Here is a 69,840-nt window from a genome sequence, read left to right as displayed (position 1 = left end):
TCTAGGCTTACTGCGGACGAGTGCGGGTCTACCAAGATAGCCGCAACGGAACGTCACTTTGGTAGCATTTTCTGATGGGTATTGGTGTTAGGAGACCCGTCAAAACCGCACTCAGCCGCAGTAAGCCTACAGTCTGAAGTCGTCAAGCGGACATCTTTTTACACCCGCAGAAGTCTTGCATTTCACACATATTTTTACTGCTAAACTGAGCTTATATCGTCAAATACAGTATTTAGTGTAGCACCCTGGAGTTTAGGCAGGGATGCTTGTCACGGAACGTCCCACACTCCGCTTGAGTGCTTCTGTCAGTATACCACTTCCTCCCAGTCTGGATACAGATATCAGACATTCCAACCGCTCACAAAGCACAAAACAAGGCGAGACTTGTTTCACTGCTAACATGGACTGTTTTATTATCACACATGGACACAACAGATAAAATAACTCAGAGAGGGCGGGTTAAACTGTCCAAAGACAATGGACACACAGGTCAGGTGTGTTCAAACTTCTCCTCAGTAAACAGTCTTATCAGCATGGGGGCTGCTGGAGGAATCCCCCCTCCCTTCATAGAGATGCACATGCCAAATGATCACAGCAAAGAGTCTACAACAGAATGAGACAATATACAATATATACATATATACAAGATTGAGTCTGATAAGTACAGATCTGACTGGATTTTTCATTCACCTCGCAAAGAGTATTGTTTCCTTCAAAATCCAGGGCCCATATTCAAAAGGCAAGAGGCTTGCATTCAGTCCTCTCCAAAAGCCTCTGTCCCGGCTAGGTCTGTCACATTTCTCCCATTTCGGCAGAGACTAACACAGGAGGAGACTCCAGACGGGTTGACTCCGAAGTTAGTCCATAGTTCCAGTCCTTTAGTGCCTGTACCCACACAGTACCCCAAACAAATTGTTCCAAACAAAGTATTACTCACCCAGCCAACCTCTGCCTCTCTCAGAGAACATGAGCGCCACTGGGGACAGGCCTGGACTGGCCCTTCTCCCTGGAGTCCTTTCAGCAGCTGGAGAGAAGACAGGGTGACTGGGCTCACTCCGTCATGCTGTTGGGCATCTGGGCTGAATGCCCAGCATCCCTGGGGTAGACAGGTGGAGGCTGAAGTCCCATCCACTTTTACAGGAAATCCATCTTTTGTTAATGGAGGGCAGGGGCCAGCAGCGCTCTGTTCCATTGCCAGCAGTTCAGCTGGGCGAAGGAGCTTCCCTACATCATCTGCTCCAGCTAACTGTTGGGGAGAGGGGCTGACTGCCCCAGCTCTCTGGAACTCTGCAGTTGTTGCCTGTGCTGGGCAGAGGTTGGTAGCACTCTGCCCGGTTGCCAGCACTTTTGCTGGTTTTCTGTTAGTGGAGACCACAGGCCCATCCACCGACACCAAATCAAGCTGCAGTTGTGAGGTGACAACTGCATTCTCTCCTTGGATCCTGATCTGCAGCTCGCGATAGACTGCCACCTCCTCATCCTGGGCCTCCAGAATTGCTGCAGGTGTGGGGCAGAGGTCTTGCACCCTCTGTCCAGTTGCCAGCACTTCTGCTGGGCGTTTGCTAGGTGGTTCCTCCTCTACAGAAATGTCTATTAAATCCCCAGTTTCTGGAATTGCTAAAAGTGTGGGACAGAGGTCTTGGACCCTCTGTTCAGTTACCAGATCTTCAGCTGGAGAAGTTTGTTGTAATTCCATAGATGCTGCTGGCAGAAAATCACATGTCCCTGTCAGTGTTGTGGGAGAAAGGCCGACTACCTCTTCTCTCAAGAAGGTCAAAGCCACTGTTGGTGCTGGGCAGGGCACAGTGAACTTTGGCCCTGATAGCAGCTCTTCTGCTGGAGGCTCATCAGGTTGTTCTTCCTCAGCAGAAAAGTCTATCAAATCCCCTGTCTTTGCAACTGATGTCTGAGGATAGAGGTTCACCATCTCCTGTCCATGGAACCCATAAGATGCTATCAGTGCTGGGCAGAGGTTAACAGAGCTCTGCCCTGTTGTCAGCACTTCAGGTTTGGGGACGGCAATCTCCAGATTTTCCACTCCCGATTCTCTGGCATGCTGATGAACGTGTTCTAGCAGTTTCCTGTATGCCCTTTCCAGATGCTGTTCCTTCCTTAGCAAATGGTCCAGATCAAGTTTAAGCTCTGAGACCCCTGCAAGACCGAGCATAGCCTCTCTATATTCTCGCAGGGTAGGTTCCCCTTCATCGACAAACACAAAACGATCTGTAAGGTTCTCCCACAGCAATCCAGGGCCTCCAAAGTCAAATCCCTCTGGAGAACATTCTGTTGTCTCCCCTAAATATCCCTGCTCTGCGTGCCATTGCAAAACCTGATAATTATTGTCCAGCTCTATCTCCTGCTGGACCAGCCTGTCCAACTCAGTCACCCATTGCTCCTGGGGCCGCTCTCCCAGGAATGCCATCCACAATGCCCGTTGGTCACTGGCCCATTGCTCTTGGGTTGGAAAGCACTTGCTCTGTTTTATACCAGCGAGCTGGAGGGCTCCAATCCAGAGCTCCACCCGAATTTGCTGCCTAAGCTCCAGGAATTCATCCTCAGACACAGTCCTGGTGTATGCTGAAAGGACGATCCGCAGCAGCCCCGGGAACTCAGATGCCAGGTCCATATCTCCGCTGGGATGACCGAAGTCTGCTAACCTGATCTTGGATCCAGGTGGAGGTTTGGATGTCCCAGACTGCAGGAAGCATCCCACTGCTTGCCACCAATGTCACGGAATGTCCCACACTCCGCTTGAGTGCTTCCGTCAGTATACCACTTCCTCCCAGTCTGGATACAGATATCAGATATTCCAACCGCTCACAAAGCACAAAACAAGGCGAGACTTGTTTCACTGCTAACAGGACTGTTTTATTATCACACATGGACACAACAGATAAAATAACTCAGAGACTCCCCCCCCCCCCGCCCTTGGAAAAGAGGACGGGTTAAACTGTCCAAAGACAATGGACACACAGGTCAGGTGTGTTCAAACTTCTCCTCAATAAACAGTCTTATCAGCATGGGGGCTGCTGGAGGAATCCCCCCTCCCTTCATAGAGATACACATCCCAAATGATCACAGCAAAGAGTCCACAACAGAATGAGACAATATACAATATATACATATATACAAGATTGAGTCTGATTAGTACAGATCAGACCAGATTTCTCATTCACCTCGCAAAGAGTATTGTTCACTTGAAAATCCAGGGCCCATAATCAAAAGGCAAGAGGCAAGCATTCAGTCCTCTCCAAAAGCCTCTGTCCCAGCTAGGTCTGTCACAATGCTCCTAACAAATTTACTTGCCAGAAGTAGTTGCCCTGGTTGATTGTTAGGGATCTACTGATTCCTCCCTAAGTTTGACCTGGTTGCACTTGTCTCTACTACCGCTGGGTGGCTGGGTACTTGGTGGTGCTAGATAGGAGAAGGGCAAAGCAAGGTCAAGTCATGGGTATGTGGGTATTTCTGCCAATGGGCAAGGGTTTCTTTGAATCCCATGGTCTGCTGGGAGCACCTATATATTTGGGGGGGAGTCAGGTGGTCGAGGTTCTGTGGCACTGGGACTGCTGTCTGGGTAGACGTGTGTCTTATTGCCCAGACTGCTAGGCCAGAGATGGGGCCTATCCCGGGCACATCTGGCTGCTAGGCTGTATGAGGGCCTATCCAGAAGCAAGAAAGCAGCGCAGGGCTGGCATTGCGGCTGGCAATACAACCAAAAGTGACGGTTCTGTCAGCTGGAGAACCTGTCGTGGTCGGAGGTAGAGGGGAAGCTGTTGCAACTAAGGGACCAACCACCTTATTACCAGGGACCACAGTGAGTAACTGAAGCAGGTACTGGAGCAGTATTCTCACCAACCGGGGACTGTGACGAATCAGGAAAATTCAGTGGGAATCAAGCCAGGGACCCAGCCAGCGGAGGTGACGATTGCAGAGCAGCCTTGTCTGTCAAGCCAGGGACCGAGCAGGCCATCCTGGGTGAAGCTTGAGAGGTATCTAGAGTGCTAAGTTAGAGACCCAGCAGAGAAGCGGGGGTGACGCTTGAGGAAGATACCACAGTTGAGATTGCAGGAGCTCAAGAGATTCAGTGGCAGTGAATCAGAGGGTCTAGTGAGAGACCGGGAGCTCAGTGTGCTGAAGAACTACAAGAAGTTGTAGAGAAGGAAAAGGAACTGTTACGCTTTGTGTTAGGAACTGTTAAAGACTGTTGCCATGGGGCTGTGGCCGCGATGTGAGAGGAAGCAGACGTGTCCAGCCTAGGGTGACCACATTTCCAAACTGCCATTCAGGAACACCCCCCCATTCCCCAAAATATTATGATTTCAAAACCCTCGCCGACGATGGAATCTGTCACTCATTTCCCTCCTACCTCTATGCTAGAACACTAGGAGGAAGTGATGTCACTTTAGAACAGCGGTCCCCAACCTTTTATGCATGGGGGGATCGGTTTCGTGGAAGGGGGGGAATGTAGTCTCTGGGTTGACAGGGAATTCGGCGGCTGGTGATTTGTCGGGTGAATGGCTGATGTTAGCACTTAAATCATCCCGACACCATGCTTGATATGGTGTCAGGATGATCAAATCACACTGTTTCTATTACTACATTGTAATATATAATGAAATAGTTCAACTCACCATAACGCAGAATCAGTGGGAACCCTAAGCTTGTCACTTGCCACCAGATACAGCATGCCACCGTCGCCTGTCCCCAGATGCAGCTTGTCACTTGCCACCGTCGTCTGCTGCCAGATGCAGTGTGTCACTTGCCATCCGATGCAGTTTGTCGCTTGCCACCCATAGCCTGCCACCGGATGCAGTGTGCCACTTGCCACCTATACCTATAGCCTGCCACCAGATGCAGTGTGCCACTTGCCACCTATAGCCTGCCCCCAGATGCAGTGTGCCACTTGCCACCCATACCCTTCCACCAGATGCTGTGTGCCACTTGCCACCCACAGCCTGCCACCAGATGCAGTGTCACTTGCCAGCCAATAGTGAGGGTGTATAGTGAAGGGTGCAGGGTTTTGTAGAGGGATGCAGGGTACTATGGGTTGGGGGCAGGGTGTATAGTGAGGGCTGCAGGGTTCAGTAGAGGGGTGCAGGGTACTATGGGTTGGGGGCAGGGTTCTGTGGAGGGGCGCAGGGTACCATGGGTTGGGGGCAGGGTTCTGTGAAGGGGTGCAGGGTACTATGGGCTGGGGGCAGGGTTCAGTAGAGGGGTGCAGGGTACTATGGGTTGGGGGCAGGGTTCTGTGGAGGGGCGCAGGGTACCATGGGTTGGGGGCAGGGTTCTGTGAAGGGGTGCAGGGTACTATGGGCTGGGGGCAGGGTTCTGTAGAGGGGTGCAGGGTACTATGGGTTGAGAGCTGGGTTCTGTAGAGGGGCGCAGGGTACTATGGGTTGGGGGCAGGGTTCTGTGGAGGGGTGCAGGGTACCATGGGTTGGGGGCAGGGTTCTGTGGAGGGGTGCAGAGTACTATGGGTTGGGGCAGGGTTCTGTAGAGGGGTGCAGGGTACTATGGGTTGGGGGCAGGGTTCTGTAGAGGGATGCAGGGTACTATGGTTTGGGGGCAGGGTTCTGTAGAGGGGTGCAGGGTACTATGGGCTGGGGGCAGGGTTCTGTAGATGGGTGCAGGGTACTATGGGTTGGGGGCTGGGTTCTGTGGAGGGGTGCAGGGTACTATGGGTTGGGGGCAGGGTTCTGTAGAGGGGTGCAGGGTACTATGGGTTGGGGGCAGGGTTCTGTAGAGGTGCAGGGTATTATGGGTTGGGGCAGGGTTTTGTAGAGGGGTGCAGGGTACTATGGGTTGAGGGCAGGGTTCTGTGGAGGGGTGCAGGGTACTATGGGTTGGGGGTAGGGTTCTGTAGAGGGGTGCAGGGTACTATGGGTTGGGGGCAGGGATCTGTGGAGGGGTGCAGGGTACTATGGGTTGGGGGCAGGGTTCTGTAGAGGGGTGCAGGGTACTATGGGTTGGGGGCTGGTTTCTGTGGAGAGGTGCAGGGTTCTATGGGTCGGGGCAGGGTTCTGTAAAGGGGTGCAGGGTACTATGGGTTGGGGCAGGGTTCTGTAGAGGGGTGCAGGGTACTATGGGTTGGGGGCAGGGTTCAGTGGAGGGGTGCAGGGTACTATGGGTTGGGGGCAGGGTTCTGTAGGGTAGAGGGGTGTGGGGTGCAGGGTAGATGGGAGGTACAGGAAGAAAAGAGGGCTCCCACACAGGGTTCAATGGAGGAGTAGAGGGCAGAGGACAGTGTCAGAGGGAACCCTGGACATTGACAGCCTGGAACGGTCAGAGGGACCTGGATCAGAGCTGGAGGAGATGACCAGGGAGGGAGCAGCTGGGGGTGAGCGAGCACCGAGAAGGAGGGACCCGAGGACTAGGAAGCACGGGAGGGACTCGGGGACACAGACACAGGCAGCGCCCTGCCCCCATTTCAGTCACGAGAGACGAGCAGTGCCAGAGCACCAATCACCGGGATCTGCTGTACACTTCACGTCTGACAGGGAGCCAGCACCGCTATCCACGACCTACTCCTTCAACCACCTTACTACTACCTGACTGCCAGCCCCGCTCCTCCAACCAATCACCCTCTACTACCTTGAGGGCAAAGACTATCCTGCCTATCAGCAGAGCAGAGCAGGGGGCGGGAGAAGTTGTTATGAAAAGACTCCGGCCATCCCGCTGTCTGTGCAGATCTCCAGCTCCTTCTGCCCCTTGCTCTGTGCTGATAGGATGAAATCGTTGGTGGGGCGGGAGAGCCGGAAGAGGAGACAGACAGACATGGCCTCAGAATCGTGAACGGCTGCATCGGCCGTGTCAATTTCATTCCCGGACTTTATTGTCCGGGAATGAAGGTGCCCGGGACAGACCTCCAAGATGCGGGACTTTCCCGGGCAATCCGGGACTCATCCTGCAATACAGGTACCTCCAGAGGGACTGGGCAGCTGCCCTGGTTCTCCCCATGCCGTGAGAAGCAAAACGGCAAAGAAATCAGCCGTTCAGAGGCCCCGGAACGTCCCGCCGAGCACTCGTGCGGTGGCCATCTTGCCTGTCAGCCCCTGCACTTCTGTCTTATCTGAGACACAGACAGATCCCCCTATGGCGGCGCCTGTAATGCTGGACCCTGTGGGCTTCTCAGCTGGCAATAATGTGGATGCTGAGCTCCATGCTAAACAATCCACTGCAGTAATCCTGGCAACTATAGCGGACAGTAAGTACTCTGTGGAGGGGAAGATTGACACCCTGTCCATAGAATGTGGGTTAATAAGGCAGGACATGGACAAGTTCAGAGGCTGCCTCCATGAGGCTGAACATCTCTGAGGTGGAGAACACTTCAGCCTCCACCATGCAATCCGTGGCTGAACTTCAGCAACAAGTAAAACTCCTTATGGCACGTTCGGAGGACGCTGAGAATAGACTCAGACGCAATAATGTCCGGGTGGTTGGGCTCCCAGTGGGGACGGAGGGCTCTAACTCTGTAGTATTTGCTGAAACCCTCTTTAAACAGCTCCTGGGCTTGCAACACCTATCCCAAGTCTAGGTTGTGGAATGTGCACACAGGGTGCCCTCCGGCCGGAGGCCTGATGGTGCATGGCCAAGAGCTTTCCTGGATCGCCTATTGAACTTCAGGGACAGGGATCTCATCCTATCAGAGGCCCGTAAGCATCCTGAAATTAAGTATGAAAATGCTGTTATACATCTCTACCCTGATTTCTCTCAAGATCTTCAGAAAAAACTGCGCTCTTTCACAGATGTCTGCAGGCGCCTGAGGGAGAAAGGCCTAGTCTATAACATGCTATATCCTAGCCGTCTAAAAGTTATTCACAATGGATCTGCAAAATTCTTTGAATCCCCTGCAGATGCGGTTGACTGGTTGGCTTCCATCGCCTGAAATGGTATGCTGGGAGTTGTTGTCCATGTTGGATTAGATGGTTGGGTTTTAACCTGCTTCTCTAAGACAGATAATTTCTTTAATAAGTGGATAGCATTAAACAATCCGGTACTGCCTATCCGTCACATTGCAGGAACCTAGGACTTGATTGCTGGACACTGAAATGTACCTGTAAGTCTACAAGACCCCTTCCTAAGTGGATGGACTCTACAATTTTTTCTTTTTTTTATGTTTTGCCCTGAGAGACTCTATTAATGTGCTTGTTCTTTGCCTAGTATGGATTATGCTGCTAATGTGTTGTTTTCTGGTGCGCCATGGCTCTCTGCATCCAGATCCTACCTCTCTGACCCCCGCCACTATTACATTTATCCTGTCCTTATGTTCTATAAACTACCACCTTATGAGTAATTTCAAAATTCTCTCTTGGAACGTCCAAGGGTTAAACTCTAAATTTAAGAGATCGTTGGTCCTCCAATATCCTAAAGATCAACAGCCACACATAGTCCTCTTGCAGGAGACCCATCTAACTGGGAGCGGGGTACTCTCCCTAAACCGGGGTTGGATCCAGAGAGCCATACACTCCACACATTCTTCATATGCTAGAGGGGTAGCTATACTAATTCACAAGAAGCTGACTTGTTCAATAGAGAATGTGGGGACAGATCCTCAGGGTCGTTATGCCCATGGGTGTCCGCAGCAGGGGGCAAGGGGGGTCAAGTGCCCCCCCCCTCCGGAATCAGCAAGGTGTCCACACAAGACAAGTGGGTGTCCGTGAGCTGAGCGTTCCGCCGCAGACTTTTTTCTGAGTCTGCTGACTGCTGCTGCTCTCTGACATGATCTCACTCAGACTCACTCGCTTGGCCGCTCGGCTCCGCCTCCAGTCCCTACCCCACTGTGTAGAGAGAGTCGAGAACATGTAGATCCGGCTGGCGCCGCCCAGAAGTGGAGTGGTGATGCTCAGGTTATCCCTTGCCCCACCGTATGTCCCCCTCAAAATTAGGCTGCTTGGCCGGGCAGGATCGTTGTCTGTAAAAACATCAATCATGTGGACACAGCACAGATCCCTCCCTCCACCCCGCAGCTTAACTATTGGGCACTGTCTGCTATGTAATGACGCCTTCTGTGAGGAGAAAGGCAGTGATTGGGCAGGAATAAGGGAAGGGGGTGTGGCCAGCCTTCAAGGATCAGCAGCGGCCACGTCTCCTGCCTCTGGATGATGGAAACGCGGTCTTTTTTAAACTGGGCAGCATCAGGAGAGTAAGTGAAGGTGTACGGGAGAAGCAGAATGTACACATGTAGAGGAAATGGTAAGTGGCCGTGGACTGGCAATAGAAGAAGAACAAGGAGCAGGTCAGGTGAGCTGGATATGACTTCTTAGTCACATCTAGTGTTTACACAGATTCCAAATGGAGTGACTGTGTATACATTTCCAGACTCTGCAACTCTTATCTATCCACTTGTTATCTCAGCTCACTTAAGCTTTGCATAAGGTCAGCCACTGTTTGCTCCAGGATACATTGATTCCCTTAACCCTTCACCAGCCAGGTTTCTAGGTTATGAGCTTGATTCTCCATGGATTTATACAGTACACTGGCTCCAATACTCATACAGTATAGATGTTTTCATCAAGACCAAATATGGGCACCCATAACATATATATATATATATATATATAAAGATCTACATTCTCTACATTCTCTTATATGGGCATGGTATGCCTGAGTAACTTCCAATACAAAGTGAAGATGAATTATCTCTTATATGACACATATATCTTTCCAGTGCAAATTAGAAATACTTAATCAGACAATTGCAGTTTGATCCTTCTATGAAGCTTTTGCATCAGGTTTCTCAAACCTTTGCATGCCTGCACTTTTTGTGATAATGACTAAGCCCCTCCCATTCATTACATCGTTGAAAAGGGGCGGAGCATGGGTGACCTTAAAATGATGCCCCCCCCTAAAAAAAGTTCTGCGGACGCCCATGGTTATGCCATAGTGGTCCTAGAGGTTGAATCCCAGCGACTGGCGGTAGTGAATTTTTATATCCCACCCCCTTTTAAAAGTGAGGTCTTGTATACGGTCCTTGAGAAGGTTGCCACCTTTGGACCACTGGGGACTTCAACAATATTCTGGACTATGACCTGGACACCTCTAACCCGACTCAGGTGCAGAACCTGGAGCTGGGATACTGGGCAGACTCAGCGATCTTGGAGGAGGTGTGGCAGTGGAAACATCCCAGAGAGAGGGGTTACTCCTATCTTTCCCACGTCAGCACTTCCTCCTCTCGTATAGGCTTGGCATTTGCCAACCCAGCTCTACTGCCCCAGGTCACTGAGGTCTCCTACTTGGCCGGGGGAATCTCGGATCACACCCCCCCCTACAGGTTGTATTGACTCTTACCTCTGGTAGACGCAGTGGAGTGTGGAGGTTACATCCTGGATGGGTGGCGGAGCCCTCGGTGGAGGCCTTGGTCTCACCGCAGTTAAAGGACTATTGGGACCATAATGAAGGCACAGCGGACAGACCTGTAGTGTGGGATGCATTTAAGGCGTTCACCCGAGGGTGTATGTATCGGCCATCAAGGGCAGAGAAAAACTCTACCCCTGAAGAGCTTCAAGCTCATGAAATACTATGTGCAAAGACTCATGCTGATACACCCTTCCCTTCCTCCCTGGCTGAGTTGCAGATGGCCAGAAGAGCACTACTGGTGCACTTACAAAATCTCACTCAATGTAACTTCAAAACCAGAGCTAAAACACTGTTTGAAAAAGGGGACAAAAATGGGAAGTTACTAGCCTATCTGACTGCTGATGCTAGGACACATACAGCAATCTCCTGCATACACTCACCTGAGGGCACTCTTGTGAGAGATGGAGAGGGCATTAAGCGGGCATTTGTCTCTTATTACTCTGAATTGTATGCTCCTGTCCCATCGTATGACCATCAGGTTTTAGTGGATCTTCTGGACTCCCTCCAGAATCCGGTGCTACCAGCTGAGGTGGCGACCAGTTTGGACGCACCTTTTACAGACAAAGAATTGGCGAAGGCTGTTGCCTCTTTTCCGAATGGGAAGTCGCTGGGACCTGATGAGATTCCAGCCGAATGGTACAAACAACATGTAGAGCTCCTGTCCCCCAGACTCTTACAACTCCATGAGAACTGTTTAGAAACAGGTACACTACCTACTTCATTTTACGAGGCCCATGTGGTCTTACTGCCCAAACCTGACAAAGACCCTCTTTCTTGCTCATCGTATAGGCCTATAGCACTGCTCAATATGGACCTCAAAATTCTCACTAAAATGCTTACCAATCGGTTAATGAATATAATACATCAGTTAATATCGCCCAACCAAACTGGGTTCATGCCTAAAAAGGCCACAGATCTCAATATCCGGAGGGTGTATACACATACTCAGTTAGAGAATGGGGACTCATTGGGGGGGGGGGGGGGGCCTGGTGTTTTTTGATCTGGAAAAGGCATTTGACTCCATTGATTGGGGGTACATGACAGAGGTATTGCACCGTATGGGGTTTGGCCCCACCTTCCTTCAGTGGATATCGCTGCTGTACGACCATCCGGTTGCAGCCCTCCGTCTTAACGGCAGGGTGTCAGATGCCTTTCCGGTGTCCAGGGGCACCAGACAGGGGTGCCCGCTCTCACCGGGACTGTTTACATTAGTTATGGAGCCTCTTGCGATCGCGCTGCGTTCCTCCCCACAGATACAGGGTATTACTGTTGGCACCCTGACTGAAATTACGTCTCTTTATGCTGACAATCTAGTGTTATTTATCAAAGACACTGGACCGTCTCTGCAGGCAGCGCTGTTGCTATTAGGCAAATTCTCGGGGGTCTCTGGCCTTAAAGTTAACTGGACCAAGTCTAAAATACTCCCCTTGCGGTCCCATGCTGTACCCGGACAAGCTGATCCCGATAATCCCTTGCAATGGGTGAGCCACATTAAATATCTGGGGCTTCTAGTCACAAACTTGGTGACTGATTTCATTAACCTCATGGTCTCCCTTTTACTTGGTATTCTATCTAAAAAGTTCCACGCTTAGAAAAACCTTCCACTGTCCCTCATAGGGAAGATAAACCTGATCAAAATGAAAATTCTGCCCTTGCCACTGTATGTCCTTAGAAATTCCCCAGTATGGGTCCCAAAATCTCTTTTCAAGTCGATAGACAGTATGCTCTCCTCCTTTCTGTAGCAGGGGAGACCTCCCCACCTGAAACTGACCATACTTCAGCAGCCATGGGGGAAAGGGGGTCTTGCGGTACCTAGCTTTTACAAATATTTCCTAGCTGGCCAACTGACAATAGCTCACCGCTGGCTGACTTCTCCCCCAGATGACGCCTCTGTGTCTCTGGAGGCGGCCTGTGTGAGCTCCTATGAGGCGCTCTCGCACTTGGTCTACAGAGGTTTGAGGTCCCCATACTCCCTGACTCCCTCCATGCGCTCTGTAATAAGGGCATGGAATGTGACTCGGGGATTGCGGTCGACTAGTGCCAACAGGTTCTCCCCCAATTTACCACTGTGGAAAAATCCCAATTTGGTACACTTTTATGATTACCCAGACCCCTTTGTCTGGACTAAGTATGGGGTCAAAACTTTACATCGTATTGTACTAAATGGCACCCTAATGTCATTTAATAAACTCAAGGAGTGCCTCACCATACCCAACTCACACTTCTTCAGATACATCCAACTGTGACATGCTTTTTACTCTCAATTTGGCAGGGAACCGCTGAACCTTGACCCTAGTGACTTAGAATTACTGACACGCAGTGACTCCTTAGTCAAACCAGTCTCTAGCCTATATAAGGATCTATATACAAATTATATAACTAATTAATCTATCATGGAAGAGCTTGTCTACCCCAACATTGGAGGCCTTGAAGTCTTTGGTCAACAAAGCAATACCATATTATAAAGCTACCTACCTGAGCAGAGAGGCTCTAACCAAGTTTAACAAGGTCTGGGGTGGGTGGATGGCTTCAGTGGACATGGTCTCGGACTAACTACGTTATCAAATATATTCACTGACCTAGGCGTTTGCTGTCGAGTCATGAAGGATAAATATTTTTTGTTTTTTTTGGGGTGCTAGAGGAGTGCAGATCAACCAGAGACTAATGTAAAGATTCTTTCATCAGGAGGCTCCTGTATGTACATAGAGGTTACTGCTTCTCCTGGTAAGGGAACTAAGGGGTTTGGGGAGGAAAGAACCGCATAAGCAGATATTAATTAATTATTTTACACTGGAATGTTTTACTCTGTAATCCAGTGGTTGTTCCCGCTTTTTTCAGGCTGTTGTTTGTTTACATGTCATAAAATTTAATAAAAAAGTTGTTTACAAAAAAAAGACTGTTGCCATAGGAGACAGCATTCCTGCACATGCAGATGTGGCATCTTGCTGGAAGCCTTTCCCTGCACAGCTGTCTTCCTATTGAAGTCTCGGAGTCTGCTAATTGAAATTGCAACTACTTAAGGGTGTCCTGGCCCTAAACCTCTTTCCCCCATAAAAGTTTGTAAGAGAAATAAACATCTCTTTTGCATTCAAGAAGTGTCTGGCGCCCAATAACTGTATCCACCTTGCACCCACTATGCCTCACAACCCACCATATACAGAAGGATTTCAGATATCTCTGGCCCTGGAGGTTCTCATTAGACTGAAGGAGGCCGGAGACCTTGCTACATTAGAAATCCGTGTGACTGTTTTGATGTTGAATTTTAAAAGCAGCGGTCTTCTGTCAGATTAGCAAACGTTTGAGATCAGCAGGAATGCCGCTGCTTTTTAAATTCAACATCAAAACAGTGTCACGGACTTCTAAATACTGTTTTTGATGATATGAGCTCAGTTTAGTGATAAAAATATGTGTGAAATGCAAGATTTTGGTGGGTGTAAAAAGATGTCCACTTGGCGACAGACTTAGAGTGGCCGAGTGAGGGGTGTACCAAGATGGCCCTGACGGAACGTCACTTCCATTACAAAATCAGACAGGTCGCCTAATCTGACAATGTTTTGTCAGATTAGGTGACCCATCAGATTTTGTAACGGAAGTGACGTTTTGTCGCCGCCACCTTGGTACACTCATCCACAGTATGAATACAGTGAGAAGGGGCAAGCGGACATCTTGTTACACCCACCGTAGTTTTGCATTTTACACTTATTTTTAACTGTAAACTGAGGTTATATAGTGAAATACAGTACTTAGAACTCAATTTGACTGTTTAGATGTTGAATGTTAAAAGCAGCGGCAAGCCTGCTGATCTCACAGGTTTGCTAAACTGACAGAAGTTCGCTGCTTTTAAAATTCGACATCTAAACTGTCAGACGGAGTTCTAAGTACTGTATTTCACCTTAAAATAGACAAATGGTCGCACTCTGAATATCCAAAAAACTTGCTCGATGTACCTTTATTGTCACAAGTGTATCAGACAAACACAGGACAAGCAGTTGACTTGTTTCGCAAGCAATAGTTTCACAAGCTATATTGCTTGCAAAAAATGTCAACTGCTTGTCCTGTGTTTGTCTGATACACTTGTGACAATAAAGGTACATCAAGCAAGTTTTTGGGATATGTTTCACTATATAACCTCAGTTTACAGTTAAAAATAAGCGTAATATGCAAAACTCAGGTGGGTGTAACAAGATGTCCACTTTCCCCCTTCTCAGTGTATCCTTAGTGTGGGCGAGTGCGGGGTGTAGCAAGATGGCAATGACAAAAACGTCACTTCCGTTACATATTCTGACAGGTCGCCAAACCTGACGAAATAGGTGCATGGTTTCCCTCACTTGGCTCCGATAAGATGGCGCCTGTACTGCAGTCAGATATAAAGTATACACATCCCCTTAGTGTTCTTCACATTGGTCTTCGGTAGGCGGTGCCGCTTGTTTGTATTGGAAGCCTGCTACTAGGTAGGAGTCCGCTGACGTCAGGGGGCGGGCACTAGTGGCTGAGTTTCGGTGCTGCTTCCGTGCTCGGTAATATTGGTTGGAGTGATCGGAAGGCTCTGTAGTGCTCGGGTGTATTCTCCGGATACCATGAATAGAATCTTCGGGAAGTCAAAGCCAAAAGCTCCCCCGCCCAACCTGACAGACTGCATCGGAAATGTGAGTGAGTAGACACAATGGGGAGTTCGGACACAATGGTTGTCAGCTGACACTAGGGGGACACGGGCTGTCACCTGACACTGAGATCTTCTCTATAGTCTGTGACTTATCAGAGAGCTCCCATGTAGACCCCCTCCAATCATTAGTGTGTTCTAATGACAGGCCTAGGAGCCCGGGGCTCACTACTACTTCCTGCTGGTCTTGTGACCATGACTGCTCCTCTCAGGTGACACATTAGTCACCTACTCCACCTCTATGGCCTCTTATACAATCACACCAACTCTGCTCACACAAAGACACACAATAAAGTAGATCTAAAGATCTTTTTTCTTTCAGAGTGGAGAGGGATTAGAACCCCTTGGAATAGAGAGAGAAAGTAAGAAAATAAAATGTACTAAAGGATAGAAAGAGCAATATTTACTCACAAACCTGATAAATAAAAACGCATGTCATAACAAGTGAACTTCACTGCATAAAGGTCTATCGTCATCCAACGGTCCTGTCAGAGGACCAGGAGGTGTCCAAACGGCTGACGCGTTTCAAGGAGCAAACCCTCTTCATCAGAGCCAAAACTGTGGATGTTCACTGCTAGGTCGGTGCCCCTTTATCTCTGTTTCAATATTTTCCAGTTTGAGGATGCCCAATATCCTGAGAAGATGTCAAGACCACCAGCATTAAGAAATCTACATACACTTCACACCCCTGGGTTACCATTGTGAGCGCAGGAGAATATTACATGCTGAATTAGAACCCCTGTCAGGATTTATTGCTGTCTGTGCTCCTATTTGGAAGAATTGCCCTCTCTATTTGTCCTGTTTACTGTTACCACTGAGCAAATCCCAAATTTTGGGTTGTCACCAGAACAGGAATAGAGGTGAAATCTTCCAATGGGGACACTAGTTCTGGTGATCAGGAATGAGTTCCTAGCCTGTTCAGATCCTAGTCTGAACCTACCTGAGCTATCCCACCATGAAGCTGTCACTTTGTCCAACTAATCATAATATACATGCAACTGCAGGGAATACCTCATGCACTTTAGATTGGTGGGATAGCTCAGGCAGCTTCAGTCCAAGTTCAGTGTTATGTCAATATTTCCATCACACTATTTTGTGGATAAGGCCCTTTTCACACAGGGCTTGTCCGTTTTGACAGACTCAACGTGGATCGATTAGTTGATCTCTGCTGAGCAGACGGATGACAGGTCCGTCTCCACTCTCTGTGCAGAGATGGACCTGTCAGAGCCCGACTGTCCTCTACGGCAGTGGTTATCAACCCTGTCCTCAGGGCCCACTAACAGGCCAGGTTTTATGTATTACCTTGGGGAGATGCAGACTAGAATACAGCAATCACTGAGCAGCAAATGATATCACCTGTGATGTATTTCAGTTATCTTGCAAACCTGACCTGTTAGTGGGCCCTGAGGACAGGGTTGATGACCACTGCTCTATGGGAGATCAGATGAAAACAGATCCGCCTGCGCGTTTTCATCCGATTCCATCTAATCCGCCAGACGGATGGAAAATAGTGTCTTGATCCATCTGAATTTGGCGGATCGGATTAGATATCGGCAGATGTCAGCGCACATGTCACAGCTGACACCCATCACTCCATAGAGGTGAATGGAGCGTCCGATCATGTCCGCCTGAAAAACCGACAGGTGGACCTGATCAGACAGCATGTGTGAAAGGGGCCTAATGCTTGGGAGTAGCGGATGCTTAATGCAACAACCATTGGGAACTGGGGACATCACAGATCAAATGCACATATTCGCCAGTACACCACGAATTACATGACTGATGAAGGGGTCCTGCGTGGCTCCAAAACTTTGAATTCTATCCTCTGTGATGCGATAGATTTTAAATTTCAGATGTTATTCTATGATACATAATGTGCAGACTAAGATCAAGTCCAAACGCAATATTCCCCACGCACAGGCTGAAAATGGCTGTTCAGTAATGCTGGTTGCGGTAATGACCACAGGCAGGAAACAGACAATCCAAGTGAAGAAATGTCATCAGCACGCCAAAGATTCCTCAAAAGGGTCCAAAGCTTTAATTTCAAGGTCACATGGTACACATACGGCAATGTTTCGTTTTACAAAGGGCCCCTTCATCATGCAAGTGGCAAGCCTGACGAAGGAGCCTTGTGTGGCTCTGAAACATTGGCGTATGTGTACCATGTGACCTTAAAATTAAAGCTTTGGATCCTTTTTGAGGAATCCTTGGCGTGCTGATGACATTTCTTCACTCAGACTAAGATCAAAACATGCCTGACTCTTCCCTACTGATGACTAGCAGGGTTTTCCTCACTTTGGAGGGACTTCCTCCCACTGTTTTGGCTACGGTACAGGAAGTGAAGTCTCCCCAGTGGAACTTTGTTGCACGCAAATACACCACAGGTGCACACAAATGCAACTCGGTAAGATTCCATTCACACCTGGGCCCGCGATCTCAAAACACACTACAATCACAAAATGCAGGTACTTTTTTTTTTTTTTTTTAATGGCAACTTAAGTGCAGTGCAGCTCTGCTGCGATTGTTGAGGCAAATCACATCGTGTGAAGCTTGTCGCCCAAAAGAAGCTCCTGCTTTTATTTGGGCGACAAGCATCATGCAATGCGATTGCTACGTGATAAATCGTGGCAAAACTGCATTGCGTTTTAGGTGCCATTGAAAATAATGGCACCTGAACCTGCACTTTGTGAATGTAGTGCGCATTGCGATCGTGGTCCCAAAATGTCCAGGTGTTAATGGAGCATTAAAAAAAACTCCTAATACATCACTTGCGTTGTACGAAAGGTGTTCTTTGTAAAAAATCTTTGTGTTGTTTGCATATGCCTGACAAATATATCTTTTGATTGTTCTGACATTTTTATATCTTTTGTAAAACTTTTTTTTTTTTTTTTTCAAATAAAGAATGCATACACCAAAATGCATGGTACTTTGTTACCTTGTGTTTTGTTGTGGGTAAACGCATGTGCTTTGCTAGATGTGTGGGGGTGCCATTAAGAATCCATAGCACCGCTGTGCATCTGCAAAAGGGCTGCACATTTTTGTGCATTGTGGGAAAGCATGTGATTTTTGTGCACGTTCCCACAGGGCACAAATGTGAACACAACCTTAGGGACAACATACACGTTACAGTCAGACTGTACAATGCCTGTATAATCAACCTTGGATTTACCAGATTGTTATATGATGACCTAAACTATACAAATGTGTAAGGCAAGCCGTTGCACTATTCAGTTGGTTAAACGAAAAGATTGTACAATCAGCTTGTATGATGTATGGCCAGCTTTACCTAATGGCTTGAATAGTATAACTATTACAGCAGTTCATCAGCCTGAACATTGATACAAGTAGGATGGATCTGTGTACCAAAATCTGACTATTTCTGGAGTGCATTCAGAAATTCTAATGACTTCAAGATGAATTCCAGGAATGGTATATTACATAGTTACACTGGTCTAGCATGGATCACTATAACAATACGACTACCATACCTGGCCAATGCTCCTGGAAGCTGGAAATCACTGAAAGACACACCCCATTGATCTCCACTTGCTTCTAGGTCCTGCACTGTGTGGCTGCCCCGCCTTTTGGCATGTCTCCACTCCGCTTCTCCACCTAGTCCAATCAGAAAACATTTTGCATTCATTGGAAACATTCTCTGAATGGCATCCATGCTGAGCGGCCGACCCCTGCTTAGCATGGGACCCAGAAGCAAGTGGAGATCACTTTTTTTTTTTTTTTTTTTTCTTTAAGTTTTACAAGCGCAGCGACGGCAATAAGTCAATCTGCTGATTTCTCACGCTATCTGGAAAAAAAAAAAAAAAAATACAGCCCATTTAGACCCTTTCTTAAAGCAGAACGTTACCCATAATAACTTGATAATAAAAAAAAAAAAAAAAAAAAAAACATTCTTTAGCAAGGAATATACATTCCACATTAATAATTACTCTACCAAAATGAGTGTGTGCTGTAAATTGCCTCCAGCATTGCTCCTGTTTCTTCTTGCTGGAGGCGGCCGTTTTGCTGAAACCCAGAGTGACAAAAATAATGCTCAGATCCATACATAATTTCATCTATTTTAGTCTGTAAACTCTGTATAACGAGATTTCTGAGTCAATAAAGTATGTGCTCAAGATACTATAAGCTAATGGGCTAACATGAATGATGATCACCAAACTGAGTGTTGGGTGTGTTTGAGGACTACTACATCATGTTAGGAATTTACCACTAGCAAATATTAAAGTAGCTGTAAACGCTTAGGGCTCATTCACACCATACGTACATGGAAACTGCACAGATTTCACTTTCAGAGACATGAGTTTACATCCTTATCACATCAGTCTTCATGCGTGTTTCAGTGAGGTGTTTTTTTGTTGTTTTTTTTTTTTTGGACATTGACTTTAGTTTTCATGCATGTCAGTTTTATGTCCTGTTCACCCCACAGTGTTGATGTTGCGTCAGTTTTTTTCCCCATGCAGAAAACTGCATACACGCTGCAGATTCCTGTGCAGAAAAAAATCTGCACGTGATACCAGTGTTGTGGTGTGAAGAGGGCTCATAGAGACCAATTGTGTTTTTTTTTTTTTTTTTTTTTTTTTTTTTTGTTTTTTTTTTTTTGTTTTTTTTTTGTTTTTTTCTTCCTTTGCAGAATGCGTGCAGAAAAACCAATGTCTCTACACCATGGTGTGAACGAGGCCTTACATATACCCAGTGAAGTGACTGGCCTCAGGTCATACACAGAAATGAAACAAATCCTCCTATATCAATTGTACCTGTTTATCTGCTGCCGTCTTTCCCCTCCATCCATTCAAAGTGCAGAATTTAAACAGGATCTCTCAGCTCTGAAAAGCAGGGGGTGGAGAGATAAACTTACATCAGTAAGAAGAGCTCTAAGAGCTGATTGGAGGGAAGGGGCACACCCCCTGCACAGGAACAGAGCTGAGGCTGTCAATCTGCTTGAGGTCCCTCCCCTGTCACCTCTTTTCTCATGATGTCAGGTAAACTCATCAGAAGTGATTTATGCTGATAGCAGGGGAATGAAGTAACAGATAAAAGTGACAGTGCTCTGGATTGAGACAAGTACACGCTACAGAGGTATATGCTTTGTTCATTTTTAGTTATAATGTGAAAGTTGGCAAATGTGATTGGTTGCTGTAGGTCAAAAAAGATGGTTCTTTATTCAGATATTTTGAAATTTGAGGTCCAGTGTATTTATCATGGTGCTGAGAAGACTATCTAGGATACTACAGATTCAGAACGTCACAATTTCAGTGATATATGAGAAATTGCCAGAAAACTATTTTGCTTTGAGAATGAGTAAAAGCATTCCTGCTTCCCCTTCTCCCCAAAGGTTGACAGCAGAGCAGAGTCAATTGACAAAAAAATCTCACGACTTGATGCAGAACTGGTGAAGTACAAAGACCAGATGAAGAAGATGAGGGAAGGTCCATCCAAGGTAGGTGCAATGACATCATTTGAAATGTATTTCTTTAGCAACACTCTTTAAAGCTTGAAATAAATCAAAGTGTTAAATGTTGGAGATGCCTTGCACCCATTTCCGCATTGACAACTCATTGTTGTAAAATCTTGTCAGTTTTTTTTAGTTCCTATTTTGATGTCCCCAGTCTTAAGGCTACATTTGCACAGGCATTTATCCATTCTTCAAATCTCCGCAGCAAGAATCTGATTCCTGTGGCTGGGATTGACAGCCGTGTACAGATTGCTGCAGCCACAGAGTCTGTACAGTGCAATGATAGGCTGTCACCGGCTGAAGCTGTTTGTGGCTGTTCGCACAAAGTATGTTCTGCCACGATCACCACAGGTAATCGCTGGCTGTGTGAACAGTCACAAAAAGCTGCAGCCACCGACAGTCTGTCATTGTACTGTATGGGCTTGGTGGCCACAGCTATCCACATGATTGTCAATCCTTGCTGCAGGAATCTCCCTTTATTTTTTTTTATCATATGCTCATAAAACTTCAGCTGCCTACAGATTATTTTGACATTTGGCATTTATTTTTGATCATATGCTCAGTTTGAATAGCCCAGATGTGTAAGGACACATCTGCAGGGGCGTTGAGCCACGCTGCAAATCCCAGCTGCAAGAATCTACTGATTCCAGCAACAGGGATTGACAGCAGTGTGCGGATAGCCAGTGATTACCTGGATGCATTTTGTGTGAGCAGCCGCAGCTATCTGCACACAGCTGTCAATCCCAGCTGGAGGAATCTGTAGATTCTTGCCGCTGGGATTTGCAGTGTGGTTCAACGCCTGTGCCAATGTGGCCTTACACACCTGGGCAATGATAAAAAAAAAAAGGCCAAATGTCAAAATGATCTGTAGTCAGCTGAAGTTTCACTATATTGCCAAAGTACATGAATTTTAATGGCATCCCAGTCTTGGTCCATAGGGTTCAATATTAAGTTGGCCCACCCTTTGCAGCTATAACAGCTTCAACTCTTCTGGGAAGGCTGTCAGCAAGGTTTTAGGAGGGTGTCTATGGGAATGTTTGACCATTTTTCCAGAAGCGCATTTGTGAGGTTAGGCACTCATGTGGATGAGAAGGCCTGGCTCACAGTCTCCGCTCTAATTCATCCCAAAAGTGTTCTATGGGGTTGAGGTCGGGACTCTGTGCAGGCCAGTCAAGTTCCTCCACCCCAACTTCGCTCATCCATGTCTTTATGGACCTTGATTTGTGCACTGGTCCAGATCATTTGGTGGAGGGGGGGATTCTGGTGTGGGGCTGTTTTTTAGGGGTTGGGCTTAGGCCCCTTAGTTCCAGTGAAGGAAACTCTTAGGCAGTGTTTCTCAGCTCCAGTCCTCAAGGTGCCCCAACAGGTCATGTTTTTAGGCTTTTCATTATTTTGTACAGGTCATTTGATTAGTTTCACTGCCTTAGTAATTACCACAGCCGTTTCATCTGAGGGAAATCCTGAAAACATGACCTGTTGGGGCACCTTGAGGACTGGAGTTGAGAAACACTGTCTTTAGGCATCAGCATACCAAGACATTTTGGACAATTTCTTGCTTCCAACTTTGTGGGAACAGTTTGGGGCTCCTTCCTGTTTCAACATGACTGCGCACCAGTGCACAAACTAGGTCCCTAAAGAAATGGATGAGGGAGGTTGGGGTCGAGGAACTTGAATAGCCTGCCCAAATATAACACCTTTGGGATGAATTAGAGCGGAGACTGTGAGCCAGACCTTCTCGTTCACATCAGTGCCTGACCTCACAAATGCACTTCTGGAAGAATGGTCAAACATTCCCATAGACACACTACTAAACCTTGTGGACAGACTTCCCAAAAGAGTTGAAGCTGTTATAGCTGCAAAGGGTGGGCCACGCAGTTCATATGTGTGTAAAGGCAGGCGTCCCAATACTTTGGTAATCTAGTGCAGCCTTTCTCAACCAGTGTGCCTTCAGAGGTTCTCAGATGTGCTGCGGGATCAGGGTAGAGAAGGGCTGTCAGATGTGCCCGATCTCCCGATCCCCTGCCGAACTGTACATCGGCACTGTGAGAAACTCCGTCAGCCTCAGCAAAGTAAAAATAAAGTGCAGGAGAGTGTGCTGTGCTCTCTGCTTCCCCCTACAGTGCAGTACCCGGCTGAATGAGGAAACTAGAAAGGTACTGTGATAGAAGCTAGATTCAATTTAAAAGGGCTTTATACGTGTGCGTGTGCTCATGTGGCTGTATGTGTGCACGTGTCTGTATGTGTGTGTGTATGTATGTTACTTTTAATCCTGACACCCCCCCCCCCCCAATTCCTGTACCATCAGGTCTGCTTTTGGGCTTGTTTGTGATAGCAGCAAGGACTGCTGCTGCTCTGAAAAGCAATCCATGCACAGATCGCTTTTCAGAGGCATTATGTTGCCTCCTCACCACCTGTTTTAATGCAGCATCACTACACCACAACCATGCAATGCACACAGCTGCGGGGTAGTTGCAGTGCAGCCCCATTCACTCTGGGTTGCAGCTGCAGCCACAGCATGTGTACACCCCCAGCTGCTGCCTCTGCAGCTAAAGGGGGAGAAGTTGGGGGTGGTAAAAACAGCTCAACCATGTGGTTTTACCGCCCCTCCAACCTGACATGCGAACAAGCCCTTGGTTCACATGTGTGGCTGCATGCTGCGTGTGGGGCAACCCATTCATTTCAATGGGCTTCCCTACCCACAAAAATGCAGGGAAAGATGCCCTCTGCCTTTTTTTTTTTTCTTTTAAATTGCACTGCACCAAAAGCACCCCGCGTTTTCCAATATGTGTGGTACTATTAAGAATTAATGGCACCCCTAAAGAGCAGAGCATTTGTCTGTGTGTCAGGAACGAGTGCAATTTTGCGTGTTCCGCGACACACAGTAACGTGAACCAAGCCTTGGACTGGGGTGCCTCAAGACTGAAAATACTTTTTAAGGGCGCCCCGACTGGAAAACGGTTGAGAAACGCTGATCTAGTGTATATGTAAGTTTCCCCCCCCCCCCCCCCAAACAAACAAACAAACAAACAAACAAAACTAATATTAAACAAGAAAAACAAAAAGAAAAACAGTCCGACAAAAATGTAAACAATTTATTTTTCCTTTCCTTCTTCCTTCCCTTTTTAATTAGACAAATTATATCGGCAACATTATTATTTAAATTGATTTATCATCCACTCGCTTGTGGATGATTTTTTTTTTCTTTAAAGGTCAGTTTAGGTAGGAAATGCTGATGCTCTTCTGGTATCCGAACATTCCCCATTTTCACAGTCCCCAAGTCCAGGCCTTTTTTAAAACAATCTACTGAGCTGCCCAGAACCACCTCTGGAGGGAGTCTATTCCCCATTTTCACAGCTCTTACTGTGAAGAAACCTTTCTGTATTTGGAGATTAAATCTCCTCATTTCCGCCAGACATAAAGAGTGCCCCCTTGTCCTCTGTGATGACATTAAAGTGAATAACTCAATACCAAGTTCACTATATGGACTTCTGGGTTCATAAATTCTGTGATCAAAGAAAGTTTGTCTATCAGTTCCACAATGCAAAATTATTATTTATGAGATAAAAGAAATTTGCATGCTCCCAAATATGTCACAGTTTATAGAAGAGTAGCTTTTTCCATGTATATTTACCTTCCTACATGGTATGTTGCTTTTGGCCTCTTACTACTACAAAAAAATGTGTGCTGCATATCTTGCTACGTGTGACTGGTCTGTGCTTCATACATACCATTTTGCTGAGTAAGTAGGTGTGTTTGTCACATTACTGGTTCTAGAGTAGATCTAAAGATCACACACAGTATATCTAAAAGTAAACACCTTTTACTGGAGTCATGCAGCAAGCATGAGCTGTCATTGACAGAATACTTGCTCCACTTGCATGTCTTCTATTTTCCTGATTCCATGTTTTGAACTGTATAATTTTTTAATGAACACAAATGTTAAATTTGCATTTTCTGAGTTTTGTGGTGAATAACAACCACCTTTAAAACATTTGGGGACCCATTTATAAATAGGTGAATTTGCTATACACCAAACATTCACTGCAGGTGAATTAATCACTGTAATTTAAAATGCATGCATCAGAGAGATACATCAGCAGTTGATTTAAATATGTCACATTCACTGCATTCAAAGTATACCTCCTTATATTTGATCTTTTGTATTCTTTTACACTGAGGAGACTAGAAATGTCGGCAAAAATTCTGTTTTGTGCATCTCTGCATTTAACACCTAGTTAATTATTAAGTCAACCACTTTTTATTGCTTTGAGCTATAACCTCAGTATTATCTAGAATTTTGTATAAAATGTTACCTAAAAACTAAAAAGAACCATAGAGATGGCCAAGGACCGACTGGTCCACAGCCAGTTCTTTGATAACCCAGCGGCACCACTGGATTAGATCCTGGGACCCCTTAGGCGCCGGTGGGAGGGGGCTGTTAAAACCATCCAGTGGCTATTTAGCTGCTAGCCTTTGCATTAAAGGGAATAGCTGGCTGAACAAAACATTCCCGGGATGATGCCTGTAGCTGCAGACATTATCCTGGTATAACATGGATGTCCACCTGGGAACTGGTTAAACAAATGATTAAAGTGGTCAAGAACATGGATGAAATATTTATATAAAATCTTAGTATACGCTGTCAGCACATTTTTCATTTCTAAAAAAAGATAAACAAAATACATGGGGGGGGGGGAATGGTTTCAGATCACCCTACAGAATTTCACTGGGACGGAGGTCTGATCCTAAAATATGATACAAACGCAGTGCTGGATGGAGCCTGCTGCTATAGCAATTCTACAAACCTGTACGACAGTAAGTTGATTGGTCGTCTGGAAACATAGAACATGCAACTCTGTGCACATATTGCAGCATGTATGTGTTCCTTGATCATCCGATCAAGGGCGAATACTGCTGTGCAAAATGTAAGCACATTTCCCTGGAAGCCCAGATTCTGACTCTAGGGAAGCAACTGTCAAAACTGAGAAGACTCTCCATACTAAAGGAGAGATGGGATCGTACCAGGCAGGAGCCAGCACAGAGGTGGGTGGAGATAAAGAGGGGCAGGTACCAGAGCAGAGTAGATGGGTGATAGTCAGGAAGGGTAGAGGGGAAAGTACCAAGGAGGCCGGTCCTGGGCTGGAACATCCCAATAAGTACACCCGTTGTGTGACATTGGTGAAACCAGTCAGGGACCAGCATTGCTGGAGCAAAGTGACACCCCTAGCTGCCAGGGGAATAACTCCTCCAGTGAGGGTGGAAGTAAAGCCAAGGGAAAGGAAAGACAGATTCTCGTGGTAGGGGACTCAATTCTTGGAAGAACAGAGAGGGCAATCTGTCACAAAGACCTGACGCGCCGAACTGTATGTTGTCTACCAGCCGCTCTGGTTTGGCACATCACGAATCTGGTGGGCAGATTACTGGGAGGGGCTGGGGAAGACCCGGCTGTCGTGGTGCACGTTGGCACCAATGACAAGGTCAGAGGAAGATGGAGTATAACAAAAAAATAATTTTAGGGACTTGGGAGCTACATTTGAGGAAAAGGACCTCCAAGGTAGTTTCAGAAATACTACCGGTACCTCGAGCCGCACCAGAAAGGCAGAGGGAGATTAGGAAAGTAAACAAATGGCTGAGGAGCTGGTGTAGAAAGGAGAGGTTTGGGTTCCTGGAGAAATGGGCCGACTTCTCAGTCGGTTACCAGCTCTTTAGCAGGGAAGGACTGCACCTAAATGGGGAAGGTGCAGATCGGCTGGGAGTGAATATGGCCAACAAGTTAGAGGAGCTTTTAAACTGGGTGACAGGGGGGAGGGTTCAGAGGTAGAGATAGTCAGCACGGAACAAATTCCAGAGGGTAGTATTGGGGGCATTAGTGGTAGGTTGACTAAAGCACCTAAACCCGAGGTAAGTACAGTAATAAGTCCTATTTGCAACCTCAGAACACCCAATAAGGAGATCGTATGCATCTGGTCCAAACTACGTGGTATGTTCACCAATGCCAGGAGTCTGGCGGACAAGATGGGAGAACTAGAGCTACTGTTGTACCAGGAGGATTTTGATTTTGTAGGAATTTCAAAGACTTGGTTCAACAGCTCTCATGATTTGCTGGCAACCATTCAAGGGTATTCCCTAAATCGCAGGGATAGAGAGGATAGAGAGGATAAAAAAGAGGGAAGGGTATGCCTGTTTATCAAAAATGATGTACAAGTGAATGTGAGAGATGACATCCCTAATGGAGCAAAGGAGGAGGTGGAATACTTATGGGTAGAGCTATAAAGGGAGGAAACTAAGGGGAAAACAATACTGGGCGTATGCTATAGGCCCCCTAACCAAAGGGAGGAAGGCCCGTAGACGTGATGTATCTGGATTTTGCAAAGGCAATTGATACAGTTCCCCATAAATGTTTACTGTACAAACTAAGGTCTGTCGGCATGGACCATAGGATGAGTACATGGATTGAAAACTGGCTAAAGGGGCGAGTTCAGAGGGTAGTGATAAATAGGGATGACTCAGAATGGTCCGGTGTGGAAAGCAGGGTCCCCCAGGGTTCTGTGCTGGGACCAATCCTATTTAGTTTATTCATAGACGACCCGGAGGATGGGATAAACAGCTTAATCTCAGTATTTGTGGACGATACTAAGCTAAGCAGAAAAATGTATAGAGCCACCTGTAGATCATAAAACTGGAAACTTATGCCACATCCCACTTGTACACAGAATAAGCAAAAAGGTTGCTCCTGGGATTTTATGGGCAAGGGAGGAAGACCAGATAAAGAGGTGACAAGCGTTTATAAAAGAATTTATACAAAGTTTATTGAATACAAAAAACATGAATTAGCACAGTGAATTATTCTAAAAACAAGGGTTGATAGTCATACTGTATGATGGTATGATGCAGCTAAGTTCTGAAACACATGATTGATTTCACTGTAAGAGGCCAAGTGAAGTGCATGTACACAGAAATCCCAACATGTTTTGGAATATATCCTTAGATACCTAATTCCTTCTTCAGTGGCTGGTTTAGAACAGGCTGTATTGTCTGGTGATACAACAGCAAAAAAGCAGGAGAAATGTATATAAAGTACAATGTATAAATCTGTAAACGCAGTAGGTGACAACATGATATACAGACAGGGCAGGCATTTTGAATCTGACAATACTCACATAATGGCTATCTTTGATGAATCTTAGTCACATAAGGATTCACAGGTTGTCAGGATTTGCATATCCATACTGTCCCATCACACATTGGAATTCTCTAAAGCATAAATGGGGAGTGTATGTATATCCCCCAAACACAGGTGACACAAAGTTCACCGTGCTGGATAAGCGTATATGTATGATGTAAAAGGAGTAGACCGCAAGATATCTCCATCACAAAGACACCGGAGCTCACGAGGATCGACTATAAATGGAGACGGGCCTAGCACAAAAGGTATATGTGTGTAAGATGGATGACATAGTTTGCAGCCAAGCATATAAATTGTGAAAAAGAACAACAATATATGCAGCAATATATAGTAAGTATGCATGCATATAGATGCATGTATAAAAGGGCTGCCAAGGTATGGGGATTGTACTATTAACAGGTCAAGAGACCTATATAGTATAGAATCCTAATGGTTGTTTGAGCAATAGAAAGCAAGACAAAAGTGTATACAAAGGAAAATCTTACTTATAATGCAGATCTGGGCAAAGTCTCCTCACTCCATGGGGATTGTGTGATCCTGGCTTGTGCAGAATCTGACTAATGACATTGCCTGTTTTATATGGGTAAGGAGGTCAAAGATGCACGCCCAATGAGCAAATGGAATCCAATGCTCAGGGCGGATGGACGTCAGGTGATCAGAGGGCCCACCACGTAGTTGAGCCTCTCCGAACACCTGCATCAAGGAAGTGCCTAGAGGCTCCTCTACCTGACGATCCCCTGGCACAAGTGGTGTCCAGCATCACTGCTCTAAATGGCCCGATGATGTCCGACGTCGTGAGGCCGCCGACACGCTGGGTGGACGGTACATCCAGGTCTAGATGGAAAGACCACACTGCACATGCATCCACAGCACAAGCCTAGGACTGAGCCCAAAGAATGCCCTGAGACATGGTGAGTGCCAGGGGCCCCCCCGCGTGCCGGGGAGCTCCGGTGAGAAAACAAATGGCAAAGCTTGCATCGCAGACAATCAGAGGTTTCCAAGGACTGTGCGAGAGAACATTTAAATAGGGAGATAAGGCAAAACCTAAACGACATAAAACCGATATTAACATGGAGTACATATGCATATACAGTCAGGTCCATAAATATTGGGGCATCGACACAATTCTAATCTTTTTGGCTATATACACCACCACAATGGATTTTAAATGAAACAAACAAGATGTGCTTTAACTGCAGACTTTCAGCTTTAATTTGAGGGTATTTACATCCAAATCAGGTGAACGGTGTAGCAATTACAACAGTTTGTATATGTGCCTCCCACTTTTTAAGGGACCAAAAGTAATGGAACAAATTAACAATCATCCATCAAACTTTCACTTTTTAATACTTGGTTGCAAATCCTTTGCAGTCAAATGCAGCCTGAAGTCTGGAATGCATAGACATCACCAGACGCTGGGTTTCCTCCCTGGTGATGCTCTGCCAGGCCTCTACTGCAACTGTCTTCAGTTCCTGCTTGTTCTTGGGGCATTTTCCCTTCAGTTTTGTCTTCAGCAAGTGAAATGCATGCTCAATCGGATTCAGGTCAGGTGATTGACTTGGCCATTGCATAACATTCCACTTCTTTCCCTTAAACTCTTTGGTTGCTTCCGCAGTATGCTTCGGGTCATTGTCCATCTGCACTGTGAAGTGCCGTCCAATGAGTTCTGAAGCATTTTTGCTGAATATGAGCAGATAATATTGCCCCAAACACTTCAGAATTCATCCTGCTGCTTTTGTCAGCAGTCACATCAATAAATACAAGAGAACCAGTTCCATTTGCAGCCATACATGCCCACGCCATGACACTACCACCACCATGCTTCACTGATGAGGTGGTATGCTTTGGATCATGAGCAGTTCCTTTCCTTCTCCATACTCTTCTCATCACTCTGGTACAAGTTGATCTTGGTCTCATCTGTCCATAGGATGTTGTTCCAGAACTTTGAAGGCTTTTTTAGATGTTGTTTGGCAAACTCTAATCTGGCCTTCCTCTTTTTGAGGCTTAACAATGGTTTACATCTTGTGGTGAATTCTCTGTATTCACTCTGGTGAAGTCTTCTCTTGATTGTTGACTTTGACACACATACACCTACCTCCTGGAGAGTGTTCTTGATCTGGCCAAGTAATGTGAAGGGTGTTTTCTTCACCAGGGAAAGAATTCTTCGGTCATCCACCACAGTTGTTTTCCATGGTCTTCCGGGTCTTTTGGTGTTGCTGAGCTCACTGGTGCATTCTTTCTTTCTTTTTAAGGATGTTCCAAACAGTTGATTTGGCCACACCTAATGTTTTTGCTATCTCTCTGATGGGTTTGTTTTCGTTTTCTCAGCCTAATGATGGCTTGCTTCACTGATAGTGACAGCTCTTTGGATCTCATATTGAGAGTTGACAGCAACGGATTCCAAATGCAATAGCATAGCACACTTGAAATGAACTCTGGACCTTTTATCTGCTCCTGGGATAATGAGGGAATAACGCCCACCTGGCCATGGAACAGCTGAGCAGCCAATTGTACCATTACTTTTGGTCCCTTTAAAAAGTGGGAGGCACGTATACAAACTGTTGTAATTCCTACACCGTTCATCTGATTTGGATGTAAATACCCTCAAATTAAAGCTGAAAGTCTGCAGTTAAAGCACATCTTGTTCGTTTAATTTCAAATCCATTGTGGTGGTGTATAGAGCCATAAAGATTAGAATTGTGTCCGTGTCCCAATATTTATGGACCTGACTGTATAAAAGACTTACTGATGCTGTATGTTGTACATGTGACACTCAAAACGTACAGAGCAAGAATTGTCAAATCACAAGGAGTACAGTCAGAGAAAACATGGTAGAGCAGGAGACTGTGGAAAAAAAGATCCACACTTTAGCCACAGTGAACAAACGCAGATTAAGTCAGTTGACACGTTTCAGCCTATAAGGCCTTTGTCATAACCTGGGAGCTTTGCTATCTATGTGGTGTATGGGTAGTAGCACTGACTTTTCTGTTTATACTTTTAGAGCAGGAGACTCCCTAGGGAATGATGGAAATAGTAGTGTCGCAGATGGATGAAGTGAAGCGACACCCCCCCCTTCCCCCTTCTCCCCCAGAAGGGGCTTCACCCAGCGTGTCGGCGGCCTCACAACGTCTGACATCATTGCGCCGTTTAGCGCGGTGGCGCCGCTTGTGCCGGGGGATCGTCAGGTAGAGGAGCCTCTGGGCACTTCCTTGATGCAGGTGTTTGGAGAGGCTCATCAACTACGTGGTTGGCCCTCTGATCACCTGACGTCCATCCGTCCTGAGCATTGGATTCCATTTGCTCATTGGGCGTGCATCTTTGACCTCCTTACCCATATAAACAGGCAATGTCATTAGTCAGATGCTGCACAAGCCAGGATCACACAATCCCCATGGAGTGAGGAGACTTTGCCCAGATGTGCATTATAAGTAAGATTTTCCTTTGCATACACTTTTGTCTTGCTTTCTTTTGCTCAAACAACCATTAGGATTATTTACTATACAGGTCTCTTGACTTGTTAATAGTACAATTCCCATACCTTGGCAGCCCTTTTATACATGCATCTATATGTGTGCATACTTACTATATATTGCTGCATATATTGTTTTTTCACAATTTTATATGCTTGGCTGCAAACTATGTCATCCATCTTACATACATATACCTTTTGTGCTAGGCCCGTCTCCATTTATAGTCGATATACGTGAGCTCCGATGTCTTTGTGACAGAGATATCTTGCGGTCTACTCCTTTTACATCATACATATATGCTTATCCAGCACGGTGAACTTTGTGTCACCTGTGTTTGGGGGATATACATACACTCCCCATTTATGCTTTAGAGAATTCCAATGTGTGATGGGACAGTATGGATATGCAAATCCTGACAACCTGTGAATCCTTGTGTGTACTATGACTCATCAAAGATAGCCATTATGTGAGTATTGTCAGATTCAAAATGCCTGCCCTGTCTGTATATCATGCTGTCACCTACTGCGTTTACAGATTTATACATAGTACTTTATATACATTTCTCCTGATATATATATATATATATATATATATATATATATATATATATATATATATATATATATATATATATATATATATATATATATATATATAATTTATATTATTTATTTATTTTTTTTTTTTGCTGTTGTATCACCAGACAATACAGCCTGTTCTTAACCAGCCATTGAAGAAGGAATTAGGTATCTAAGGATATATTCTAAAACATGTTGGGATTTCTGTGTACATGCACTTCACTTGGCCTCTTACAGTGAGATCAATCATGTGTTTCAGAACTTAGCTGTATCATACCATCATACAGTATGTCTATCAACCCTTGTTTTTAGAATAATTCACTGTGCTAATTCATGTTTTTTGTATTCAATAAACTTTGTATAAATTCTTTTTATATACGCTTGTCACCTCTTTATCTGGTCTTCCTCCCTTGCCCATAAAATCCCAGGGGCAACCTTTTTTTTTTTTTTTTTTTGCATACTAAGCTTAGTAGGGCAATAACTTCTCCGCAGGATGTGGAAACCTTGCAAGAAGATCTGAACAAATTAATGGGGTGGGCAACTACATGGCAAATGAGGTTTAATGTAGAAAAATGTAAAATGATGCATTTGGGTGGCAAAAATATGAACGCAATCTACTCACTAGGGGAAGAACCTCTGGGGGAATCTAGGATGGAAAAGGACCTGGGGGTCCTAGTAGATGACATGCAATGCCAAGCTGCTGCAAGCAAAGCGAAGAATATTTTGTCATGCATTAAAAAGGGGATTACTCCAGCGATAAAAACATCAATTCTCCCACTTCTACAAGACTCTGGTCCAGCCGCACCTGGAGTATGTCGTCCAGTTCTGGGCACCAGTCCTCAGGAAGGATGTGCTGGAACTGGAGAGAGTCCAGAGAAACAAAACTAATAGAGGGACTGGGGGATATTAGTTATGAGGAAAGGTTATGAGCACTGAACCTATTCTCTCTGGAGAAGAGACGCTTGAGAGGAGATATGATTTCAATGTACAAATACTGTACTGGTGACCCCACAATAGGGATAAAACATTTCCGCAAATGGGAATTTAATAAGACGCGGCCATTCACTAAAATTAGATGACAAGCGGTTTAACCTTAAACTGCATAGAGGGTTCTTTACTGTGAGTAGAGTGGTAAGGATGTGGAATTCCCTTCCACAGGCAGTGGTTTCAGCGGGGAGAATCGATTAGTTTCAAGAAACTATTAGATAAGCACCTAAACGACCACAACATACGGGAATATACAATGATATACTGACATAAAAGCACACACACACACGGGTTGGACTTGATGTCTTTTTTTTTTTTTTTTTAACCTCACTATGTAACTATGTGCCGCCTATTTTTAGAGATTAAACAGGGTCACACTATCTATCTGTTCTTTCTTTCTTTCTATCTGTTCCTTCTTTCTATCTGTTCCTTCTTTCTATCTGTTCCTTCTTTCTATCTGTTCCTTCTTTCTATCTGTTCTTTCTTATTTATTTGGTGCATAAATTCTGGTCCAAAACCTCTGTATCTTTAAGCATGACAACCAAGGTGCCCTCACCTGGACATCCTCAGAGGCACTTAGATGCTTTAAATTTAGAGTGCTTTCACACTGAAAGCACCTGGGCGTCGGCGGTAAATCGGCGCTATTCGGCCGCTAGTGGGGCAGTTTTAACCCCCGCTAGTGGGCGAAAAATGGTTAAACCCGCACGCAAAATGCTGCTGCAGCGGCGCTGCCCCATTGTTTTCAGTGGGCAGGAGCGGTGTATTCACCGCTGCAAAGAAGCTGCTGGCAGGACTTTGTGATGCCCTGCCAGCGCAGCGCCCCAGTGTGAAAGCACTCGGGCTTTCACATAGGGTTTGCAGCTGAGGCTTTTTTCAGGCGCTATGCAGGCGCTATTTTTAGTGTTGTAGCGCCTGAAAAACGCTTCTAGTGTGAAAGGGGTCTTAGCTACTTTAGTGGGGACCAGGTACCATCTAAGCATTAACTTATCTCTTTCTATTAAAGGGATTCTAAAGTCTCATGGTTTTTCACCTGCATGCATTTGCATTAGGTTGAAAAACCTTCTGTGCTTTCGCAGCCCCCCAGACGACCCCCCCCCCTTCTTACCTGAACCTGATCGTTCCAGCGGCACCAGCTGCTGTCTCTGGCCCTTCTTGGCTAGATTGATAGCAGCAGGAGCCATTGCCTGTCAATTAAATCCAGTAACACGGAAGCCAGAGGGGTCGAGCGCAGTCCTGGTGTCTGTCAATGGATGCAGCAGCAGGACTTGTGAGTATGCCCGTACGAGTGCCCCCATGGAAAGTGGCACTCTGTGAGGGCACTCGATGAAGAGGAGGAGCCAGGAGTGCCGCCGGGGCACCTCAGAAAAGAAAGTTTGGGGCTGCTCTATGCAAAACCCTCACACAGAGCAGGTAAGTTTGACCTGTTTGTTATTGTTAAAAAAAAACAAAAAAAAAAAAAAAACCTTTTACAATCACTATAAGATATTATTTGTTATGTGAAACTTTGGTTATACTATATTTAGCCACCAGATTTTATTTAGAATTTTAATCACCGCAAGATGCTGCTGTAACATTTGCTGATAGACAGTACTCAATTGTCTGTCACAATTGCGCTAATACGGCTACACTCTCCTCAAGGCTGATAGACCTTGAAATTCATTGATACTTTAGTGACTGCTAGGTGTCCAGCTCCTGAGGCAGTTAGACAGCCATTATACACTGTTCACCATGCCTTAGGTTTCATGTCCTCCAAAAAAAATGTATACACTTGGAAAAATATCCCACTCTTGTCTCAAAGAAATTTGTTTCAGGAATGTTAGATGATCTTTAGCAAATTTGAGACCTCCTTCTACTTTTTTTTTTTTTTTTTTTTTTTGAAAGCGATGATTACCTCCTTGGTAACTTTCAAATGTATGCTACTCTTGATTAGCATTTTTCTTAAAGCAGTATTGCCAAAAAAGCAAACATTTATTATATTGCAGCTTACCAATTCTTAGATGTGATAGCTGTATTAGTTTCCTATTTTAAGCTTTCTTTTATTTTCATCTTTTAGATTTTAGCCAGCAAGTCTGTTTTTCAATAGAAATGCTCTCTTGCAGTTACAGCGATGCAACAAACCATTTGACACTGGCAGAGGTGCCTACAATGATCAGATTTTATTTATGTAAAACCTTTATCCCAAAAGTAGAAAACTGTTTGCTCTAACTGATTATTAAGTATTAGTTAGAATTTGGCTTCAATTTTGTTAGTGTATTTAAATCTGCTAGTTCATCTAACACTCCCCTTCTTCCGAGACTGACAATGCTGCTTTCCAAAGGTACCTCCTGTTTTTATTCATCCAGAGTGGGGGTGCTCTAATACAGGAGGTGTGTTACTGGTCAGGTCACCAGGTGAAAAAAGCCAAAAAAAAACAAACAAAAACAAATGCAGCCAATACATATGATGGGTAAGCTGCAAATTATAACGCTTTTTTTGGTTTGGGGTTTAATACCGCTTTAAGGTAGACTCATGAACACAGTAATAGGGTACAAAAATGCCTGCATAACCACACATTTTCCCAGGAGTCTTTAGCACTCACTTGATAGTTGTGTGTGCCCTGTAAAGGGCAGCAATATTGTGTCTCGTTTCCACTGAGCGGATCGGTTCGAGTCGGTACGGTACAGTTTGAATGGCCTAGAATGGTCCGGTCTATTCTGGTGAGTGTTCCACTGCAAGTGGGACCACAAGGGGCCATACAGGGTTTGGAAAAAATTCCTCAGCATAGCACAGCAGAGGGTTTTCTGTCAGCCAATCAGTGGAATGTATCGTAGCTCCACCCTAACCGAACCGTTCCATTTTCTATGGCCCCACATCTGAAGCAGGACCCTGAATGGAGCGGTAGGGTTTGGTTGTATGGGCCACTTTCATAATGGAAGCACCCAAAATAGCGTACCGAACCGATCTGCTCAGTGGAAACAAGGCATTGGTGAACTTCCATTTACTTTATGCCTGTCTGTGTACTCATGCTTTCATAATTGTTTTCAACTATTTGAATCTCAACAACTCATTTTCTGAGACTCCCTGAAATTCCTATTAATTGGGCTATGTTTCTCTTTGGCAGAGCTTTTTGGTGATCGTAACAAATATTTTTGGGATGTATGTGTGTTGTGTTTTTTTTTTTTTTAACTCCATTTTCAAGTTGTGAAACGCCTAGGATTGCTCATACATTTCCCTTATGTGGTTTGGTTGTTTAAAAAAGTATTTCTAAAGCCAAAACTCTTATTGTGAAAAGGTGTAAGAAATGGTTAAAACCCATCAGCTTTTTTTGTCATCTCCTGATCACTTCTGTTCTGTCCCCAAAATACTCACCTGGGTCCTCTCTCGATCCAGCTCTGTCCCCGACTGCGGCAGCGCTGCTCCCTTCTTAGTCTCACTGTCTGTCAAATCCTGTGAGGGAGTGGGGTGTGTGCTATGCTATGCGCATCTATGGACACACACAGCCTGGCTCTGGAGCGCACCCACAAGAAAGGAGGAGACCCCAGAAGGGGAGGTAAGGGGCCACAATTTTCTTCACAGGTGCATTTGTAATTTTGTTGATCCCCTGACAAATCACTTTAAACCATGTGTTCAAAAAATATGGCTGTATCATTTTTATGTGTCAAAGGTTGGTGTACACTGTTAAATTTTAGATTCTGTGTTATTGTAACGCTCATAATGATCACCATTTTACATAGAAATCTCATATACTTCCTCACGCTACCATAATAATACATTTTCAGCATGTTAATAGAACTACTTTGTGGTGTTTACTTAGAATTATGTGTAGGCATGAATAAAATTTATTAAAAATCACCAAAACTTTGTTTTTTTTTTTTTTTTCTTTTAGAATATGGTCAAGCAAAAAGCCTTGCGGGTTCTTAAACAGAAAAGAATGTAAGACCTCTCATAAACATAACATATTGACTTGAATGACTGCTAAATACTTTAAAATGGATGTAAACCCACTGTCATCCTTTCTAAACTACTGCCATAGGGGTTATCTATAAGGATATACATGTCTCCTGCATGTATCTTTACCTGTCAAATGTCTCCCCTCTGTCTGTTATGAGACCCGAAAAACTGCATATTCTGTGGGTGGGTCTGTTGTATGGAGCTCGGTGGGTGGAGTCGTGATGTCAGTAGACTCCCCGCCCACCTCTACACTCCCCTTGTCAATATGCATTTTCTCCTGTGTATTTCTTACACTGAACTTCTGCTATGATCTCTAACATCCAGTGAAAAGACAGGAAAGTAACCACATGACTTCAGCATGCCAAATCATGCTAAGGTGTGGAACAGCCAATCCTTGCAGAGCTGCTGAAGAAAGGAGTGGGGGTGGGAATGAAAAAATAACGTATGTCTTAGGCTAGTGCACAAGATATGTAAATCACCTGTCACTCACAGCAAGGGGGAGGATTTGACAAAGTTTTTCTCTGTTTGTCAAGATTTATCTCACTGAACAATAAAAGGGGATTGCTCAGAGCTGGGTTAACTCTTTGTGGCAAGACTGGGCTCAAATGATAGGAAATCTTATACTCTACATTATGACATAAAAAAAAAAAATGTTCGGGTTCACATCCACTTTAATGCTGGGCTTATGTGTGTGTGTTGGGGAACTGTAATGTTTACAGTGCCTTGAAAAAGTATTCATACCCCCTGAAATTTTCCATGTTTTGTCATGTTACAACCAAAAACATAAATGTATTTTATTGGGATTTTATGTGATAGACCAACACAAAGTGGCACATAATTGTGAAGTGGAAGGAAAATGATAAATTGTTCAACATTTTTTACACATAAATGTGAAAAGTGTGGCTTGAATTTGTATTCAGTCATCACTTTGTAGAACCCCCTTTCACTGCAATTACAACTACAAGTCTTTTTGGGTATGTCTCTACCAGCTTTGCACATCTAAAGATTGACATTTTTGCCCATTCTTCTTTGCAAAAAAGCTCTGCCAGACTGGATGGATAGTGTCTGTGAACAGCAATTTTTCAAGTCTTGCCACATATTCTAAATTTGATTTAGGTCTGGACTTTGACTGGGCCATTCTAACACATGAATATGCTTTGATGTAAACCATTCCATTGTAACTCTGGCTGTATGTTTAGGGTCGTTGTCCTGTTGGAAGGTAAACCTCTGCCCCAGTGTCAAGTCTTTTGCAGACTGTAACAGGTTTACTTCTAAGCTTGCCTTGTATTTGGCTCCATCCATCTTCCCATCAACTCTGAACAGCTTCCCTGTCCCTGCTGAAGAAAAGCATCCCCACAACATGATGCTGCCACCACCATGGTGGCGATTGAGTGTTCAGGGTGATGTGCGGTGTTAGTTTGCTGCCACACATAGCATTTTGCTTTTAGGCCAAAAGGTTCAATTTTGGTCTCATCTGACCAGAGCACCTTCTTCTACATGTTTGCTGTGTCCCCCCATGTGGCTTCTCGCAAGCTGCAAACAGGACTTCTTATGGCTTTCTTTCAACAATGGCTTTCTTCTTGCCACTCTTCCATAAAGGCCAGATTTGTGGAGTGCATGACTAATAGTTATCCTGTGGACAGATTCTCCCACTTTAGCTGTGGATATCTGCAGCTCCACCAGAGTTACTATGGGCCTCTTGGCTGCTTCTTTGATTTAATGCTCTCCTTGCTTGACCTGTCAGTTTAGGTGGACGGACATGTCTTGGTAGGTTTGCAGTTGTGCTATACTCTTTGCATTTTCAGATGATGAATTGAACAGTGCTCCCGGAGATGTGCAAAGCTTGGGGATTTTTTTATAGCCTAACCCTTCTTTAAACTTCTCCACAACTTTATCCCTGACCTGTCTGGTGTGTTCTTTGGCCTTCATGATGCAGTTTGTTCACTGAGGGTCTCTAACAAACCTCTGAGGGCTTCACAGAACAGCTGTATTTATACTGACATTAAATTACACACAGGTGGACTCTATTTACTAATTTGGTGACTTCTGAAGGCAATTGGTTCCACTATATTTTAGTTAGGGGTATCAGAGTAAAGGTGGCTGATTACAAATGCATGCCACACTTTTCAGATATTTATTTGTAAAAAATTTTGAATATAATTTTCCTTCTACTTTACAATTATGTGCCACTTTGTGTTGGTCTAGCTCATAAAATCCTAATTAAATACATTGTATGTATGTATGTACTCCCCTAGCCCGCAACATAGTATTTCAACTCCACCCCACCTAGTCGGCAGTAAATAGAGACCTGCAGAGAGGAGTGTATTATAGCCCACGAGGAATTTTACCTCCAAGTATTGTAATAAAATATAGCCACCCAGTAAAAATAAAGTACTACACTTCCAAGAATATACTTATGTTGGGTGACATGTCTTATCCCATGTTCTCTTTTGAAAGATTTCCTCACAAGCTTTGAATTAATTCTTATCAATCATTGATTTCGTATGTGTTGTATCACGGTCACGTGGTAGTTTAAGTTCTTTTAGGTTTTTTTTTTTCTATATGTGTAAAGAGATCACACAAATGCTTACAAGTATACCATTTATTAAAGGGGTTGTGAACCCTCGTGTTTTTTCACCTTAATGCCTCCTATGCATTAAGGTGAAAAAACTTCTGACAGTGACCAGCCCCCCATTTTGCTCACCTGAGCCCATTCCTTTCCCCCGGCGGAGACACGCTCACCTTCTCTGTCCGGGGTTCTTGGCTCTTGATTGGATAGATTGATAGCAGCGCAGCTATTGGCTCTATGCACGCAAATGCTGGACTCGGGAGCGCGCCCCCAAGGTAACCCCCCAGGAGGAGCTGCGAGCGCCGCCGGGGGACACCGGTAGAGGAGGTTCGGGGCCACACTGTGCAAAACGAGTTGCACAGTGGAGGTAAGTATGACATGTTTGTTTATTTAAAAAAAAAAAATCTAAGGTTTGCAATCCCTTTTTAAAAGTAATGAAAGATACAGATAAAGAAAATATCACAAGAAAACTTAACTAAAGAAGCTGTTTCCGCCATGGGTCCCGTTTGCTGTTGCGCAACATGGCCCACCAGATTCAGACGCTTGCCTCTTGAAGGCAGCTCTGATTTGAGACCATGGTCTTATAGTATTTGGCTGTGGTAATATAGAACTTGAAAAGACCGCCTTGAGGGGCCAACTCCCTTTGCAATATGACCCTTCAAGGACTTGTTCAATTAACATTCCAGTGACACGAGTCAGCTAAAATGACTAGCATAACCAAGATATTAGTAGCTTTATTAGATATTTAATGAGGAATATGAAATATGCATTTTCCCTATCAGTATGCCCCTCTCAATCACCAATCTAGTTCAAAAGCTTGATGTGTTTGACTAAAAAAAAAGAATTTCTTGGATACTGTAATGCTATGGGGGAAAAAAATGTGTTTTTTTTTTTTTTAATTAGTAGCTGTTATTTTTATAGAGAGCTTCTAAGAATTCAAAAATTCTAATGTTTTCTAACTGTGCTCTGCATTTCAGGTATGAACAGCAAAGAGACAACTTAAACCAACAATCTTTCAACATGGAACAAGCCAATTATACCATTCAGACACTAAAAGATACCAAAACAACGGTATGCTTATTTTATGTTTTGGTAAAGTAAAGAAACAAAACTAGAAGAGGAACTTAGGAGGCACCAATATATGCAAATAATGTAATAAAACATACAAAACGTTATTGCACGTTTATTTAAAAAACAATATTTGAATAAAAATTAATACAAACAGATACATGTTCTGCTTGATGGACAAGAATAAGCCCCCTTTCACACGAGGCTGACTCCGTTTCTACGGAGCCCGCCTCGGTCCGCCGGCTCAGCGGGAGATCTGACGATGGATGACAGGTCCCTCTCTGCTCACTGAGCGGGGAGGGGCTTGTCAGGCGCCGCTGCCGCCTATGGAGGGATCGGATGAAAACGGACAGCATGTCCGTTTTCATCAGATCTCACCTGATCTGATCCGCCAGCGACGGACCTGGACGTAGAGCCATCCGTCTGCTTTTAGCGGATCGGATGGGGTCGGATGTCAGCGGACATGTCTCCGCTGACATCCGACGCTCCATAGACTAACATGGAGCGCCCGTTCAGGTCCACCGTCAAAACTGACAGGCGGACCTGAACGGTCCGATCGTGTGAAAGGGGCCTAAAAGGATCTCCATTCATCAAAACCGCATTGGAATCCAAAAGGGACCATTACACAGAACACATATCTGTTGTTTGTATGTGTGTCCAATGAGCGCAGGGGGACAGAGCAGAGAGCTGGTGACTGACAGACTAACATTCCCATACTTCTCTTTTAATGTGAGCTTGTGCTTTGCCCACACATGTCAAGGTAACAAGTTCAGTTTAATGTAGTTCTGCCCCACAGCTTATACTGCATTAGTCTTCCTTTTGTTCTACGTTGCTTCGTTCAGCTGATAGGAGTTGTGTCATCAAAATGTAAAGGGGTTGTAAAGGTATACATTTTTTCACCTTAATGCATTCTATGCATTAAGGTGAAAAAACTTTTGAAAATACCGCCGCCCCCAGCCCCCCCGTTTTACTTACCTGACACCTCGAAAACTCGGCCGCTCGCTCCCGACCTCCATTCAGCCGATCAGCCTGGTCGCTGATTGGCTATAGTGGATGGATTGAAAGCAGCGCAGCCATTGGCTCGCGCTGCTGTCAATCACAGCCAATGACGCGGCGCGCCGGGGGCGGGGCCGAGTGATACAGCGAGCGGCTATAGCCGCCGGCTGTATCACGGGAGCGTGCCCGCAATAACTAACCACCATGTGAGAGAGCTCGCATTAAGGTGGTTAGTTATTGCGGGGAGGAGCTGAGACAGCCGCCGAGGGACCCCAGAAGAGCAAGTTCGGGGCCACTCTGTGCATAACAAACTGCACAGTGAAGGTAAGTATAACATGTTTGTTATTTAAAAAAAAAAAAAATTTACCTTTTAAGCTTATACAGGGCTATGGAGACACCGTGCATCGGTGGTGATTTGCTCAGCACTGTCACATGGGTGATATACATGCTCCTTCATACTTGGAAGTACCAGGCATTTCCTTTAGCACCTGGCACTGAACAGAGTAGTAAATACATGTTGTTTGGTATGGTGGTATTAAAGAGGTTGTAAATCTCGGGGGGGGGGGGGGACCCTGCAAATCAAAGGCGTAATGAGCTAGTATACATCGCATCCTAGCTCTTTATGAAATACCTCGATGCCCTGAATCTGGGATTGCATGGCCGACATCTTCCACCGGAGTTACTTCCGGGTTCTTGGTTCTGGCGCTGTGATTGGCCGGGGCCACGGTGACGTCACTTCTGTGCATTTGCGCGGGAGCCGCCGGTCATGGCACGAGTCCTGAAGAAACGGGCACCAGCGAGCCGTTTCTTCAGTGCGCATGCACCGATGACATCGGTAGCAGCGCATATACTGAATATCTCCTGAACTGTGCAAGTCTAGGAGATATTCACAGTACCTACAGGTAAGCCTCATTATAGGCTTACCTGTAGGTAAAAGTGGTGTAACAGAGTTTACAACCACTTTAAAGACCTGTTTTCACTGAATGAGCAAAGCATAGGTTTGCGATAAACAGTTATGGCGTCATTTGCCAGCAATTCACAAAGTATGTAAATGTGGAAACTATTACAGCTGCCATGTTTATAAACACTGTTCAGACAGGAAACCGATACAAAGTAAGGCCTGGTTTACAATAGTGCGATTTCAGATGTGACTTAATTTGCACAGAATTGCATGACAATGGAATTAACTAAAAGTGTAAAATTGAAAAAAAAAGCCTTTATTTCATTGCTAAATAACTTTTTGGTGTGGTTTGTACCAGGATTGTAATTTGTAATTTTGAACAGGATACATTCTAGAATGGAATATACACTTGTCATCCACATTAACACTTCTTTTTTTTTTTTTTTTTTTTTTTAACCACTTGACCACTGTGCCCCCTTCCTAACCAGACCAGATTTCAGTGCTCTCACATTTTTAATGACAATTACTCAGTCAGGCAGCATGCTACCCATATGCATTTTTTGTCCTTTTTTTTCCACACAAATAGAGCTTTCTTTTGGTGGCATTTGATCGCTACTGAGTTTTTTATTTTTTGCGCTATAAATGAAAAAAGACAGAATAATTTGTAAAAAAAAAAAAAGCATTTTTCTTTGTTTTTTGGTTATAACATTTTGGAAATTTAGTCATTTTTCTTTATAAATTTTGGCCAAAATGTATACTGCCACATATCTTTGGTAAAAATAACCCAAATCAGTGTATATTATTTGGTCTGTGTGAAAGTTATAGAGTCTACAAGCTATGATGACAATCACTGAAAATTGATCACACCTGAGGTACTGACGGCCTATCTCATTTCTTGAGACCCTAACAAGTCAGGACAGTACAAACACCCCCCAAATGACCCCTTTTTGGAAAGTAGACAATCCAAGGTATTTAGTAAGAGGCATTGTGAGTTTTTTTTTTAAGTTGTAGTTGAAGTTGTAATTTTTTCCCACAATTCTTTGCAACATGATATTTTTTTTTTTTTTCTTTTTCCCCACAGAATTGTCATATTAATGGGTTATTTCTCTCACACAGCATATTCATACCACAAATTATACCCCAAAACACATTCTACTATACCACACGTGTGAGACTTTTACACAGCCTGGTCACATATAGAGGCCCAACATAACCAATGACCCCATTTTGGAAGGTAAACACCCCAACGTATATTCTATAAGGCATAGTAAGTCTTTTGAACATGTAAATTTTTTTCCACAAGTTTTTGGAAAACGTGGAAAGAAAATGAAAACACTTTTTTTTTTTTTTTTTTTTTTTTTTTTTACAGAAAGTTGTCCATTTATAAGATCTATTTGTAACACATAGCATGTACATAGCAAAAATGATACCCCAAAATATATTCTGTTACTCCTCCTGAGTATGGCGATACCACATGTGGGAGACATTTCCACAGCCTGGCCACATACAGAGGCCACCACCAGGGACATACATTTCAAATCTAATTTGACTACCTATTACACTCTTGTGAGACACTGATGGGCACTGTAGTGGCAAGGATGCAGCACGGATGAGCACTGATGTAACACAGGTGAGCACTGATGTGGCACGGATGGTGCACAAATGAGCCAGGGATGGGTGGAGCATGGATGAGCACGGATGGTGCACATATGAGCCAGGGATGGATGGAGCATGGATGAGCATCGAGGGTGCACATATGAGCCAGGGACGGATGGAGCATGGATGAGCACGGGATGGATGGAGCACGGATGAGCCAGGGATGGATGGAGCACGGATTGAGCCACAGATGAGCCAGCGATGGATGGAGTATAGATGGGAACATATGAAGCATGGATGGGCACATGTGAGGCATGTATGAGCATGGATGGGCACATGTGAGGCATGGCTGAGCCAGGGATAGATGAATGGATGGGCACAGATCAACACTGTGGGCACTCCAGAGACAGCCCACAGCGCTGCTGCACCCGGCTCCCTCCTATCCTCGCACACCGTACTGATCGGTGCGAGTAGAGGGGAGGAGCTGCACCGGACAAGCTCCAGTTTGTTGACAAGTGATCGCGCCATCATTGGATGGAGCAATCATGTGGTAAAGAGCCGCTGTCATTGGCCCTTTACCCCGTTTCGTGATGCGCCGGGTCCAGAGGACCCGACTGTCTCGGACATTACCGGGTGCATTTCCCAGGGGGCGCGCGAGTCTGAGGACATCAATGGATGCCCTCCCAGAATAAGCCGACCGCGCTGTAGCCGTCTTTCGGCTATGGCCCAGTCAGCATGTGGTTAAACTAACATAGATCAAAGAAGTTGAAAAGTGCATTTTTAGATTTTGTTTTGTTTATTTTTTGTTTATGGATTGTGTAAACAATAACATTTTTACAAAACAATATCACTAATATATGTATTAGGCCTCTTTCACATGGACTGTCCGTTCAGGTCCGCCTGTCAGTTTTTTAGGCGGACTTGAACGGACGCTCCATAGACCTCTATGGAGTGTCGGATGTCAGCGGTGACATGTCCGCTGACATCCGACCCGCTCCGATCCAAAAAAGTGTGATGGAGGAAAAACCTACTTTTCCATCCGTCTGTGGATCGCATCGGGTGACGACGGACTCTACGGTCTGTCCTCATCCGATCCCCCATAGGGGAGAGCGGCACTCTGACAGGTCCGTCCCTGCACTCATCTTCCTGCTCAGCGGGGATCGACGGAGCGATCCCCCCCCACTGAGCAGAGCGGGCTCCGTACACGGACATGTCCGTGTGAAGGAACCCCTACTCTGTTATACTAAAGTGATTTATAAAGGCTTGGGCCCAGGTATTTATTTGGGGGGGGAACTGCATGCAGAAGGTCTTTTTACCTAACTGCATAGAAAACCTTCTGCCTTTACAACCACTTTAAGGTAATGACAAATGTATTGCTGAGAAAACAGGACCATAGCAGAAATGTATAAATTGTTCTAGCAGCTGTCCTTATATCAGAGTACCCTTGCCTTCCTCCCAGACTTGTAGACTTTTTCCCCAATTCAGCAGGATAACAGAGACTAGATCACCCAACCATTTTCCCAGACAGACCCACACATGTTTTGCAATCCAATTCATTCATATGGACTTGCTCGTGCATTGAAATCGATGGCAATGAATGTGACTGCAGAGCGCATGCATGGGGCCTGGCCAGGAAGATTTTTGACAAGAGGTTGGGCAGTCTTGTCGGAGATATCTAGCTGCATCAGGGACATGTCAGCAGCAGAAGAAAGGTCGGAGAACAGGGGGTGCAGTTACAATTTAAGGACAATTTTCGGGTAGGCCCTAGTGGACATTTTCCAGCAGAAATCGAAATATACGTTTTGGGTGGTGTTGCCCTTTGTAAATGTAGGATGCATTTATAACAGAATTCAGTCTGTTTTAAAAGAATGGTATAATAAGTTATCGCTTTTATCATCGGTTCAACCCAGCCATGGTGAGGGGGCAGAATAGTGGCCTTAAGCAAGACAAAATTAAAAATGTTTGCTCATGTACATGGCAGTTAAAATCACTGAGAAACATTTAAAAGCTAGTTACTTTTTTCAAAAGGGTTGCACTTTTTAAAAATGGCAATGTTTCTATGTTGTGGGGCAGTTGTGAACACTGATAGTACCTATGTAGTTGTTCTTGAATTGTCATAGATCTATGGGAGCCTCTGTTGCTGACCACCTGAAAATGCTAGCTGCCTGTCAGTGTGATCTAATGACATGTTACTTTGAGTCGTTGACCTTAAACTAGTATGCAGCCAAGTCTGTATGATTTGGTCCAGGTATCCCCCTGGCTTACCTGTATTGGGGAAGGAATAGATTATCCCTGTTGGCATCCCCCTGGCTATATTAGAGGTGAACAAGTTGTTCTGGATGGCTTTTCCTGGCTGATGATTATTGCCCTTCTGACATAAACCAGAAGGCCCCTGCTTATTGCTTAAATCATTTTTTTTTTTTATATATCTCTTCTGATTCATATTCCTAATATTATGTAAATTCTATAGACAAAAAAAGTAATTGCATTTTTTTTTTTATTTGATACCTTAAGGTGGAAGCAATGAAAATAGGAGCCAAGGAAATGAAGAAAGCATACAAGCAAGTCAAAATAGATCAGATTGAGGTAAACTTGATGCCTGTTCTTCTTCTCCTCCTCCCTCCCCCCTTCTTCCTTCTTCCTTCCTTCTTCCTTCTTCCTCCCTTCTTCCTTCTTCCTCCCTTCTTCCTTCTTCCTCCCTTCTCCCTTCTTCCTTCTTCTTCTCCTCCCTTCTTCTTCTCCTCCCTTCTTCTTCTCCTCCCTTCTTCTCCCTTCTCCCTTCTTCTCCCTTCTCCCTTCTTCTCCCTTCTCCCTTCTTCTCCCTTCTCCCTTCTTCTCCCTTCTCCCTTCTCCCTTTTTTTATTTTATGCTTAAATCAATCCGTGTTTGGATCTTTTATTAACATTGAGAGGAAAAAAAGACAATTTAAAGGCATATATGTTCTTTACAGGACTTGCAGGATCAGCTGGAAGATATGATGGAGGATGCAAGTGAAATCCAAGAAGCTCTGGGCCGTAGTTATGGAACACCAGAAATTGATGAAGATGACCTTGAAGCAGGTAAGAAAGGGCAATGCTTTTGCAGTGGTCACATTATGGTTCATGTAAAGAACACTGATATTTGTTGCCAGTTTTGATTCTGCTAAACATAACACTTATCCAAGACTGATCTTTGTGCAATTTTGGCACTCTTTCTGTTTAGCACATTGCATTCATCCTGATTTGTACTTAAAGTTGCCAATCACATCACTGGCAAGGTGGTGGGTTTCTTAGCCTGCTTTGTTCAGTGTTCAGCTAATTGTTCCACTTTTGTTTTTAATGGCTTTTAAACTTGCCTGTGGAAGTTTCATATCAATTTTACAGTTGTGCTCCTAAGTTTACATACCCTGGTATATTTGGGGGTTTTTTGCCATTTGTCAGAGAATATGAATGATAACACAAAAACTTTTCTTTCACTCATGGTTAGTGTTTAGCTGAAGCCATTTATTATCAATCAACTGTATTTACTCTTTTTAAATCATAATGACAACAGAAACTACCCAAATGTCCCTGATCAAAAGTTTACATACCCCAGGTCTTAATAACGTGTATTTCCCCCTTTAACATCAATGACAGCCTGAAGTCTTTTGTGGTATTTGTGGATGAGGCTCTTTATCTTCTCAGATGGTAAAGCTGCCCATTCCTCTTGGCAAAAACCTCCAGTTCCTGTAAATTCTTGGGCTATCTTGCATAAACTGCAGGTTTGAGATCTCCCCAGAGTGGCTCAATGATATTGAGGTCAGGAGACTGAGATGGCCACTCCAGAACCTTCATTTTATTCTGCTGTAGCCAATGACAGGTCGACTTGTGTTTTGGATCATTGTCATGTTGGAATGTCCAAGTACGTCCCATGCGCAGCTTCCTGACTGATGAATGCAAATGTTCCTCCAGTATTTTTTGATAATATACTGCATTCATCTTACCATCAATTTTGACCAAATTTCCTGTGCCTTTTGTAGCTCACACATCCCCAAAACATCAGCAATCCACCTCTGTGTTTCACAGTAGGAATGGTGTACCTTTCATCATAGGCCTTGTTGACTCCTCTCCAAATGTAGTGTTTATGGTTGTGGCCAAGAAGCTCAATTTTGGTCTCATCACTCCAAATGACTTTGTGCCAAAAGGTCTGAGGCTTGTCTCTGTGCAGTTTGACATATGGTAAGCGGGATACTTTGTGGCATTTGCGTAGTAATGGCTTTCTTCTGGCAAGTCGACTATGCAGCCCATATTTCTTCAAGTGCCTCCTTAATGTGCATCTTGAAACAGCCACACCACATGTTTTCAGAGAGTCCTGTATTTCACCTGAAGTTATTTGTGGGTTTTTCTTTGCATTCCGAGCAATTTTCCTGGCAGTTGTGGCTGAAATTTTAGTGGCTTCAGAAATATCAGTGAAGAGTGAGACATTTTGATAAGATTCAGGGAGCTTGCACATAGTTCTAGTTGCCCGCATTATATTTTCCTTCACGTGGAAAAAAATGCAGACGAACCAATGTGTCTCTTGGGACTGTGGCCGGGAGGTAGTCCGGTTTCTGGATCCTGTGCGCCCGGTCTATTTACAAGTCGAGCGGTGAAGGGTTGGGAAGGGTGCTACAGAAAAGCTTTTGGAGGTATGGTGTCAGATCTCCTGGTTTCATCATCCCGCTTCTGGGATGCTCCTAAACTTTGTTTCGCCGGGAGCAATCTTTTAGATCAGAGACAGAGTTGGTTTAGAGCTTGGGCATGTTCATCTTGTGTATCAACTACTGCATTATGTGCTTGTGTCACATTGCTCATCTGCCCTTCAAAAAATTCATGTGTTCCTCTATATGCTCCAGATGACCCTGCATACGTTTCATAGAAATTTTCAGTTCTCTCTGTATGTCTGTTTGCAGAGAGAAGAGCATGGCTTTCAGAGTGCATTCTGAGGCTAGGTTGTCTGAGGCAGGTAACAAGGCCAGTGCGTTAGCTGGGGTGTCAACAGTGTCTCCAGGGATTGTCTGCCCAGTGCTGCTTTTTAATGGCCAATGATTTGTCTGGGGATAGTGCTCCTCTCTTACCTCAATCCGGGGAGAGCTGGGAGGCGGGAGAATCTGAAGGAGCTGATTCCTCCATATCTGAGAGACTGTCAGGGTCTGCAGGAAGCTGGTATGCTGGTGGTGGCTGTGTATGGCGATTCTGCTCAGCACCATCTTGGGAGCTATGCTAGGACGACTTCATGAAGAAGTCCTGCAGTCTTCTTGATCCCTGGGTGTGTGTTTGTTTTTCTTCTTGGTCATGACCGAGGGAGACCCCGGACTGGATCCTCCAGATAGGATTGCTGAGAGGCTGTCTTTGATGCGTGGGGTTGCTGTATCGCCGTGTTGAAGGACGGAATGATAGAATTAGGCAGCCATTTCGTCCAGTGGCTACACCACGCCCCTGCTTTAAAATTTTTTTTATAGGTTACCTGTTTAGAGTTACAGAGGCGGTCTTGCACTAGAATTATTGCTCTTACTCTAACGATTGCGATGATACCTCACATATGTGGTTTGAACGCAGTTTATATATGCAGGTGGGACTTGCGTATGCGTTTGCTTCTGCGCACGAGCACGGAGGGATGGGGAACTTTTTTTTTTTTTTTTTTTTTTTTTTTTTACACTCCCTTTTAATTTATTTATTTAGATCACTTTTATTCCTATTACAAGGAATGTAAACATCCCTTGTAATAGAAATAAGCATGACAGGACCTCTTTATTGAGATCTGGGGTCAGAAAGACCCCAGATCTTTTACCTTTTTTAATAGCAAAAGGAAAAAAAAAAAAGATTGACTTTTTTTAACTTTTAAGGGAAAAAAAAAATCCTATGTTTATGTCCGAGAACCAGAAGTGACATCAAAGGAGGAGGTGGGGGCGGGACCGGAAACGGATGATGGAGTGAGCTGGTGAGGAGAGGATGTGTGTGTGCGCCTCCACCTCACTCCCACAATATGGGTGAGAACCCGCTACGGCCCTGACTCCGACCCTGATTGTGCAATACCTGATGGTATACCCTAAGCCTGGTACTGATCTCCGTGGACCTCGTGTTTGACTGCTGCCTCGGAACCCTCGTACCTGACTGCCGCCTACGTCCTGTGTTGGCATCTTGGTGTGAGCGGGGCGGTGCGCTGCGTCCCCCGCCGCCCTCGGAAGTTCTCGCAAATCCTCGGAGGACCAGAGAGATCCCGAGAAGAAGTCGGGTGGTGGCGCGTTCTCGCAGGAACACGGGCGGGAGTGAGAGTGAGCACGAGCGAGAAGCGAGGAGTGTTTCTTTGACAGCCCCAGGAGGGTCAGCAACGGAAGCCCTGTGAAGCCCTGTGAAGTGAATCTGCATACCAAGACTGTGTAGCGGTGGTGACCGAGCCCCCCCGAAGCTGCGGTGTCCAAACAAGCCACGGACCCTGGGTGAGTGAGCGGTTCACTGTATTTGAAGTTGAGCTGAACTGACTTGTGTATTAGACGGTGGAGTGAGAGGGCTACTTGAGGCTGACAAGAGGCTGCATACATAATACCATTTAACTGAGGGGGATCCACAAGTACTGTTTGGACTCTACCTGGGCTGAACAGGGTTGCCAGAGGTGATTTTTTTGAGGTTGGAGGAAGGTATCCCCTTATGAATGACTTATTGAAAGATACCTCTCTAACAAAGAAGAGGAAAGAAAAGGAAAGGATCTCCCTTATTTAAAAGAAATTGGGGGGGAAAGTTTTTCTTTGTTTTTTTTTTTTTTTTTCTTCTCTCCTCTTCGCTTTTTTTGCCCCCTCTCAATTAAGCCCATGTCAATTACCCGTTATATCTATAACTGTTACACTGCCTAATAAATAAAGTTAAGAGAGGAAAACGGGGAAGGTATTATGTCCGCCAGGAGGAAAGGGGATGAACATGTCACCCAGGAGAGCATGGGGGTCCAGTCCTTGCGGTCGGCTAAAGACAAAGGGATATCGTCTACAGTAGCAGGAGCAACAGCGGCGGCGGTTGCAGCAACCGCCAAACTGGAGAAAATGATCAACGTAATAGACCATACTCCAACGAAAGGGGGGCAGCTAGTACAGGGCAAGATAACAGCAGACAGAAAGAGCCAGGGGGGCTCAAATGCATTTGCCAGCGGAACTACAGCAAAGAATCCACCTGTTAAAGGAGCAGGAGGAGCAGGGAAAATGTTGGAAACAGCTAACACCCAGAGTCAAGCTCCAGAGGGGGAGCCATCCCTGAAAGACATCCTCCTGGCAATTAACGCCTGTAAACAATCTTTGGGTGAAATGTCAGGACAGATGCAAGACATTAAAGACGAAATTGCCCTAGTACGCCATGATTTAAAGAAAACAGCGGAGAGAGTAACAGAAATAGAAGGGAGAATAAGCCTTATAGAAGATGAGCTATACCCCATGAAACAAAGAACCAAGACCCAGGAAGAACAGTTAAACAGGCTCATGGAAAAAATGGACGAGATGGAAAATAGACTGCGAAGAGACAATGTGAGGGTAGTGGGCCTGCCAGAGAAGAGTGAAGGTGCAGATCCAATAGGCTTTCTTGAAAGGTGGCTGACTGAAACCTACGGAAGAGAGACATTCTCGCAGCAGTTCTCTATTGAAAGAGCGCATAGAGTTCCGTTTAGGCCCCCTCAACAAGGAAATCCCCCAAGAGCACTACTGCTGAAATTTTTAAATCATAGGGATAAAATAATCCTCTTACGCAGGGCCAGAGAAAAAGGGAATATATTCTACAATGGTGCGAGAATCTCAATATATCCTGATTTCTCCCCGGGACTGCAAAAGCGTAGAGCGGAATTTTCAAAAATTAAACGTAACCTCCAAGGGTATGATGTAACATATGCACTTCTTTATCCTGCCAGGCTACGTGTGAATGCACTTGGAGGAAGTCAGATTTTTGACTCCCCCGAGAAGGCACTGACATGGTTGGAGGAAAAGAAGGACCAGTTACCGCTGAAATAAAAAGGGAGTAGAGCAGAAGGAGAATAGAATAGGGGAATAAATATACACGTGTAAATATAAGTTATATATAAAAGGGAGGAGAGAGGGAAGGAAGGGAAGGGAAAAAGAGGAAGAAATTGAAACCATCATGGGGGGAGGGGAGTGAGGTGGAGAACACACTTGGTTGGGTTGAATTAGAAAATAAGTTTGAACGTGAATGGAGGAAGGGTGGAAAGGGTGGAGGGTAAGAGTAAGGAAGAGAGGGGAGCGTGTAGAGTTGGTTTTGAAATAAAGGGAGGGTATGGGACGGTCACTAAAAAAGCCTCTAAGGGTAACCTAGAATGGAGTGGGGGGGATGGGGGGAGGTTTTTTTTTGGTGGGAAGGGAGGGGGGGTGGGTGGGGGGGGGGAGAACACAAAACAAGGGAGGATATAATGCATAAGAATGCAAGGAAATGTTTTGTACACTATTTATTACACTTGCTCACAGGACGACACACCAGGCACAGTATAGCTAGGATGAAAATAGGTCAAAGAACTGAGATATGGGTTTAAAACATTTGGTTAAAGGTGGAGTTAGAGTAACTTTTAGTTATTTTATTAATAGTGACAGGAAGGGTTTGAGCACTAAAACACAAAGGGTAAATATGTCGCACAAACTAATGGGTTATAATGTTCTTTTTTTTGCTCTATATTGTACTTTTTTAGCAAGGCTGGTAAAATCTAAAATCCCCTTTCTAGTAAGGATTATACACAGTAAAAGTCAGGTTAAGTGATGATGTTGAATATTGGATCATGGAACGTTAGGGGTCTGGGAACCCCTGTTAAAAGAGCAGCGATATTTGATAGCTTGGATACATATAAAGTAAGAATAGCCTGCCTGCAGGAGACGCACTTAACAAAAGATACTAAAGGACATATGAGGAATAGGAGGTATAAGTATCAGTTTCACTCTGTGCATACCTCATACTCGAGAGGGGTCGCGGTACTAATTGACGGGGAGGTGGTATTCTCCTGCAGACAGTGCGTATTAGATGAAGAAGGGCGATATATCTTTATGCATTGTATAATAGAGGGTCAAGAATGGGTACTAGCCAATATATACATTCCCCCCCCCTTCAAAATGGAGATATTGTATGACCTCTTGAAATTCATAATGGATAAACCGGGACTGCCAGTTATAGTGGTTGGGGACTTGAATGTAGTTATGGATAAAAAAATAGACAGATTTCCTCCAGGGAAACAGAGCCAGGGAGCACAAGAAAATCGGATGTGTCAATATCTTCAAGAAGCAGGATTATCCGACATTTGGAGACTACGGAACCCAGGAACATTACAATATTCATGTTACTCGAGTTCCTACTCTACCTTATCAAGGATAGACATAGTACTGGGTAATGATCTAGCAGGGCAAGTTATACAAAATATAATGTATCAGCCTAGAGGGGTGTCAGATCACTCGTTAATGACTGTTGAAGTAAACCCCGGAAATAAAAAAGAAGGTAGAGTATGGAAACTGAACCCGGCCTGGCTAGAGATTATGGGGGAGTCAGAAGGGATGGCATCTGAGCTGGACGAATTTATAAGGTTCAACTCGGATAATGTTACAAAGGGGGTGATGTGGGATACGTTAAAGGCTTACCTGAGGGGTTTATTGATCCAGAAAGTGTCTAAAATCAAAAAAGCTTCACGGGATTGGGAGAATAAGACTAGGAGAGAGCTAATGGAGGCAGAGAAGGAGTATGTGAAAGAACCCTTACCTGAGAAACAAAAAGTGTGGGAGGAAAAACAACAAAGCTATAGAGACGCAATACTCAGGAAAGTAGAAAATAAAAGATTGTTCCAGAGACAAATTGGATATGGGGAAGGCGAAAAAGTAGGGAAGATGCTGGCCAGTATTGTTAAAAACAGTTCCCCCCCCCTCCACGATCTCAGTAATTAAAACTAAGAGAGGTGAAATATCATCCCAGAGAGAGATAATTATAGACACCTTTAAAGAATACTATATGGATTTATATAAATCCCGAGGGATCAGGGAGGGAGAGGAAATGGACTCCTTTTTTAGCAAGATAAGTATACCAGTAATTGAGGAGGCAGACAAAGAGGAACTAGAGCGACCAATTACACTGGAAGAAATTAAAATGGCAGTAGCAGAGATGGCCAATAATAAATCCCCGGGTCCAGATGGGCTACCAACAGAAATATATAAAAGCTACGGGGAAACACTGCTACCGGAACTCCTTAAAGTATTTAACTGGGCAAAGGAGAGGGGGAAATTACCATCGTCAGTGACTGAAGCCATTATTATTGTATTGCATAAGGAGGGGAAGGACCCACTGGAACCAGGATCTTACAGACCTATATCACTACTCTGCTCGGATGTTAAGATACTAGCAAAGGTCCTGGCAGGGAGGTTAAGAAAGATCATTCACAAAGTAGTTCACCAAGATCAAACAGGGTTTATTCCACATAGAGCAACTAGTATGAACATCAGGAGAGTTTTTCTGAACCTTCAGATACCCACAGATAATACGGGCTTGAGAGCAGTTATGCAGCTTGACGTGGTAAAAGCATTCGATAGTGTAGAATGGGAGTATATCTGGCGGGTACTAAGGGAGTTTGGGTTCGGTCCCTCCTTTATTAGCTGGGTAAAAGTACTTTATAAGGATCCCAAAGCAAAAGTAAGGATTAATGGTGACTATTCATCCGAGTTCCAACTAGAAAGAGGCTCAAGGCAAGGCTGCCCCCTGTCCCCTTTAATTTTTGCCCTGGCAATGGAACCATTAGCTATATCAATAAGGCAGAGTAGGATAATAAAAGGATTCCAGAGAGCAGAGGGGGAAGAACGAATCGCATTGTATGCGGATGACGTTCTCATATTTTTAGGCGACCTGGAGGGATCCCTTAGCCAGGTGTTGGAAATATTCTCAGGATTTGGAAGAGTCTCTGGCTTGTCCATAAGCCAGGAGAAATCGGTGCTGCTACCGATAGATCCTGTGGGAGAGAACGGCCCAGTAAGTAATATACAGATGGAAATAGTAGAGTCAACAAAATACTTAGGTATAAAGTTAACAAAAGATCCAGAGGAATATTTAGTTAATAACTTGACTCCCCTGCTGAGGAAATTTAAAAGCAAGATTGAAATTTGGAGAAGTTTGCCCTTGTCTGTGGCAGGGAGATGCAACCTGATTAAAATGTTGTGGCTTCCCCAGCTACTGTACGTTATGCATAATTCCCCAATATGGATAAGTCGGAGATGGTTCAAAAAAATAGATACACTACTGAGGGATTTCATCTGGAAAGGGGGTCCCTCTAGGATAAGACTACAAACCCTACAACTGCCATCACAAGAAGGGGGATTAGCGGTGCCTCATCCAAGGGGCTATTTTTTGGCGGCACAGATGCAGCATCTGGTGAGAAGCTCCGGTCCTAACGGCCACAATAGGAGAGAACTGATGATTATGGGAGCACCCCATGGGACAGTGACGGAAGTACTCGAGGCGAACTCCTTTTTGTATAAACCCCCAACGATAAAGTTGATGAAAAAAGTATGGAACACTATCAAGGCCATGAAAGGAATGGGAGGTCTGATGAAATGTACCCCACTGTGGAATAACAAGAACTTAGAGGAATTAAAAGAAATTGGGAAAATAAAATCATGGGAAATGAGAGGGATAAATAAATTATCCCAGTTGTACAATCAAAATACTCTAAAAACATTTGAATCACTTAAGGAGGAATTTGGTATTCCAAACCACTCATATTTTAGTTACCAACAAATCAAACATGCCTTGAGCAGTCAGTTCGGAGAACAAGGGCCAGTTTGGAACAGGTCTATTATATTTCAAAAATTAGATACGCAGGGTGGACATGGGGGGTCCATAGCCGAAATATACCCAGATATATGTAAAAGTATTATAGAAACTCCGGGAAAATTGAAATGTAGAACTAAATGGGAAGAAGATCTGGGACTAATATCAGATGAACAATGGAAAGAGATATTGGTGGGAGGTCACCAGATTTCAGTCTCACCAGCTCAGAAAGTTTCACAATTAATGCTACTACATAGGACATACTATACCCCTAAAAGGTTATTCAGGTTTGGAGGGAGGAAAGATGACAAATGCCCTAGATGTCAGGAATCGGGGGATCTAATTCACATGTTATGGAAATGCCCAAAGCTATTCCGCTATTGGAATGAAGTGGTGGAAATGTTAAATAAGATCCTCGCTTTAGAACTTAAAATAGAGCCAAAACTTTGCATCTTGGGGGTAGAGGGAAATATAAGTAGAGGAAATTTTAAAATAAAATAGTAAGAAGATGCCTATTCCAAGCAAGGAAGTTGATAGCTTTAAGATGGCAGGCAAGATCCCCCCCCACGAAGGAAGATTGGGTTAAAACGGTAGTAGAAACAATGTGGAAGGAAAAAGTAGTGTACACGAAGAGAAAGAACCTGAAAGAATTTAAAAGATTATGGAATCCTTGGCTAGAAGAACTAGGATACCCAATGTGAGGGAAACATAAGAGAAGTAGCCTTGTGGTAGCTAAATTAAGTAAGAAATAGTGAGATATGCTTAGGGGGGGGGAGGGAAGGGGGGATAGGGCGGGAGGAGGGCGGGGAAAGTACAAAAGGAGAAAATAAGTAGAGTATACCTTTTCTGCGATAGTAATATGTGTTTATTAATGAATGTATAGTAGATATAAGCAAAACTGGTATGCTTGTTTTTTTAAAATTTTTGTATAATGTGGAAAAAGAAAACAATAAAGATTATGGAAATTTAAAAAAGAAGTGACATCAAAGGTTGCTCCAGTCCTCCAAGGACATAGAGCTGAGTTTCTCACTCGATTTCCTGCCCAGCAAACGACTGAATTGGATCGTTTCTGGGCTTAACGTATGGCTCCGGTAAGCTCGAAACCGATAGGAATTGGGGCACCTATCCCGCTGCCTATAAAAGGGATCACTTTTATCGGAAAGTGGGCCGCCTAACGGGGAAAAAAAAGATACTGGGGTTATGGCATCTATCTACAGGCATAACCTCAGCATTCAAAGTCAAAAACATGATGTACAGTTAGGTGGTCGGCAAGTGGTTAAAACGAAGCCACAATGACGTCACTCCTGCCTATGCATGGGATTCACAGCCACTGCATAGAACTCTGAAGGGACGGCAGGAGTACGAGGTCCCTTCAGAGCGCATGCACCAGTGATGTCACTAGCTGCAGAAACACTGAATATCTCCTAAACAGTGCATGTTTAGGAGACATTCTGTGTGTGTGTGTATATGTATATGTATGTATGTATGTATGTATGTGTGTGTATATATATATATATATATATATATATATATATATATATATATATATATATATATATATATATATATATATATATATATATATATATATATATATATATATATATATAAATTATAAGCTTACTTGTAGCTACATATGTTCAAGCGGTGTTATACTAACTTTTTACAACAAAAGAGACCTTCTTTCTGTCATATAACTTTCTCCCTGCCTGTCAGTATTACATGTACGTGGAGCCGCGCACAGTCTTAGGAGAAATTTTGTGTTAGGATGAAATGAATACGCTGGTAACAGGACGTCAAGGGGGAACATGACCTTTCATTGCTAAAGAAGAGCCTTTTGCAAGGTAATCCTGAGCATACTAGCAGCATTTGGGGAACCCATACATTTCTAAACGGTTTAGTTCTGCTTTAAATTTAAAGGGTAAAGAAATCGCCCTATCTACAATAAGATTCACAAGACAGGATATAAACTTGTCTCATAATGGTAAAGAATGCTTGCTACTACACACATCACCTTTTCTGAAATCCCCAATTAATGCTTTAGATGCCACAAGAAAAATGGGTCTATATTGCACTTTAGCGCCTAGGAATTTTTTGGATAAATATCAGATCCGATATCACAAAACATTACTGAGTGTAGATTCCCTGGGACTATTTATTTTTTTTTTTTTTTGATGCTGCACAAGAGTAACATTCCTCAGAAAAGCTTTAGAAGTTCTGTCTCCATACATATACTCAATGCAGCCAGATCATGTATCCCCTTGTTTCAAAAAAAGGTGACCCACCTTCGATCAGCCTGTGTATTTTGCAAGATCAGTGTTATCCTTGTTGACCCAAGTAAAGGAGGCTCTCCTCTCCGGTTTGAAAAAGTCTGACTCCTTTCAAAGAACTTTATTTTATTGGAAGGAATTCTAACAATCAAAACGTGCTGTTTTCACACTGGAAATAATCAAGTATCTGCCAACTACAGGTTTTCATTCTCCGATATGATCGCATATCCAGAACCTGCCCTACTTTGATCCCTATATCCTTCCCCCTGCCTGTTGTATCACTCTATATTGTAATCCTGACTATAAGTAAGAGTTTGTAAAAGTCACATTGGCCCTATTGTGTCAACATATGTACAAAACAAAATACTTTGAGCTGTGCTGTGACACAGATGTTCCTCCATAATGGCCTCAATTTATCTACAGTAACAATGAATTCACTTCCCAGTGGACTGCTATATCAATATTGTATTGTTTGTTCTTTTTAGAGTTGATTGTGCTTTTCTGGGTACATGTAATTCCTGAGGTTCTCCAACCGCATAAAACGCACACACCTTTTGCGATTATTTTTTTATTTTTTTTTTTTCCCCTGGGGCCAGATGGTCAGCTCTCCCCCACTGTCTGCGCGACAGCTACTGACCCCCCTCTAGACTTCTGAAGCAGTCTCCAGCTGCGCAACTTTCTCCATCGGTGTTTGCGCACTTCTTCGGGTATATCTCAACAACGGAACTGGAACATATCTGCCATAGGAAGGAACCGATCCGTCATTGTCTCACGTTGATTTACGCATCCCTGACCCGACCGGCGATGGGGTTTGTGTCTGGGTTCCTTTCTAAATGGGAAGCAGACTTTGAAACCCAATTCACAGACACGCAGGAGAAAATTCTTCATTTTGCACAGAAGTCCTCCATGGCCACTAAAATCCAAGAGACTGGCTACAAGATCCTGACTCGATGGTACAGAGTACCCGCCGCTCTGCACCGATTTTATCCTCAGGTTCCCAGTATGTGTTGACGATGTGGCAATGCTGGGGGAATGATAATTCATATCTTTTGGGATTGCCCCAAACTGAGGCCCTTTTGGCGGGAGGTGACTGGCACTGTCAAGCACCTGACCAACGTCGACTTGGAGGGAATCCTATGGCCTGTCTGTTGCATCTTTCGAAACGTTCAATCAAGAAGTATGAGGCCTCCCTCACAATTCAGCTATTGAATGTGGCTAAGGCTTGCATCCCCCTTTGCTGGAGATCACAGAACCCACCATCGAAGTCCTTGTGGTTTTCCAAAGTCAGTAAACTCAGGGACATGGAGGATCTTACAGCGACCTTCCACAACAGGGAGGAGATCTTTTGTGACACCTGGAGACAATGGCAACATTTTGTATATTCTGACGCCTATTTGCAGCGAGTCTAGCAATTGGGCTGAACCCTTGAGTTTGGTTACACTCCCTGGGCGAGAGGCTCTTCCCTTGTTGCTGAACCTGGCTCTTCTTTTCCGTACAAGGGACTATTGATCCCCTACTTCTAATCCTCTCAACTGCCTCTTACTTAACCTTTCTCCCCGTTCTTCTCATGTTCGTTCCACACCTTGTTTTACTAGGCTCGCCCTAAGTTTCTGCTTTTTTCGGATATCCGTGTATCTTGTTGTATATTGATTTAGCTTCATTATTCCCAGTATGGGTCCACCTGGCTGCCTGGAAGCTCGCTTCTCTGTAAAATATACTGTTTCGTTAAATATGGTTGCACAGTTTTAAGCTTACAAATTTTCGTGCTTGGTCTCTCACAACGTTATTTTCTGTGTTGCTCATGTATGAATAATTGTAGACCATCCTCATACTTGCTTTGTTCTGCTTGACTGTCTATACTGTGTTTTGCTAGGTCGGATGGCTTGCAAATTTAATTGAGAGATTTTCTTTCTTAATGCTATATGTTGATTATGCTCTGTATGCTCATTTCTCTGCTTGGCTTTAAAATGCAACACTTGAAAAAATAAAGGAATTACAAAAAAAACAAAAAACTCACACACCTATTAAATATAAAATATTGTATATAAGATATTGCCACATATGGCCTGTTATTAAAAACTACACTCTTAAATGGTTTAATGCGCATCCTAGCTCAAATGCCTAGATTCTTTTTGGACAATTTTAAAATTTAATGAGCCAAAAGCCAAATCGAAGACCCCAAAAAGTATCACTATTTTTATTTATTTTTTCACCCAATTATCCTTGTGGTGTGGAGGCTTTGAAACTCTTGTTTTTTCTTAACTTGGGGTTTTGGTTTTGACACTATTTTAAATTGTGATTTAGTAGTGTATTTAGGATTTGTGCTGCCCTAGGCCTGACTAAACTCGTGCACCACCTAATTTAAATATGACCCACCCCTTCCTGTCAAGGCCATGCCCCTTGCTGTTTAAGACCTGCCCTGAAATTTTCGAGTGGGGACACTAGTTCTGAGGGCCTGGGGGGGGGGGGGCAATGGATTCCCCTAATTTGCATAGATTTCCCTCTCACTTTCTGTTTGGCTATGGGGCAGGAATTAAAGGGAAATCTCTGCAATGGGACAGGGATGCTAAAAAATAAACTGTTAGGGTCTATAATCCTCCCTGAAGCAGTGAGGCCACTTTATGGGGGGCGCTAGACTAATTTGCCTCTCAGCCCAGTCCGCCCCATAAGACTGGTGCTACACTAACAGTGTAGAGCAAGCCGGCGGGGACTCTTTCCCTGCTGCCCTCCTGCAAAGTGCTGCCCTGGGCCTTGTTGGCCTAGGCCAGAATACAGCGTTGCGTGTGTGTGTGTGTGTGTGTGTGTGTGTGTGTGTGTGTGTGTGTATATTATCACAAAATTTAATTGGAAGCATTTAAGTCCTGGCCGAACAAGATTTATTTTTGACTGGCTTTTCAACACCACATTGAATATTTTACTGTGGAACTTACTAAAAGAGAAAAATCGGAATGAACAGGTAGCATATAATACTAAAGTGGCTTATTCGGTTTGTCAACATATCTTTGCCTATTTAGGAAGTGTTTTGAACATATGTCCATTGTTTTGTTTTATTTATTTTCACTTTTGTATCTGACAAACAGAGCTTGATGCACTGGGAGATGAACTGCTGGCTGATGAAGACTCGTCATACTTGGATGAAGCAGCCTCCGCCCCAGCTATACCAGAGGGAGTTCCCAGTGATTCCAAAAACAAGGTGACTAACTTCATTACTTTAGCCATACCTTTTATTTTTGTTTTGGATAAATGGGGAATGGATTAAAACTTCTGCCTGTTTTTTGTTGCAGTCTACGTCCCCATTAGGGAGATTTCTCCTTCGCTTTTTTTTTTTTTTTTTTGGCATGGGGAAAGGTTAGAACTCTGAGTTTATTACAGTATGTGCCTTCTGACCATCAGCATCCATTCTTCTAATTTTCCCTGTGTCTAATGCCATAATAAATAAAAAAAAAAAAAAAAAAAAAAAAAGATGCAGCCGTGAGGGGCCCAGCCCACCCAGCCGCATCACTAATTTATAGTCCTCTGTGAATGGAAAACTACAAGGTACAGTAGCCTTTGCAGCTGTTGGCTTGTAGTTTTCAATGAACTACCATGGCACTGTGTGTTGAGGCTTCCTGTCAGAATGTATTGGCTTGCTCTTACAAGTTACGAGCAAGCTGATACACTGAAGGATCTGCAGGAGACCTGCATGGCATCAGTGATCCTGCTGATCGCTGGAGCAATGCTTTACAGGCTCCCAAAACAAAAAATAATAAATGTACATTTTTTAACCTGCAAAAAAAAAAAAAAAAAGTGCATTTATTATATTTTTTTTGTCAAACGGTGAACTTAACCTTTAACCACTTCAGCCCCGGAAGGTTTTACCCCCTTAATGAACAGGCCATTTTTTTTCGATAGGGCACTGCGTCGCTTTAACTGACAATTGCGCAGTCGTGCAACGCTGTACCCAAACAAAATGTATGTCCTTTTTTTCCCCACAAATAGAGCTTTCTTATGGTGGTATTTGATCACCTCTGCGGTTTATATTTTTTGCGCTATAAAAAAAAAAAAAAACGACAATTTCGAGGGGAAAAAGATTTTTTACTTTTCTGCTATGAAACATATACAATAAAAATTTTAAAAAATCAAATTCCTTCCTCAGTTTTTAGGTCAATATGTGTTCTGCTGCATATTTTTGGTAAAAAAAATTCCCAATAAGCATATCTTGATTGGTTTGCACACAAGTTATAGCATCTACAAAATAGGGGATATATTTATGGCTTTTTTTTTTTTTTTTTTCTTTTCCTTGTAATGAAGGTGATCAGCACTTTTAACGGGACTGCGACATTGCGGCGGACAGATCAGACACCTAGCTGACACTTTTTTTTAGGGAACCGGTAACGTTAATACAGTGATCAGTGCTAAAAATATGCATTGACACAGTATAAATGACACTGGCAGGAAAGGGGTTAACATCAGGGGCAATCGAAGGGTTAACGGTGTTCCCTCTGTGTGTTTCTAACTGTGTGGGGGGATGGGCTGACTGCATGGACACTCTGATCCGTGTTCCTGATTAGCAGAAACACTAGATCAGTGTCCATGCCTGACAGCACAGTGGTCTGCTTGTTTACATGGGCAGACCGCCGTTCTGTCTCTGCGGGGAGTGATCCTCAATTGGCTCCCCCTGTGGCCAATCAGCGCGTGATTGCGTCTCTGGAGGCGCGCGCCAGTTTTATCTGGAGTTGGGTTTATACATACTGTAACTAGTCCCCAAATTATTCAAAGTGGCAGTAGAAATTGTCGCCTCTGTCTCATGCTAATTAATTTCTGTTTACAGGATGGTGTGCTGGTGGATGAATTCGGACTACCACAGATCCCTGCTACATAAAAATAAACCTTTGTACAAACTGCTGAAGTCGACATACTGCATCTTTTCATCTTCTTCTTTATTTCCCTTTACATTTATCTAACAATGGTATTTTGTGTAACGGAACAAAGATCAAAAACTGGGATTTCATATCTTAACCTGGCTCAAATTACTGCACCTTGTCTTTCATGAAAAGAAATATTAAATGTACCCCTGTGATTTACTGGAAAGAAACGTTAACTCAGCAGCCCATGAGTCCTGCATAGCACTACATTTTTGTCATCACTATGGATTGATCAATCAGCAGATATGCCAGCCTTCTATTTGGGTTAGAAACTGGATGAAACCCAAACACCTAACGTCAGTTGTGTGAACTTCTGGTACAGATAATGCAGAGAAGATGCCCTAGCATTAGTGTGATATCCATATGTTGCATAGGTGGCACCACTGGGCCATTCATGACATCGGAGCCACTACATATACAAGAAGGCTTCTAATAACCCCTGCTAACACTGGGGTTCATTGGAAACATCTTCAAATGCATAAATAATGCGTTGTGGATTGAGATTCACCAGTACAGTGTCTGGGTCCACTAAGCCCAAGGAAGATGAATCGTGCATGTGTGGCTTACATGCCTGGTACAACAAGAGGACAAAGCTACAACTTGCTGCATTCAGATGTGTATTGCAGATTTTTAAAAACAAATGGTGTACACGTTTCCATCTAAATTTTTTTTTTTTTTTTTTTTGTTTGTTTTTAATCTTATTGTTACAATTCTGACCATAGGGGTTATAAAAAAAAAAAAAAAAAAAAAGTGCTCGTGTTATAATATGTAACTTAATAAAAAAAAAAAAAATCACACTCTGAATTCTTTCTGTATTTATTCATAATGCAGTTCTTGTACCTGTAAATGTTTTTGGCTTAAAGTGGTTGTAAACCCTTACATATACCAAGTGACGTGACTGGCCTCAGGTAATGCAGATATTAAACAAATCATCCTACATAAGTTGTACCTGTTTATTAGCAATAATCTCTTCTCTACATCTGTTCAGAGTCCAGAATTTTTAATGCTTTTCTGAGCTGTCAGAAAAAAAGGGGGCGGAGAGCTGAAATTACTAAAGAGCTCAGTGAGGAGAGCTCTGACAGCTGATTAGAGGGAAGGGACACACCCCCTTCACACAGCAAACAGGAACAGAGCTGAGGCTGTCAATCAGCTGAAGATCCCTTCACTGTTACCATTTTTCTCTTGGTGTCAGGAAAACTTGTCAGACGTGATTCATGGTGATAGCAGAGGAAGGAGGCAGCAGACAGAAATGACAATTAGTGCTCTTAATATAGACAAGTACCCACTATAGAAGGATATGCTTTGTTCATATTTCACTTGTGAAGTTTACAACCACTTCAGCCCCGGAAGGTTTTACCCCCTTAATGACCAGGCCATTTTTTGGGATACGGCACTGCGTTACTTTAACTGACAATTGCGCAGTCGTGCAACGCTGTACCAATAGAGCTTTCTTTTGGCGGTATTTGATCACCTCTGCGTTTTTTGGGTTTTTTTTTTTTTTTTTTTTCTTTTTTGCGCTATAAACAAAAAAGGACAGGACAATTTTGAAAAAACAAAACAAAAACAATATTTTTTACTTTCTGCAATAAGGGCCAGTTCACACCAGATGCAGTTCGTGTGCTTTTTTTTCTGCACAAAATGCATGCACAGTGTTTTCCATGTATTCCAATGGCTCTAGTTCACACCATGCATTCTGTTTCCGGTACAGAAACTGACCGGAAACTCAATAGAACTGACTGCCTTGGTGTGAACTAGAGCCATTGGTATACATGGAAAACACTGTGCATGCATTTTGTGCTGAAAAAAAGCGCACGGAACTGCGTCTGGTGTGAACTAGCACTTAAACATATCCAATAAAATTAAAAAAAAAACAAATTTTTTTGTTCATCTATTTAGTCCAATATGTATTCTGCTACATATTTTTGGTAAAAAAATCCCAATAAGCATATATTGATTGATTTGTGCAAAAGTTATAGCATCTACAAAATAGGGGATAGATTTATGGCATTTTTATTTATTTATAATGGCGGTGATGAGCGATTTTTAGCGGGACTTCAACATCGCGGTGGACAGATCGGACACCTAGCTGACACTTTTAATACTTTTTTTGGGAACCAGTGACATTATTACAGTGATCAGTGCTAAAAATATGCACTGACACTATAAATGACACTGGCAGGGAAGGGGTTAACATCAGGGGTGAAGGTTTAAGTGTATTCCCTAGTTTTCTTACTGTGGGAGGGGATGGGCTCACTGCATGGACACTCTGATCCATGTTCCTGATTAGCAGAAACACTAGATCAGCGTCAGTGCCTGACCGCACGGCGGTCTGCTTGTTTACATCGGCAGACCGCGGTTCTGTCTCTGTGGGGAGCAATCGCGGGCGGCCCGCTGATTGGCTCCCCCTGTGGCCAATCCGCACGCAATTGCGCCCCCCCAATGGCTGTTGAACAAAGTCACATACAGGTACGTGATTTTGCGCAATAGAGCCACCTTGCCGCAGTGTATGTACGGCAGGTGGTCGGGAAACTGGTTAAAGGAAGCACTTCCTGTGTGAAATTGGTGTTAAATGGCAAACTGAAATTGTACCTTTTTTGTTTATACTGACCCAAAACCAGGGGAGCTCTGACATGCAGATCTATTCTTTTTCAAAGAAAATTGAGGTCTATCTAGCCTCCTTCAGAAATTATAGTTTGGCCTCGAGTAATCTATAAAAATTTGGAAAAAAACAATTATTACAGGAAGTAAGCCCTCCGTTCTCGGCAATAGTTGAAATTTGCTTCAGACACTTGAAGTGTATGGATCGGGGCAGTGGGCTCTCTGATGGACCTCTTGGACAGTTTTTCCTTCTTTCTTTTTTTTTTTTTCTTTTCTTTTCCTCTCTACCCTTTCTTTTTTCTACTTTAGACTCCTATGCTTTCCATATTTGTTATTTGGTATGGAGTATTGGTAGCAATTGTGACCCACTTCGGCTGGCCGGTGGGTTATGGAAATGCTGAGCTATTTTGTTTTTCTATGTCCTCTGCGTGGCTTTCCGAGTGCCCTGATAGAGTGGTTTATCTGTGTGCTTGGTATTATAAATTCACTGATGTGAACACATCACATTATGAAGTATAAGAAAATATATAAACCAAATAATAAACTATCCAATTGATTATTGTGCTGTGAATTTTAAATAGCGTCTAAATAGTAGAGCTGCATGATTCTGGCTAAAATGAGAATCACGATTTTTTGCTTAGAAGATAGATCACGATTCTCTCACGATTCTCGCGGCGTAACAACATCATTGTTCACATTAAAACAAAAAAAATTGGGCTAACTTTACGGTTTGTTTTTTTTAATTCATTGAAGTGTATTTTTTTTCCCAAAAAATTGCATTTGAAAGACCGCTGGGCAAATGCAGTGTGACATAAAATATTGCAGCAATTGCCATTTTATTCCCTAGGGTCTCTGCTAAAATATATATAATGTTTCGGGGTTCCAAGTAATTTTCTAGCAAAAAATATTGATTTTAACGAAAGAAGTGCAAGAAAAAGATTGACTTTAAGTGGTTAAACTTCCTGCATTTGCACCTGTTGAAAACTTGGCAAACTGCCCAGATTATTTATTTACACAGAAGTTCTATCCCTTTGGTCTAAGAAGGAAGCTTAGTTACAATGTTTCAAGTTAAGGACTTGGCAGGCTGCCTGGATGCTTTCTTTTGACAGCTGAGTGAGCAGATAAAGTCTCTCAATTTGTTTGAAAGAATTGGCAAAATCTGCAGGAGAGATGTCAGGGGGGGTGAATCGAGATCACGATTTTTTAACAATTAATTGTGCAGCTCTACTATATAGTCCCAAAAGCAAATCTTCAATGCATGCATATTTATTCTGACTTGTTTTCTTTTTTTCACTTTAGATTAATGTCTCACCCACAAGGTCTGATACTACAGATATCTACTATGTTTCAATCTGTTGTGAGGGTGGCAGCTTACCTCAGGGCTTGATCTATATTCTCGTATGGATCAAACACGCTTGTCAGCAAGTCTATCCTCCATGCCGGGATCTCTGATACTCTGCCTGTGTGTTTCCACTCAGATTACGCCTCTCTGACTTCAGATTAGATCATATATTGATAAAGAAGTCTTCCATAGTGTAAAACTGTCATTTCACTAGTCATCTTCCAGGACGTCACAACCTATGAGATGACTGATCCACCAGACAGGAAACACAATCGACACACGAGGTTAAAAGGCTCCTCCCTTCCCCCCGCACCTCAGTTCTTGATTGAGTTTCCCGGCAGCAAAACGTTTGTTATTCTTTCAGACCTGAAGCTGATAGCAGATGGTCCCCCCCCGGGAGCTGGACGCCAAAGCCAGGGAGGGCTGTGGGTCCAGCCAGGGCTCAGTCCCTTCTCAGGGGGCCCCAATGGCCAGGGTTTTCCCCGGCAAGGAGCCTCCTGGGTACAGAGGGGTATCCCAGAGCTTCTGTGGGCACATACCTCCTTCCTTTCCTTCCACCCAGTCCAGGTACATGTGAGCTGAAGGTGCCGGAGGGTCAGCTGGAGTTCAGGCTGTTTGAGGAGAGGGCGTCCATCTCCTGCAGATTTCTGCCCCATAGGGAACGCTGGTAACACTCCTGTGTTAGGAGTAAGTGTTCTGGCTGGGTGAAGCAGGCGGGATCTCCTTCTACAAAGGCCAGTCCTTCACCCCGATCTGGGGTTCTTCAAGTTGATGGCATGGTTCTTGAGAGGGAGATTCTCAGAGACAAGGGATGCTCTGATAGGGTAATTGAGGCCCTCCTAGGTAGCCGGAATCCGGTCACCAAGAGGATCTACTCAAAGATCTGGAATTGTTTCTCACACTGGTGCCAGGATAAAGAGGTTTCTAATCCTTCGGTACCAGTGGTACTTGAATTTTTACAAGCGGGGGTGGATCAGGGGATTGCCCTGAACACCCTGAAGGTACAGATAGCAGCCTTGTATGTATTTCTGGACCAGAGGCTCGCTCTAGAGCCTCTGATAAAGAGATTTCTGCTAGCAAGGGAGAGGTTAACTCCCATGAAGGTTAATAGATTCCCACCATGGAATCTATTGCTGGTTCTGGAGGCGTTGACGAAAGCGCCTTTCAAACCAGCTCAGGAGATCTCAGTTAAATTTTTGACACTTAAGTTAGCCTTTTTACTGGCCATCACTACAGCCAGAAGGGTAAGCAACCTGCAGGCCCTGTCAATTAAAGAGCCTTTTTTGTTGGTACTGGAAGATAGAGTGGTTCTGAGACAAGACCCACTATATCTTCCCAAGGTCGCATCACAGTTTCATAGATCTCAGGAGATCATTTTGCCCTCTTTTTGTGAAAACCCAAAAAATGAATGAGAGGAAACATGTAATTTATTAGCAGCCCTAGAAAGGGAGGGCAGGCATCTAGATCTACTGTAGCTAGGTGGATTAGACAGACAATAGGAATGGCCTATGAACAGACAGGTTCCCCAGTACCAGTTAACCTTAAAGCCCATTCGAGATCTTTGGCGGCCTCTTGGACAGAAAGAGCTGGAGCCTCAATAGAACAGATCTGTCAAACAGCCACTTGGGTGAAGCGGGACACCTTCTTGAAGCATTATAGAGTGGAATTGCTATCGCCTCAGGATCTGACGTTTGGAAGCAAGGTCTTACAAGCGGTGGTCCTGACCTAAGGTAGGCCTTGAACTCCTTGTCCATCCTCTCAGGTTGTGCCATCCTGGAAGATGATTAGAGAAAATTGATGGTTACTTACTGTTAACTGCTTTTCTAGGATATCTTCCAGGACGGCAGGCCTACTTCCCACCCCTGGTTTAATGTAAGTACTACAGGAAGAATTTCTCTCTGTCACCCGGATAACCTATTACTTTGGGAAAACTGAGGTGCAGGGGGAAGGGAGGGGCCTTTTAACTTCGTGTGTTGATTGTTTCCTCTCAGGTGGACCAGTCATCTCTCAGGTTGTGCCGTCCTGGAAGATATCCTAGAAAAGCAGTTACCTGTAAGTAACTGTCAATTTTATATTTTATCAAACACTGAAGTTTAACACTCGCATTCAGCAATATACAGTCATGGCCAAAATTGTTGGCACCCCAGAAATTTTTCCAGAAAATCAAGTATTTCTCACAGAAAAGTATTGCAGTAACATGTTTTGCTATACACATGTTTATTCCCTTTGTGTGTATTGGAACAAAACAAAAAAAGGGAGGAAAAAAAGCAAATTGGACATAATGTCACACAACTCCAAAAATGGGGTGGTCAAAATTCTTGCCACCCTTTCAAAATTGTGGATAAATAAGATTGTTTCAAGCATGTGATGCTCCTTTAAACTCACCTGGGGCAAGTAACAGGTGTGGGCAATATAAAAATCACACCTGAAGGCAGATAAAAAAGAAAGAAGTTCACTTAGTCTTTGCAGTGTGTGCCACACTAAGCATGGACAACAGAAAGAGGAGAAGAGAGCTGTCTGAGGACTTGAGAACCAAAATTGTGGAAAAATATCAACAATCTCAAAGTTACAAGTCAATCTCCAGAGATCTAGATTTGCCTTTGTCCACAGTGCGCAACATTATCAAGAAGTTTGCAACCCATGGCACTGTAGCTAATCTCTCTGGGTGTGGACGGAAGAGAAAAATTGATGAAAGGTCGCAACGCAGGTTAGTCCGGATGGTGGATAAGCAGCCCCAAACAAGTTCCAAAGACATTCAAGCTGTCCTGCAGGCTCAGAGAGCATTAGTGTCAGTGCGAACTATCCGTTGACATTTAAATGAAATGAAACACTATGGCAGGAGACCCAGGAGGACCCCACTGCTGACACAGAGACCTAAAAAAAAAGCATGGCTACAGTTTGCCAAAATGTACTTCTTGTACGTCTTGTAGACAGATGAGACCAAGATAGAGCTTTTTGGTAAAGCACATCATTCTACTGTTTACCGAAACAAGGCCTACAAAGAAAAGAACACAGTACCTACAGTGAAATATGGTGGAGGTTCAATTATGTTTTGGGGTTGTTTTGCTGCCTCTGTCACTGGGTGCCTTGAATGTGTGCAAGGCATCATGAAATCTGAGGATTACCAAAGGATTTTGGGTCGCACTGTAGAGCCCAGAGTCAGAAAGCTGGGTTTGCGTCCGAGATCTTGG

General features: G+C 44.1%; 1 protein-coding gene across 1 annotated transcript; it reads left to right on the top strand.

Moving 5' to 3' along the window:
• Positions 1-14,798: 14,798 nt before the first annotated feature.
• CHMP5 (charged multivesicular body protein 5) lies at positions 14,799-62,806 on the top strand. The gene is made up of 8 exons (XM_073630820.1): positions 14,799-15,002; positions 20,364-20,468; positions 36,570-36,616; positions 40,181-40,274; positions 46,279-46,350; positions 46,715-46,823; positions 60,886-60,998; positions 62,616-62,806. The coding sequence occupies exons 1-8, from the start codon at positions 14,934-14,936 to the stop codon at positions 62,664-62,666; spliced, it is 660 nt and encodes a 219-aa protein (XP_073486921.1). The 5' UTR covers positions 14,799-14,933; the 3' UTR covers positions 62,667-62,806.
• The last annotated feature ends 7,034 nt before the right edge of the window (positions 62,807-69,840 follow it).

Source organism: Aquarana catesbeiana, linkage group LG05 (assembly GCF_042186555.1).
Source record: "Aquarana catesbeiana isolate 2022-GZ linkage group LG05, ASM4218655v1, whole genome shotgun sequence".
Taxonomy (NCBI): Eukaryota; Metazoa; Chordata; class Amphibia; order Anura; family Ranidae; genus Aquarana; species Aquarana catesbeiana.
The sequence above is the reverse complement of the archived record's forward strand: the minus strand, read 5'-3'. Positions and strand labels throughout refer to the sequence as shown.

Coding starts and splice junctions, on each gene's coding strand:
- CHMP5 (XM_073630820.1), top strand. CDS start 14,934: ATGAATAGAATCTTCGGGAAGTCAAAGCCAAAAGCTCCCCCGCCCAAC. Junction 20,469..36,569: donor TGAGGGAAGGTCCATCCAAG/GTAGGTGCAATG, acceptor TTTTTCTTTTAG/AATATGGTCAAGCAAAAAGC. Junction 46,824..60,885: donor TGAAGATGACCTTGAAGCAG/GTAAGAAAGGGC, acceptor TCTGACAAACAG/AGCTTGATGCACTGGGAGAT.